The 71,282-nt window shown below is 36.0% G+C and overlaps 7 protein-coding genes across 13 annotated transcripts; 2 read left to right on the top strand and 5 right to left on the bottom strand.

Annotated features, from left to right (window-relative positions):
* Positions 1-1,284: 1,284 nt before the first annotated feature.
* On the bottom strand, positions 1,285-4,719 carry LOC122309183 (photosynthetic NDH subunit of lumenal location 5, chloroplastic-like). The gene is made up of 7 exons (XM_043122564.1): positions 4,515-4,719; positions 4,137-4,361; positions 3,611-3,761; positions 3,361-3,449; positions 2,497-2,551; positions 2,241-2,326; positions 1,285-1,626 (listed from the first exon to the last, which is right to left on the bottom strand). The coding sequence occupies exons 1-7, from the start codon at positions 4,536-4,538 to the stop codon at positions 1,474-1,476; spliced, it is 783 nt and encodes a 260-aa protein (XP_042978498.1). The 5' UTR covers positions 4,539-4,719; the 3' UTR covers positions 1,285-1,473.
* A 12,683-nt stretch (positions 4,720-17,402) lies between these two features.
* Positions 17,403-21,213, top strand: LOC122308734 (4-sulfomuconolactone hydrolase). Of its 3 annotated transcripts, none has more exons than XM_043121941.1 (10): positions 17,403-17,670; positions 17,823-17,894; positions 18,139-18,218; positions 18,726-18,825; positions 18,900-18,953; positions 19,615-19,692; positions 19,951-20,048; positions 20,144-20,201; positions 20,705-20,797; positions 20,926-21,066. In XM_043121941.1, exons 1-9 carry the CDS (start codon positions 17,461-17,463, stop codon positions 20,777-20,779), a joined length of 825 nt encoding a protein of 274 aa, XP_042977875.1. In that variant the 5' UTR covers positions 17,403-17,460; the 3' UTR covers positions 20,780-20,797; positions 20,926-21,066. The 3 variants fall into 3 exon arrangements, with proteins under 3 accessions (XP_042977875.1, XP_042977874.1, XP_042977873.1); XM_043121939.1 differs by having other exon boundaries at positions 17,406-17,670; positions 20,676-20,797; positions 20,926-21,213; XM_043121940.1 differs by lacking the exons at positions 19,951-20,048; positions 20,144-20,201 and having other exon boundaries at positions 17,404-17,670; positions 20,676-20,797; positions 20,926-21,213.
* Positions 21,214-21,934: 721 nt separating this feature from the next.
* On the bottom strand, positions 21,935-31,776 carry LOC122309469 (protein ESSENTIAL FOR POTEXVIRUS ACCUMULATION 1-like). Of its 2 annotated transcripts, none has more exons than XM_043122964.1 (11): positions 31,372-31,776; positions 30,345-30,407; positions 30,043-30,116; positions 26,818-27,669; positions 26,593-26,686; positions 26,347-26,511; positions 25,481-26,242; positions 23,205-25,367; positions 23,046-23,118; positions 22,539-22,684; positions 21,935-22,460 (listed from the first exon to the last, which is right to left on the bottom strand). In XM_043122964.1, exons 1-11 carry the CDS (start codon positions 31,445-31,447, stop codon positions 22,123-22,125), a joined length of 4,806 nt encoding a protein of 1,601 aa, XP_042978898.1. In that variant the 5' UTR covers positions 31,448-31,776; the 3' UTR covers positions 21,935-22,122. The 2 variants fall into 2 exon arrangements, with proteins under 2 accessions (XP_042978898.1, XP_042978899.1); XM_043122965.1 differs by having other exon boundaries at positions 23,217-25,367.
* A 1,453-nt stretch (positions 31,777-33,229) lies between these two features.
* Positions 33,230-34,903, bottom strand: LOC122310087. The gene has a single exon (XM_043123973.1). The coding sequence runs from the start codon at positions 34,901-34,903 to the stop codon at positions 33,230-33,232; it is 1,674 nt and encodes a 557-aa protein (XP_042979907.1).
* A 359-nt stretch (positions 34,904-35,262) lies between these two features.
* On the bottom strand, positions 35,263-39,955 carry LOC122309956 (5-methylthioadenosine/S-adenosylhomocysteine deaminase-like). 4 transcript variants are annotated; one of them, XR_006242574.1, is made up of 11 exons: positions 39,599-39,954; positions 39,330-39,502; positions 39,084-39,242; positions 38,661-38,810; positions 38,083-38,226; positions 37,143-37,299; positions 36,613-36,785; positions 36,490-36,524; positions 36,332-36,387; positions 35,867-35,969; positions 35,263-35,659 (listed from the first exon to the last, which is right to left on the bottom strand). XR_006242574.1 is itself a non-coding variant. In XM_043123777.1 (10 exons), the coding sequence occupies exons 1-10, from the start codon at positions 39,804-39,806 to the stop codon at positions 35,570-35,572; spliced, it is 1,413 nt and encodes a 470-aa protein (XP_042979711.1). In that variant the 5' UTR covers positions 39,807-39,951; the 3' UTR covers positions 35,263-35,569. The 4 variants fall into 4 exon arrangements, 2 of the variants coding, with proteins under 2 accessions (XP_042979711.1, XP_042979712.1); XM_043123777.1 differs by lacking the exon at positions 36,490-36,524 and having other exon boundaries at positions 39,599-39,951; XR_006242575.1 differs by lacking the exon at positions 35,263-35,659 and having other exon boundaries at positions 35,891-35,969; positions 36,490-36,535; positions 39,599-39,953.
* Positions 39,956-41,666: 1,711 nt separating this feature from the next.
* Positions 41,667-42,841, top strand: LOC122310085 (protein FAR1-RELATED SEQUENCE 5-like). The gene is made up of 4 exons (XM_043123972.1): positions 41,667-41,717; positions 41,808-41,952; positions 42,034-42,282; positions 42,369-42,841. The coding sequence occupies exons 1-4, from the start codon at positions 41,667-41,669 to the stop codon at positions 42,839-42,841; spliced, it is 918 nt and encodes a 305-aa protein (XP_042979906.1).
* A 23,145-nt stretch (positions 42,842-65,986) lies between these two features.
* On the bottom strand, positions 65,987-67,371 carry LOC122309457 (auxin-responsive protein SAUR32-like). The gene has a single exon (XM_043122953.1). The coding sequence runs from the start codon at positions 66,719-66,721 to the stop codon at positions 66,245-66,247; it is 477 nt and encodes a 158-aa protein (XP_042978887.1). The 5' UTR covers positions 66,722-67,371; the 3' UTR covers positions 65,987-66,244.
* Between the last annotated feature and the right edge of the window lie 3,911 nt (positions 67,372-71,282).

Genomic DNA, 71,282 nt, shown 5'->3' with positions numbered 1-71,282 from the left:
ATACTTATCCCACTCACAGCCCTCCCTTTAAATATCTATTCTTCTAAAGAAAAAGATACAGATTAAACTAGGTGCGACTACCGCTAATAAGAAATATCGGAGAACCCGTGTAATTCTAGCCTTCTAGGTTCAAAAGTTAATGACAAGAATTCAATCTAGATGTCTTAATATTGTTCGTGGAAGTTATACAGCTCAAGTGTACTCTTTGTAACATAAATCCTAAAATATTTATGATTTTTTTTTACTAATTATGCAGAAATGCATATGTGGAGCAGCATAGCCCACCAAAAACCATGTTGGAGAAAGAATTTAGTGGGCACTTGTATAGCCAACCAAGAGCTTGAAAAAAACATGTAACTCGAGTGGAGAAAATGAATGGACCCTACATTTTAAGTGGAACATGGCGTGGAAAACGTGCGAGCTTGTCCTCTTCTCCCCCCCCCCCCCCCAAGTTCTTCTTTTAACTTTATTAAATGTACTTTAAAGCTGCGTTTAGATTTTAAGGCGGTATCAACCCAATCATCTGCGTTGATTCATAAATAATAATATTTTATATATTTTATTGAGATGTATCTGAGATAGATTTAATTTTTTTATGAAAAGTTAAAAAAATAATAAATTCTATAAATAATTAGTTTGAGATGGATTAAGATCATTTACCAACCAAACATCTAAAACAAATGTTCACAAGTGAAAAACAATCGACTATCTTTTATCTAACTGAATCTTTGTTATTTGCTTAAAGCTGGTTCCGTGCTATCCATTGAAGGACACGTTCATATGGGCCGGCATTCAGCCAAACAAGGGCTTGCTGGCTCCGGCCCATTGAAAGGTTCATTCGGTTTTGGATAGATTGGCGAGCCCAACAAAAGCTGCGTTTCTGAGTTCACTGGAGTAGGCTGTTTTGGTTCATGCTTCTTAGGCACTCGTACACTACCACATGCAAAATGGAAAAATAAGCATAATTCAACTAAAGCATAATGGAATGGTGAATAAATCTCGTCAAGCTTCACATTAGCCCGTTGCCATCTGATTCGAATTGCACGTAATGTATGAAAATTCTACCGTATTCAACTCTAGACCTTGTGTAAAGAATTCTCAATTCTGGTTAAAAACTCTTGGTAAGTGAGATGAAAATTTTGAGTTTAAGATGAAATATTAAAATATTATATTTTAATATTATTATTGTTTTGAGATTTGAAAAAGTTAAGAAAAAGTTGAATTATTTATTATATTTTGTATGGAGATTTGAGAAAGTTATAACGATGATATGAGAATTTTGAGTTTGAGATGAAAATTTTTTGTTACCAAACCGAACCTTTGGTAGGACTTCTTTATGGGATAGAAACAATAAATAAAAAAAAATCCCTTAGTGCAGAACTTATCCAAAGAAGAGTCCTCTAAATTGGGTAGCATAGTCCCAAAAGTTCCTAAAAGAAGCAAAGGAAAAGATAAAAGCTCGGAACATCCACGTTAGACGGTTGGAAGCTCACCATAGTCAGCGATGACCACCTTCTTTCTAGGATGGTCTCCTCGGTCCGTCTCTTGGGATTCAATTAGCCTAACAACATCCATGCCTTCCAAAACTTGCCCAAAGACAACATGCATTTGATCCAGCCATGATGTCTGCCAATGATCAGATATGGACATTGGATATTATAACTCACGTCACGAAGCCATAACATGACATGATCTTCTGAATGCTATCACTAAGTAAATGCAACATTCCGTCAAACAAACTAGCTAACAGATATAGAAATGGTATTGTTTAATTGGACACTCAACCAAAGTTCAAATCAGCAGTCAAGTATGTATTCAACAGCCAAAAGCTTATGAAGATACCTGTATTGGTAGTAGACAATGCAGAAAGGAAGAATAACCGAGATGGAGTACTTCAGAAACAAAATAAGAAAAAAAAATCCTAATCCTTCCTGATAGGGCTTGCACAGGACAATTTAGCTGACTGCCTCTTGCAAATTATCTATTTCTGGGTTCACAAGTGGCATTTCTAGACAACTACTCTGCCATTTGATACAAACTAACAAATGGTGCCCATTTTTATTCAGAGATTACATTACCAGCAAACAGACAGAGAAAAATATATTTCCAAAGAGTATTCTCGAATCCCTAAAGTCGAACTCCACAACAAAAGAACATAAGAACAAATAACAGTAAAGCATTTAAAATTTCTCCACCAATTAGAAATAACATCATAAAAGGCTTCTACTACATTTAGTTACCTTGACAGTGCATATGAAGAATTGACTCCCATTCATGTTGGGGTCTGCATTTGCCATGCTAATAACTCCCAGTCCAACGTGAGACACTGCAAATTATCATTACATTGTGCAATGGCAGTCATAATCTATACAAAAATAAAAAATAAAAAATAAATTTGAAGAGTTGACCACAAGCAACCAAAGATATAAGGTGGGCTTCAATTAACAGAGTCCCAACCTTTTGCAACAATGTTATGAGGAGTACAAATTAACTTACACTTGAAGTTCTCATCTTTAAATGTATGACCATATATACTTTTACCTCCAGTACCCTACACAAATTTTGAGTTGAGGAGAATTAGCTGGTGGATGTAGTAATAAGTTCAGGCTTGAACTCCCACAAAAACATAACCAAAGGTTACAAAATAAAACGTTAACTTTTCCTTTTCCACAAATAGAACACAAGATGGACACCTGGCATTTGTTCCAAAAACAATGACCAATAATGTGATAAAGAGATTCAGCGTTAGAAAGAGAATAAAGGCCAATAAGAAATCCATGCAACTTGCCCTAAGAAGTTGGAACAACACTTTGCTCAGTCAAGCATATGAACCTCACGCTGATGCTAGAGTCCAGCGAGAATCTCATTTGAATATACAAAAGTAGCAAATGAACTATGCTTTCTTTTGTAGATTCGTATCAGTTTTTTTTTTAATTATTATTATTATTATTATTACCGAAAACTCACCAACAAAGGGTAAATCATTTTACCAGAACCCAGTATAAATTATATATTGAGGTTTAAATCAAACTGATGTAAGGGAAACAAAACTATATTTCTCAATGAAAAACATTGAGCCATGAACAACAAGCTGAATTGACTTTCTTTCTTCTTCTATAAAACTTGGCTTCTTACCAGTCTATATAAAGCACAAAAAAATGATTTATTACAGTGGCCAACAACCTTAAATGTTGCAAATTGGTTGATATTTTTTATGTTAAATCTTACTGAACTTTTATGTCGATTCAAAGCCTGATTGAAAAGATTAGAAACAAAAAACCAACGATACTGATGATGCAATCATTATTGCATGGGACAAAAAATAATCCATGGATGTAGAAGTGTGAGAAAAGCACTCACATTTCCTTTATCAAAGTCCCCTCCTTGAATCATGAAATCCTTGATTATACGATGAAATGTGGAACCTTTGTACCCAAAGCCCTTCTCTCCTAATTATCAAGATACAATATTGATATTTCAGAATGAATTTGCATACTGAAAAGAGAGAATTGAGGTTGAATGAAATGCATCCAAAACGGTCACCTCAATAAGATAACTGAAAGAAGGCAAAAAAACTCAACTTGTACGACCAAGAAACTAATAAAACAACTTGTGCAAAGGGCACGGAAGTTCTCTGCCGTTTGGGGCACATCATCACCATACAACCCGATCACAATCCTTCCAGCAAGCTTCCCTACTGGATTCCCAACGCTAATATCAAAATACTCCCTGTTGGTAACTTTTGATTGTAAAGTCGCTTCCTGAAATCGAATGAAGAGAAGACGAAAGATCGCTAAGTCACAACACACAATTCTACAAGATTTAGCACTTAATGCCTCAAACTTCTCACTAACCCACCAATCCACATTTAAGCGTCGTAATTTTGACAAAGCACTTCGAAACCCAACAAATGTACGAGTTCATTCATTCTGATTTATACTAATCTTAGAAAAGTCGATATGTAGACTAGATTACGGTTTGCTAGCATGACATCAGCAAACAAAATAGAAGCACCAAAACAAAACAAAAAAAAATATTTATTTCTGTTTCTTTCCTCCCAATTTCCTTTGATTTTCTGCCATATCCGCACCAACCAAGAGAGTTAACAGAAAATGCATTAGAAAGAAAACCCTAACCTCAACACTGGCCCTGACCGAGCTAAGGACGGGCCTCCTCCGACAAGGGTTCGACGACGAATATTTGAGATGGGTTATACGCAAAGGCCGAGAGGCGAAGCCCAATGCAGATTGTGAAATGTCCGACGGCGACGCAAAACTCCGAATCTTAACCAAACTACACGTGGGATTCGGAACCTCGATCTTGTAACCCTTTCGTGGACCGCGTAGCGACGCCACACTCGGCTGCAAGTACAAGAAAATAGCGTCAGAGAGAAAGAATCGAACGAGAAATAGGTAGTTTTTCTTTTAAAGGAATTTCAAACTAAATTCCTATTGGTTTTCGAGAAAGTGTAGGAAAAGGAAAATGAGAAGTAAGAGCAAGAGAGGTGTCTTTACAGGGGTTGTAAAAGAGACCGCCATTGACGGAGGTGGAGCTGGAGCTTGAGCTGGAGTTGGAGTTGGAGTTGGAGTTGGGATAGTGAAGGTGGTGAGTGCGCGAGTGATAAGGCGAACGGGGAGCTGGTCAAGCTGGTTCTTTTGTCAATGCAAAGGGACGATGCTTTCAAGTTGAGTTTTAGGGATGTAAGAGCATCCACGTTGGTTCCCCATCCTCGTCCCTATAATTTAACTCAAATACTCATTTTCTTAAATTATTTCCTAAAATTTATTTATCTTCTAAAAACTTCCTACATCCCATTCCTCATTCCTATCTCTAAAAATTTTTTTATTACTTTTTTTTTTCTCTTCCATTTACAATCTTAACTACTAACTCTTTTGTCTTATTATCTTTTTTTTTTTTTTTCTAAATATCAAATTCTACTAAATATTTTTTTAGAGATCTATCATGGATGATTTTCAAGATTCCCAAACAGTAGAGGAAGGAAGTGGGTCGAAGTGGGTCGTATTCCCAAACAGACGAGTTCAGCCCGTCTCAGACTCAAGGTCCTCCCCAACCGTCCTCTCCATCGAGTGCTTCAAAGGCAGCTCCAAAGCTGACGAGTGGACCGGCGATTTCCTCCAGACAGGCGACATAGTCGAGGACCTCCGCATCGGCAACTCCTCCTCCCGCCGAATGGGAACCTCCGGTACGCTCCTCCTCTTCACAGCCCCGTTCAAGAACGGCAAGAGCGGCGTCTAGAGGGTTCTTCACGACGCCTACAAGAAGAAGGGGACGTCGATTCTCGTCCGGATTCGGAGGCGAGCGGACGAGTTCGCCAAGTTGCAGGCTTGTATCGTACCCAACGACTCGGCCGGTAAGAAACAGTACATCCTCAGGTCGATCGCCAATCCGAATTACACCGTCGGCTTCTTGGATCGGACGGAGTCCGAGTGCCTCGAGCTCCAAGGTGAGCCACGTTTGACTTTTCAATTTCCCCTGTTTGCTGTTTTCACTTTTCACACCCATTCATTGTCTCGAGTCCGAGGAAGGAACCAACCGTCGAGACTTCGCACAACGCAGGACATGATGCGGAAATGGAATTTGGGGATGTATAGTAGGTCCCCAAAGATGGGGATTTCCTGTACATCCCGAAAATTAAAAGCCCATTTTAGGAAACCGGATGGAGGGCTGGTTTTAGGGAAAACCCTAAAAATTTCAACAAATAATAGGGAAACGGGAGGGATGGGGAACCGAATGGGGATGCTCTAAAAGAAATGGGTGAAGCGGTAAATCGGATGAGATCGCATCAAATTGGTGAGATCGGTTTGGTTTGGTTTGATGTGATATTAATTTTATTTTTTTTAAATTGGTTAAAATTGATCTAGTTTTTATTTTTCTTTTTTTTTTTAAAAATAGAACCAGACCAAACCGAACTTGTTCATATATATTTTTTAATTTTTTATTGTATATATTTTATATATAATATATGATTATATATAAAATAGTTTTGTATTATATAATAAATTACTAATTAATATAATGTTAAATTTTAAAATATTATGTCATTTTGTTTATTATATTAATAGTTATATTAATACTATATCACTATATATTATAATATATTATAACTATATATTATATAATATAGTACATTAAATTCGAAAAACCGGATCGAACCGGACTAAAAATCGATAAAACCGGAATACCGGTTTATAAGGATAATTGGTACGTAATCGGTTTTGAAAAATATAAAACCGGTGTATAACGGTGTAGTACTAAATTTTATCCAAAACCGGACTGAACCGGATTGGTTACACCCCTACTGAGTTTGACCAAAGGCCTTTTCTAGGGAAATGACAAGCAACTCCCCTAGGCTTTTCACAAATGATGATTGCATCCTCTGGCGACTCGCAACAATGCATCATCCCTTTGGGAATACAAAAGTGCTGGATGAAGTCAATTCATGCAAGCACTGTGCAAACGGTGCTGACGTGAAAAAAAATAAAGCGACACCATTTTTTTTATACGTTTCCTACCTTTTCCTCATTCTCTCTGATTCTGAAGACCCCTTTGTGTGAAGCCCCTTCCTTCCCTATCTGTGTTCAATTTTTGAAGACCATCGAAGCCCTAAAGCCCTGAAGCTCCTTCCCTCTCTGTGTTTTGATTTCGAAGCCCCGGAGCCCCTTCCTTCCTCAATCTCTGTGTTTCCCATTCCTTCCCTCTCTGTGTTTCGATTTTGGAAGAACCTTGAAGACCTGAAACCCCTTCCTTCCTCCATCTCTGTGTATCTTCCTTTCTTTCTGTGCAGTGCAAAAACCTTGAAGTATTTTTCTCCCTCGAATCCCCTTCTTTCCTTCCTCTCTGTGTTTCGAAGACCCTCTCTGTGTTTCTCTCCCTTGATCCCTTTCCATTTTCCTTCATCCCTAAACTCTAACCCTAACAACCCTCAACTCGAAATTGTAACCCTAACTTAACCCCTTTTCTTTCATCCTGAAACCCTAATCCTAAAATATGGCCATCAAGGAAGAAGGAAGACAGTCGCCCTTGTCCAGTCCAGAAGGAAGGTAAGTACATAGTATTCTAATTTTTTTTTTATGCATTATTTTCTGAGTCTGTTATTTGGTTTTGTTTTACTTTTCGACTCTTTTGATTTGGAGTTTTTTTTCCTGGTGATCATGCTTGGACACTAGAATGTGTTGTTGAAAAACTTCCATAAAGAATCAGTTTGATCCTTCATTGCGAAGGAAGTTGCGTATCATGTGCCAAAATATAAAGTTAAGGAAGTTTTGTTTACTGTAATCAACTCTATTGAAGATGCTTAGGTGATCCTTGCAAGCTTGGTTTTCCTTTATGTTTTAGAGTTCATCATATTACGTTTAAAATTAGGTAAATTAGGTCGCATATTCCTTGTTGAAGACACCTAAATATGGTGTGTAAAATAATGTTCTTATTTATAGAGAGCCATATAAGTGTATTTAATTTGTTTGCTTATTTTAAATTAAAAGGGAGAAAAAAATACAGTTTTTGCCAACCATTATGAAAAATTTATATAAATTAGGCCAAACGCTACACGTTAAACTAAATAGAAACTTCCAACCATTGTGTACATTCCAAATAAATAATCTCAAATGCATGGATGTTCTCACAGGCCGTGTGGTTGTATTAATGAGGTGGTATAGAATTAATTTGAGTTTTCCACTAGTTCATTTGTAATGTCCAAGAAAGTATAATTTATTTTTAAAACAACTCTAGGATGAAAGATTCATTTTGAATGTCCATTTCAGCATTGATCTTGGTACTGTCACTCCTATTTAAAAAGTAAGGTAGGGTAAGAAAGAATTTGAATGTTAATACACAACAAGACATTGGTTTTCACCCACTTGGACTTTGGTGTAGTCTGTATCGGTGATAACGAAATTGATGAGTCCAATAAAAACTCATTTTTTATTGTTGGATTGATTCAGTACTGCATATTTGGTGGGATACAAAGCATAGGTATTATTCAAGATGGCTAACAAGTTCCCAAATTAGAATGATAGGTGAGAGGTTCCTACCACAGTGTGACAGTAGGTCCCAATAGGATGGATCCTTGCCTCATCTTAGTATACTGATCTGCTTTAGAAATAAATTCCACTTTAGAAAGACATCCATATACTAACATCACTCAGTATATTGATCTGCTTTAGAAATAAATTCCAATTTGTAGATTGTTTTTAAAATAACTAGTGATTTAAGATAGTAACATATTACTTACTCATATTTAACGTAGTTAATACTTATTAGTGATATTCCTATGCAGCTATTATTCTGAAAAAAAAATACAGTGTTCATCTATTTCTAGAAAAAAACTGCTACTTTGTTTAGTCAATTGTGTAGATGATTTAAAAATTGTTAAATGAAAATTCATGTCTGCTACTTTGCTAAAATTTTCTTTCATTTTTGTTGTATTGCTTGATTGATCATTTATTTCTACTTGACTTCTTCAACATGATGAATTACCGGGATAAATACATAGATCTATGGTTTATGTGTGTCTTTTGATATGTGTGCCTTTCCATTGTGATTCTGGTTCATGTTAGAATGTCGTCGTCATCATCACTATCTTCTTCATCCTGGTACAAAAGTACGTTGGCTCCTCACTTGTGCTTCTATGAGGTTGAAACTATATTGAGATACTAAAAAACTAAGGAAAATCTAGGACGACCCTTCTTAGGGTGTCTTAAGTACAACACAAAGATAATTACAGGACTTGTAAAACTACAAAAAGGTTTATATTGCCATAATATTACATACATCTAACTTTTTTTTTTTATATATATCTGTGCAAATATCACTGCTTATCATATTATAAATATTTCAAGTGGACAGATAATAATGAATATGTAAAGCTACAAGAAAGAAAAAATGAACTGTTAAGAAAGGAGAAAGAGCTCGAGAAGAGACTCAACGATGTCGAGATTAGGGAGATTGAGCTCCATAAAATACTAGATGACATCGAGAAGAGAGAGATGGTGCTATCCAGTAGAAATGAGGATGTTCAAAAAATGGAGTTGGTGCTTCTTGAGAGAGAATATGTCTTAAGGCGTTCATGCACGTTACCCCAGGTGTATTGGGGTTTTGTATTTGTTATTTGTTGTTATTTATTGACTTGGTAGTGGTTTATGTTACATATTAGTTAAATTTGTAGTTTAAGTATTATAAGTTATTTAGTTATGCCATTTGTATAATTAAGTGTCGTAATCATTTATAGAACTGATTTGTAGTTTAGTCTAAATGGGTAGTGGTTTATGTTAGTTGAATTTGCAGTATAAGTATTATAAGTTATTTAGTTATTAAATTTGTATAATTAAGTGTTGTAAATATTTAGATAACTGATTTGTAGTTTAGTATGAATGGATAGTGGTTTATGTTACATCTTAGACAAATTTGTGTATCTAAAATATTTGTAGAACCAATTTCCAGAGAAATGATAAAACTATGACAAGGATTTCCAACCCAGTTTTGCACATTGATATTTAATGGTGATAAAAGGAAAATGTTGCTTTGAGAGGACCCATGATCTTCGACCTAGTTTGCATTTTTCTTGCTTCTATACAGCTTTTACATTCAGATGCTCGTACATAAGGATTTACTTTTCTCTTACTTATCAAAAGAAAGCAAAAAGTCAAAACTTTTTAGTATCTCTTCTCAAAAATGGCTGTATTGGAGCAATTTCTTTGGCACGTAAATATAGTAGGTTGTACTCCTGGCAATGCATAATCATCCTACTCAAACCACTTCCTCAAGACTTTTGCATAATTGTATCACTAGGAATATAAATTAATTATAAAATCTATCTTCTTCCTAAAATAATTGGAAATACTATACTTTCCAAGCTTTTTTCTTATAAAATAATTACAAAATATATCACTTGCCAGATTTCCTCCCACAAAAATAATTACAAAATCTATAACCACTAATATTTCTTCCCACAAAAACAACTTGCAAAAACTATATCCACCAAGCTTTATTCTTACAAAAATAGTTACAAAACCTGTCACTCGTTAGTATTTCTTTCCACAAAAATAATTACAAAAACTATAACCCCTAGTATTTCTTCCCACAAAAATAATTACAAAATTTATCACTTGCCAATATTTCTTCCCACAAAAATAATTATAAAAACTATAACCACCAAGCTTTCTTCTTACAAAAATAGCTACAAAACCTATCACTTGCCAATATTTCTTTCAACAAAAATAATTATAAAAACTATAACCACCAATATTTCTTCCCACAAAAATAATTACAAAAACTATAACCACCAAACTTTCTTCTTACAAAAATAGTTACAAAACCTGTCATTTGCCAATATTTCTTCCACAAATTATGTCAAAACCGGGTGTAGTCCGGATTCTTCTTCCAAGCTTCATCCAAAAATAACCAGCACAAGTTCTATAAACAATACTCTTGCATCTCGCTAAATTAATAAGATTTAATGAGAAGTCATATCTAATAGACTTTGTAACCACATACTATGCATATATTTTTCAAAAAATATATTTGCATAAAGTATAACCACCATATTATTGCATTAGTTATGATTCATCCAATCCAGGTTGCATAGGTTGTGATCCATCCAACCCAAGTTGCATATGTAAATACGGCAATATGAAATATTATTGTGATATCAATATGACTAATAAAATATCAAAAGTTTAGAAATATTACACTTTCTTGACTCTCAACCATATTTTGGATTCCACTAAAATCAAAAGCTGAGCTAACTGGAACAATCTAGTGATACAAAGATAACAAAAATATGGTAAATATAAGTCTAACATATTTAAAAATTACTTTTCCAAATAAGTCAGAAATTCAAAAGAAAGATATGTATACATGCATGTTTCCAATATTGGAAAGATCTATCTCTGATGGCCCAAATAAATTCCTACAAGTGTCCTGAGCTGGCGTATATCCTCAATCTCGCTAATAATTCTAACACAAGTACAAGCTCTATGTAATCACAATATTTGCATAAATAAATCAATCCAAATAAACATTTATATGATAAATATTTTTGTTATTAAAAATATCGAACCTCTTTACGTTTTCTCCTTACAGTTATTTTCTACGATTCGTTTTAACTTTCCGCATGTCTTGCTCCATCCTGGATGCTCTCCTTAGAGATGGGGGTTTGCTTTTTCCTTACACAACTCGTGGACTGATTACTTGCTGCGAACTACCAACGTTGGTTGTGTCCTTTGTTGTACAACTAACATTGGAACCTGTTTTGGTCATCGAAAGGGATTCTTGGTTGTCATCATATAACTCACTCATTGCATATAACTTTTTAGTTACATCTTCAGTATGCTCTTTTGAACTTGTTGTATGAGTTATAATCTAATAACAGATATTCATTAGAGTTGAATATATGTTAGTATCTTCTAGCTGATACCCTGTGTCATAGGTACTGTGGATTAAAGTGTATCTCCATTTAATGTCATTCCTCCATTGATCTAAATTGTACTTATCTGACAAAAATTTTATCCCATTATATTTGAATATGGCCAAGATATGCTTACACAGTATCCCTCTCATTTGAAATAACTCATATGAACACTTAATATCGCAGTTTTCCTCATTAAAGGCCACATAATATGTAACATGTTTAGTGAACTCCTCAACCCGAACTTCATTTTCTACCAGATAGGTCTTTTTCACACCATCCTGTCTAAGTAGAGATGGATCCATATCGAGCACACCCATAACTTGCTGCTGAACTTCCCAGAATTTTGCATTCGTATACAACTATTGGAATCTCTTCTTGATTGGAGATCTAAATATACATGAAATTGTAACGCTAAATGAGTGGAAGTCCGAGCTGATTTCATTCTCGATTTTCTTTCTTAAGGCATTGTCAAAGCTGGTCAACAAATTCCTTCAAGTTTGTCTTCGCATGAACATATCCGTCAAAAAATGTATTCATGCTCTTGCTTCGCTGCATTGTACTCATATGAACACTTAATATCGCAGTTTTCCTCATTAAAGTCCACATAATATGTAACATGTTTAGTGAACTCCTCAACACGAACTTCATTTTCTACCAGATAGGTCTTCTTCACACCATCCTGTTTAAGTAAAGATGGATCCATATTGAGCACACCCATAACTTGCTGCTGAACTTCCCAAAATTTTGCATTTGTATACAACTATTAGAATCTCTTCTTGATTGGAGATCTAAATATACATGAAATTGTAACGCTAAATGAGTGGAAGTCCGAGCTGATTTCATTCTCGATTTTCTTTCTTAAGGCATTGTCAAAGCTAGTCAACAAATTCCTTCAAGTTTGTCTTCGCATAAACATATTCGTCAAAAAATGTATTCATGCTCTTACTTCGCTGCATTGTACTCATGCTAGCCCAAAAATACTCCTTTAGGAATACCAGTACCCAATGCGTGTGCTCAGCTTACAAACTTTGCAACCAGACATTTTCCTGCAAGGTGTATGTGCTAATTAACTCTTCCCAAGATTTCTCAAACTCTTCAATAGTTTGAGTGTCATATACACATTTCATTAGTTGAGTTTTCATGCCACTTTTGTAGGCATAATGGTATCCAAGCTTCTCAGAGACTTTTTTAAATATATGCTACAGGCAAAATCTATGTCGGCTTTTTTAAAATACAATAGCGATTGCATTTTTCATTACTCTGTCTTGGTCAGTAATAATAGCTGGCGAGGTTATATCATCTATACACTTGAACCAAGTCTGAAATAACCATAGAAAAGTGTCTGTGTCCTCATTGGAAATTAATCCTGCTCCCAAGAGAATCGACTGGCCATGATGGTTTACACCAACAAATTGTGTAAAGGACATCCCATACGTATTTGTCAGGTACATGGTGTCAAATGTTACCACATCACCAAAATCTTGATAAGCTGCCCTACTACGTGAATCTGCCCAAAAGACATTTTTTAATCTCACATCATCATCTAAATCCATCCAGTAAAAGAATATTGGATTCTTGTACTGCATCCTAGAAAAATAGTGTCGAAGTGCTCCAACACCACTTGATCCAAGTTTTAGATGTCTTGCTTTATTTATGTAATTGTGACAATCCTTTTCCAAAAATTGGAAGTTCTCAAACCCTCCCACGCCAACAATAAGAGAGTCAAAACTCTTATTCATTTGGATGTCAGTCAGATTGTTAGTATCTAGTACTCTTTTTATAGCCTCACTAACTTCACGATTATAGCAGAAAAAATGAGATTTCTATGGACTCGGTCCATGATTATGGGTGTTATAAACTGTGGTCAACCGCATCTTTCTCTCAACTTTTAAGGCATTAATCCTTGCCTTTTATTTAGTCTTTCCTATTGGGTGTGGTTTGGTGACATTTATCGTTTTATTCTAAGCCTTTCCCCTACGGGCACAACTAAGGGCGACATATCTGACCCACTCATTGTCATCCCTCTCATTCTTTTGTGTCATGGATCCAAACCCACATTTATTAGCATATAGTTTATAATAGCTCATTAATTCCTCAAAATAATCAAACTACATCGCCCTTTTTGGATCCTCAATCATATCACCACCATCCATTTGGTCTAACTGAGGTGACTCAGCAGTGCCATCGTTGGTTTCCCGTGAATCTAGCCTATCCTCTTCACATTGTTCATGAACTCTTGACAAGGAACATGGTGCTTCAGTTTCCCTACATCCGGGTGTATCCTCTTTAACAAATCTTTCAGTCATTTCGGAGCTTGTAGCCATGAGAGGAGTCGGAGGTTCCATCCCGTGATAAAAAGGGTAACCAGCATTATGCTAAAAATGAAAGCAATTAAACTTTCAACAAAAGGGAAAAAAATAAAAATAAAAAATGAAGTTTCATAATCATCTGAATGTTGCTTTGATATTGATATACATCTGGATATGGCATAAAAGCCGGTGACCAAGCAGGCCCTAATCCATAATAACCGTGTATGTAATTTGAAAAGTCTGGAGCAGTTGTTGGAATGTCCTAACATAAAAATAATAATGATACTTAGCAAGTACAATATTGATGTAAAAACAAATAAAAATTATATCACATATTGCGGTTGAGGGATTTACGCTGGATGGTATTGAGAGAGAGGGTTTTTTTTCCCTTTTCTCATGCTAACAAACTGCATCAAAAGAAGTTGTACAACCATTTTTATGCCATCAAAATAGTTCGGACATGTTTGAAAAATAACAGCTTTTTTAAACTATATGCAACAAGTCAAATATTAAATTTACTTTTGAACTAATTATTTCATCTAAATAATTCAAACATGGTTGAGAAACAATTGAGCCTATGACCACTCTACAAACTAAATAGCTTCGGATGAAAATTGCTCCTAATTTTTGGTGCACTCTACACTATCTACAAGAGCTTTAATTTCATAAAAATAACAAATGAAAATCCTGATCACTGATAAGTAACTTGGAAACTCCTAAAATCAGTTTTAATTTTCTTTTATCCTTTCCTTCATTCAAAGATAAGAGATTTCACATTCAAACTCATGGTTAGTCATGGTTAATGAGTAAATTCATGTCTTCCGAAAGATAATGGCTAGGGATATAAAACTGTAATTAGAACTAAGCCATTCAATGGAAATGCACATTTGTAAATCCCCTGGAAATTTAAATTCAATAAAAAAAGATATACTAAAATGTGAGAAAAGTAACCTTCATAATCCCTCGATCAAAAAGAGACAAAAAAAAAAGGGGAAGCAGTGCCTGAAGCAAAGTGGGGGAGGCTTTATATTTTTGTACTTCAGTAAATGCATATAAAAAAGAGTCCGCTCGAATGGAAAGGTTAACTAATTATTAATAAAGTTTTTTTTTTTTTTTATAAGTAACTAATTATTAATAAAGTTTACTGGGGTTGACAAGAAAAACAGAGGAATTTTAGTCACTCACCAAGAATCTTAGAACCTTACCAAGAAATGTTGTTTATTTACCATTGCCTAAATTGGTTGTTATGTTTGGTTTGCAACATACCTTGGAACAATAGTGGTATATGATACATGTCAGTTCAGACGAATGCGATAGCTCTCACTGCCTTCATTACAGGGTCATTTGTGCAAAGTAGCAACTCAGGGTACAACCCCCACAATATGAATAGGGGCATTTCTAAGTGATAGAGAAGTTGATTTATAATGACAAGATATGGGTTGACTTCAAGAGAGGAACCCCGTAAGCCCACACGACATTAGCAGGTGATATGCAGCGGTAATAAGCACATGTTCTTTAAAGTGTACCATCCAAATAAAGAGAAGAATGCCTTCCAAATTTTATTTTATTTTTTATGTCGGAACCTCTCAAAGGGCCCTTTAGACCCACCATTTTCAAGAATGCCTTCCAAATTTAGAAGAGATTCCTTGATCTACTAATGCAGCGTATATTATAGGCCATATTAGTATCAGTCATAAACAATTCATTATAGCCAAGGAGCAAAAAAGCAAAGAAATTGGAGAAATAAAAAAATTCATCCATTTCATGTAATTCAGAAGTTTAGAATCTAGATTCTTCGAAAACTGAGAAATGAACCCGGATCAACAGATATACCCAAGTCTCAGTAACATATCTCAGATCATACAGGGATCAAATACTCAATTCCAAAGCACACATACCCCAGCCTCTCCTTGAATGGGTTCAAACAGAAATCATTTGTCTACACGCATGCATTAGCACTTTCACATAGTTTTCATTTGAAACCATTCATAGGTATGTGTCTACACGCATGCATTAGCACTTTCACAATCACAGACCACCTCAACCAAATGGAAACTCGAGAAGTTTGTCCATCAACGATCATCTCAACCAAATAAAAATCATCTAAAAACTATTCAATACTGGTAGTTCCAAGAAATCAGGAATTCCAACAATCTAATCATAATCTGATAGCAAAATTGTCATCATTGGTCTACAAAGTTCTAAAAAATTCTTGGGACTTTAGAATCTAAAACTATGCAGATTGGTATTCAAAGAAATGTGACTCAGCTCCTCCTCCTCCCACGATTCCTTGCCTTCATAATTACTTCCATGTCTCATTTTTTTACAAGCCTGTTTCATATCAGAGGTGTAGATATAACAAGTTTACATCACACACTTCTATCTTGTAACAAATAAATCAATGAGCAACTTCCAGGTTGTTAACAGAGCTTCAAACAAAGCTTAAGGCACAAAGAAGAGGAGAGAGGCAACCGGTACGTGACAAACGCTAAATGAGAGAACCTAGGAGCCACTGTCGAAGTGCAATCTCAGTAAAAATGAGATTACGATGCAAAGATCCAACAATTTTTTTTTTAAAAAAATGGAGTTTTCAGTCAAAATAATAGGTGTGCGTACAAGACTAAGCTTAAATCTTATACAGATTCATATCTTTTCTCCATTAATTAAATAAAAAATAAACACACGCTAAGACCCACATGAAGAAGAAGTAGGAAGCTCTTATCAAGTTGCTTACAGACGACAATGCCAAAGACTAACGCACCGCTTTTTCCCACTTTGTTTCAAAGCACGTCTTGAACCAGCTGCATGAAAAAGACGACCATCAACACAAAAAACAAAAGCCAAAGTTCTGTGCAAATCCAAGAAGGCTGCTTAGAAACGGAGAGTGTTTCGCTGAAGCTTGAAGAACACGCCAACCAAACCACAATTTCATCTTTCTCGCATTTCTTATTTCTGTTTTTTTTTTTTTTTTTTTAATATAACGACTGATGTGGCATAACCGATTGCATGCCGTTTGCAACCCCGACCAGCCCTAGAAGAAGTGTTAGGAATATCCTCACTCCTCATATATATTTGTTATTTTTAATTTTTTTGTAAAAAAGTTTGTCATATTTTACACTAATTAAATATTATTCTTACTATTAAGTTATTTTTCTTTAATAACTATATCAAGTTAGGTGTTTTTTTAAAAATATATTTTATGGGTTTTTAATTTTAGAAAATATACTTGAAACTAGTCAATATATCCCATTTAGATGCTCAGTTGAGTTCAAATGAGTTGAATTCTTTATAGATAATAATAAATTGAGATAGTGGAGTGGATTTTATAAGGTCTATCTAAAATGAGTTTATATGTTTTTAGATGTTCAGATGAGTTTAGATATATTTATAAAAAAATAAAAAAAATTATGAATTTCACATATAAATAAGTATTGGGTTAAAAATGGTTGTGGGTCTAACTTGTGAAGAAGTTTTGAACTTATATGAGTTTAATAATTTGAAAATTAAGTATTTTGATGTTAGACTCAGTTTAAAATTAGACTGAATTGATCTGATCTGAATTGAGTTTAAGATCCAAACGCACCCTTAATCTGTTAGGACTACATTGTCGACCTAACAACCATAGCGTCGGCGTTATATGTCTAAAACGAAAAATCTTAGTTATTTTCGCGACCCTTGGGCTATTTTTCGCTAATCCACTACCTTGAAGACCGTGTAGCCACAATGGCAGTGCGGTTAAAGCATTTACTTGCAGTTCCGGTCCCTCATTATCAACTTAATTATTCTCAACGACCCGCCTCTTTTGCAAAGAAATCCCATTCCCAGTCCAGATTATCTGCAAGCAAAATGGCAACCAGTGGAATTGATCGAACAGCTCCTTCTCCCACTAAAATTATAGATTCACATTTGCATGTATGGGCATCTCCTCAAGAGGTAAAACCCACTACCTCTATTTGTGAAGGAACTCACCCCAAGTTCTCATAATCAATGTTTTCAATTTGTGATTACTTTTAGAATGTTTTTTTTCCTCTCTCGGAGGCCGAAATGGGTGAAAGTTGCATGTTTTTTTGTTCTATTTTCTGAAGGCTGCGGATAAATATCCTTACTTTCCTGGCCAAGAGCCCACTTTGCCCGGAAACGTTGATTTCTTACTTGAGGTATGCCTTTTATGCAACTTATGTCTGTTTATCTCTCCCTGTATTTCATGCTTTATTGGTGATATTTTGATGAGGTTCTCAGGGTTTGTTGGAAACATATTGGAGTTTTGCTTTTGTGCATGAACTGTTTCTGTCTGTCCAATTTGGATCAAATATTTGCTTTTGAAGGATGTACTTATTTCCTTTTGAGTATGAAAAGAAATCCCATATTTTTCTAAACGCGTATGTTTCTTTCTATCCACAGTGTATGGAAGAGGGGGGCGTAGATGGTGCACTGATTGTACAGCCCATTAATCATAAGTTTGATCATTCTCTGGTGACAAGGTCTGTTGACAACAAACTTAAAATCCCACATGTGCATGGTAAAAACAGCCCACATGATTTTTTTTTTCTTGGCATATGTGAAACAGCCAGTGCAACTTACACTCATGTAGAAGTGAGTAGAACCCTGCATCTGGAATGGTATATTGCAGTTACCTCGTGGAAGTCATAGCTTAAAATTTATACTTTAGCTTTTGAGGACCTTTTCATTTTCCATTAAACACAGATTTTCAAAGACAGGCATGATCAGAGGTCCGAACTCGTTCATTGGTTGGTGGCATGTTTTATAACTCCCACACTTTCATGCTCCATAAAAAATGTGGGCTTATGTTTGTGCCAGCCAAACAGTGAATTGGCAGGACCTGCAGTTGCATGTTTCCTTTTTTCTTGGTGTCTTATATGGATTTCAAATGTTTTCCTTATTTGATTTCTTCCATGTTATGTTCATTCCCACGCAACAGCATAGCAGCATAAGCTATTGACTTATGCCTATTTGATATCCTTGAACAGTGTCCTGAAGAAGTACCCAACCAAATTTGTTGGTTGCTGTCTTGCAAATCCAGCAGAAGATGGAAGTGGGGTTAAGCTGCTTGAACATCTCGTTTTAAAGGTTTCCAGACAATCCCATGTACCCACTGTTTTGTCTCTGAGGAATTATGTTGACACAAGCTACTTTCATGCCAGGATGGCTATGGAGCTGTTCGCTTTAACCCATATTTGTGGCCATCTGGTCAACAGGTAGTAATCAGCCAGTAGGCGTTGTCTCAACTGTTTGTCCTGATTTTTTTTTTCCTTTACTCCCGTTGATTTCATAAGTCAACCTTTTGAAAACTTGATACATATGCTTAAGGTTTATGCACTAGTTAGTTGATTGTCTTGGATGAAGCAAGGGAATTTTCTTCTCTTTTCACATACATTAAACTCTTAAATGCTGACCATCCCCCATGGACCCAGAGATATCCCCTGAAAGCATCTGATTCCTGAAAGAGAGATAAGAATATGACTAACTATTCATATCTCAAACTGGAAGTTTCCTTCCAGAATTCCCACCCAATGGTCTGCGAATCCCTATAACTATATTGCATGTGCATGTGGTGCTGAAGAGGGCAAATACATTTGAAGTTATTTTTCCATATGATAAATAATATATATATGACACTTAAGACCATTAAAATATAATGTTGTATGTTTCCTTGCAATACCCCTCACACGGCGTGTCCTAATTCTCTTACAGCTGTGCTAGATTGTTAACGCATATCAAGGAAGCTAAAGCTGCTTTTTGTCCCTCCGTACTCATCATCGCTTTTTATCCATACATATTCTCTTACATGTGCTAAATTCTGATGTTCATGTTTGAAATATTCCTTGCATTATTATTATTATTATTTTTTTTTTGCAGATGACAAATGAAGTCGGGAAGGCAATTTTTTCCAGGGCAGGAGAACTTGGAGTGCCAGTTGGTTTCATGTGTATGAAGGTATTCTGATTCTTATCTACTCAACTCAAACCGCATTAGCGGAAAAAAAAAAGAACCAGCTTATTTGTAAAATGTATTATAACTAGCTGTCATCTTTCACAAGCTTGTTCTTCCAAGTGACAGAAGGATTCTACTCACTTATCCATGTGCTCAATTCATTTGTATGCACCTACTTTGTGGCTGAGACAATATCTGGGTACATAAATATTAGATGCCCGTGGTAAAGATTGTAATGTATTAATCAGATGGATATTCCAGGGTCTCAGTCTGCATGTTTCGGAGATTGAGAAACTCTGTACAGAATTTCCATCAACAGTTGTTTTGCTTGATCATTTGGCATTCTGCAGGCCACCATTGTGAGTTCTTTCAGAACTTCACTCTAGGTTGAGAAAAGGTTTTCAATCCTGATAGAAGACGATATAAATTTTCTTCCTTTGCTGTCAATTTTCAGAAATGATGATGAAAGCCTGGCCTTCTCTGAGCTTTTAAAGCTATCTAGATTCCCACAGGTAACGTGTCCTGTGTACCTTTAAATGACACAGCACGTATGGAATTCCTGCTTTCCTCCCAACTACATTTGCCATCTTGACATTGCAAAGGCTGATCATACTTTGAACTAAGATATCATGTTCTTGGAGTGTATTTTGTTTTCACTTTCTTTTGCTAGAAACTGACACCTTATAATTGCATGAATATGTGTCGAGCTTTACTTGAGGAACCTTAAGTTCTTTACTACACAGAGAGGGTTCCCGAGGTAATTGTATTTCTAAGATGTATGTCACTGATTAGTTTCTGATAACGCAAGCTTTTATTACCAGTTTCAAATGCTGCCCCTGTACTACATCTGTCAAATGCCTGAGCATGGGTCCTTGTAACTCATAGGCATTCTTGTTTTTGTCCTGTTCTCTTTTGTTAGGGAGTTTTAGCAGTCAGTGTGTTGATGTATAACGCACTTGATGCATGATATGAATATTAATTTGCAGGTCTATGTAAAATTCAGTGCGCTTTTCAGGGTGTCAAGAATGCCATTTCCATATCAGGATTTATCCCACCCATTGTCCCAAATCGTATCCAGCTTCGGTGCTAACCGTGTCATGTGGGGCAGGTAGCTCCATCTTTTCTTTATACTGTTCATTTAATTTAAAGATAATGTTTCATATTCTTCAAGGCAAGAAAAAATGTAAGAAGCAAATGGGCACTCTTTTTCTCTTCCTGAATACATTTTTATTGCAGTGACTTCCCCTTTGTTGTTCCCCAATGCGGATATAAAGGAGCAAAAGATGCGGTGACCCATATTGCCAATCAAGTTCCCTTATTATCTTCTGAATTAGAGTGGATAATGGGTAAAACAGTCATGCAACTCTTCCAAGGCCAATGGCTTCAGTCTTAAAACAATGTTTTGGTTTGGATCATTGAACACTAGTTATTTAGTCTGGAGAAGATAGAAATCTTCAGCGTTGTTTGTCACGTAATTCTAACCTAAAACTACCTATTTTACTGTATAATTTTCACGAGTCTCCATTGCATGCCTTCTGGATGATGCTTGCTTGTAAAGTTGAAAACCATGCAGATTTAGCTGAGCTCGATGCTCCTCACCGGGTAGGTATGATGTGCCGATGGAAATAAATGAGCAATATAAAGTGAAGTAGCCTGGTACTGACAAGTTTCATTGAAAGAAAACATGGGAAGAAAAGAAAAATAAGGAAGAAGTGCAAAACCCTCCCAGAAGAAGTCCCCAAAAACAGTGATTTATAAATTCACTCTTAATTAGAAAGCACTTGGTAAAATTTATTGATGGCCTTATAACTAGGATGCTTGGGACACAGACAAGATGAGATGTAAATTTTGTAAATAATAGTTAGATGGTTTGTGAATGATAGTGAGATAATTTAAATTAAGTATTTTTGAAATTTTAGGAAAAGAGAAAAAAAGTTGAATAAAAAGTATTATAAAATAAAATATTATTATAATATAACTATCTAATATCATTTTTGTTTTTAAATTTAAAAAATTTGAATTGTTTTTTGTTTAAAAGTTGTAATGATTAATAGAAAAAAATTATAATAATTAGTTTGAAAATATTTGTGTTCTGAGTTATATTTAAAAATGAGACAAGATGGGATAAAAATAATTTCCAAACATCCCTTTATTGAACAACCATAAATGTTGTAGAGCCTTAGAAATATTACCCCCAAATCTTAGGCTTAGAGGAGGTGAACCAGCATTTCAGATGTATAGAATATGATGGAAGATTTCCTTTATAAACCTTGTTAGTCTGTACAGAACTAAAACCCGTCACTACACCAGTGACCGCACACCCTGTAAGAATGAAAGAATTTTCTTTGGCAGAAGCTTTTATACCAAGGGCTTTGAACCTATACAACTTCTAAAAAATGCACAACAGAAAGAAAATACAAATCTTAAAAGGGGCTAATCCTCTATGCGTTGAATTTCACCCATCATGATGCGATTGCTGGTGACTTTAAAACCAAGGAGTGCAGGATCAATTTGCCTCCCTTTCTTTCCCTTCTTTTTTCCACTTCGTCCCCCTTGTGTCCCATCTGTTGTCTCTGAAAATCCTGCCGTTGACTGAGCCTCTGCCGGAAGTGTCTTTTTGGCATTACTCTTTAACATATCTATAAATGACGCCTCTGAAACATCAGCATCCCCGTAAGAAGAAGTACGCCGAAAACGCATGTCTTTCTTGCCAGATGCCATGATGTCCGAACCTTGGTTTACTAAATTCACACCTGGGTCTCGTCTACCTCCTGAAGATTTAGAGAAAATATAATCAACAACTTTATGCAGGAGAAGAAAGGAGTAAGAAGAATTTGAAAAATATGTACCATCGGCAGCACCACTTGTAGAAATTTTCCCTCTCATTACTGGATCTGAGACCAGCTCAGACAATCCTTCCTGTGATGATGAGTTGTGGGAGACAGGAGGACGTCTCAGCAAGATGTTCTCTGGCCCTTTGGATGGAACAGGCACCCTGGCAGGAAGTCAATCAAAGAAACGAAAATCAGATAAATATGTCACTCTTGCATGATTCTATCATAATAAGAAAGAAAAGTACAAAAATGAATAAGAAAAACAGCAATCACGAGTGGCATATCATAATAAGTATAATAACAGTTGTTCTCCCACACCCTCTCCAAGGTCTCCGTGCAATTTACTCCATTCCATCTCTATACTCATAAACCAATAATTTTGACAAGTACCAAAAGCCAGCTAGTAATTTTTTTTCGGAAGCTATCCAGTTCCTTTAGTACAGCTCTCATGAAATAGAGCTACCAGGGTTTTCTCTTCAACAGAGAGTCAACTTATAAAGCATCAAAACTAAGGAAACTTACCGCTCATTAGATATTTCCTCCACAAATGAATTACCAGATCCAATCTTATCATTGTAGAAGCCTGTTTTCCCACCTGGGTACAAAATTAGAAAAAAAACCTTATCACTGTTGTTACAAGTATAACACAATGGCTTGAAAAGAAACAATTGAGACTGAAACCTTTTGCAGTACCAATTGATGATTGCCTGCAAAGGGTATTAAATGAAATCTCCCCACGATCTAGAGCAGACAAACCAGCTTGCTCAACCATGCCTTCTTGAATCTCGAAAATCGGACCCTTTCCCAAACCCTCACTTATGGACCCATACTTCCTCCCGTCAGCCTCTGAGAACTCGTGGCTCGTAGATGACCTGCCAAACATGTTAGAGTTTTTGTAAATTGCCTGATCAATCTCATTGATGCCTGCCAAGTGTGACTCTCCCTCAATCAATGCTCCAGAATCAGATCTAAATGGCATGGTTTCTCTGCTGGCCCGCTCATCCTGCAGGGGTTCAAATGAATGAGAACCATAAGAGCCCACTTGAAATGATTTGGTCAGACCTGCTTCTTGGTCTAGACGAACACTGAATGGGTGATCCAAGTAGCCTGACCCAGAATAAAGGCCAGATGGTGCCCTTGTTTCCTTGCCTGCATCTAATGGCTCTGTAGATTGATGACCTGATTTCTGATGAAGTAGTTCCATCAACAATTGTTTTGACTTCTCATCATTGAACCCATCCGACATCCATAAGGATGCATCTTTAGAAGTTCTTTTAGCTTCTGACTCCCTTTTCTGTCGCTCAGCATTAATATGCAGTTGTTGAATCCGAGATTCCATCCAGTCATTCTCTAGCTGCTCATTGTTCTCAGGCCAGCGGCCCTCAATTGCATCCAATTGCGGGGCATGAAATTGATTGGGAACCAAAAGATGGTGGGGATTATGAGGGTGGATACTAGATGAAAATGGACCCACTTGAGCATTAGATTGCATACGTGTACTTGGTTCTTGCATATCTAAACCATGAGCACGGGCCATAGCTAGAACATCCAGATTCATCCCTGGAGCACCAGCAGGCAAAGACATTGACCGCTCAAATTGCATTGAGGCAGGGTCAAAACGCTCTTGCCGAAGGCGCTCCTGTAACGAAACATTCCGCTCAAGATGATTCAGATGCTCCTCGTGGGATGGCCGCTGATAAACATCCAATGGGCCAAACCCTGAAGAATGAGCACGGTGAGAAGCAGCATGACTGCTGAGAAACTGATCAGATTCATCTGCTGGCCATATGGAACCAATATGCCTCTCCCCCTCAATACCTGTCTGCTGCCTCAATCCCAGTAACTGCCGAGCCTGCAGCTGGTCTTGTTGAAGAAGCTGTTGCTCCAGTGACGGCATCTGTCCATGCTGTGTGTGTGATATAAGTTCAAGTAAATCTCTCTGACGATCTTGTTGTGGCATGTGATTGAATTTTGCTCGAATAAGTTGATCTAAAGATGGATCAATATGCCTTAAAGGATGATGAGATTGTTGTTGCAGTTCGTGTAGAAGGTGTTGTTCTAATAAAACCTGATCAAGAACATTGTTGGCTCTGATAGGATCTACATGTGACTGCCCAAGCCCTTGATCGTGCAATTGACTACGTAAAAACTGTTCAAGAAGCACCTGCTGGACTTGAGATTGCCGTTGCTCCTGCAAAAGCTTTTGCTGTTGATGAAACTGCTGCTGTTGCTGCAATTGATGATGTTGTTGGAGCTGAATCTGCCGCTGCTGTTGCAACTGAAGAGTCAAAAGATGATCCAAATCCGGTGCAGAAAGGTTGGCCACATGTTGGTGGTGTATAAGATTCTGACTAGGCACATGTTCTAAAACCGATTCATTTAAATGTGCATGAGACAACAAATTTCTCTGTTGGAGTTGCTGCTGATGAAATTGTTGTGCCATAAGCTGCTCTGCTAAATCAAAATGGTTGGATTCCTGCTCCATCAGTGACAAATGACGAGCAGCCATGGCATCTTGATACAAGTTGGGGTCAGGAAGTGTATTTTTTCTATAAACATCAGACCACGTCTCTGTAGGAAGAGCTGGATCAGCCATGGCACCAAACGGACCATCCCTTCCCATGCTCGACCGAATGGATGGCTTCGTATTTTTTGTATGATCTTCAAGTTCAGACCAGAGTAAGCCAAAGGGATGCAACTTATTATCATTTTGATTTGGTACTCCAGGTTCTGTCAATTCATTCAGAAGAGGACGGGTGAAAGAATTTTCAGAATGATGATTGCTCCCACTAGATTTTGCAATAGAATATCCAGTGTTTCCTGGTCTTCCTGGAAACACAATTTCTGGGAAAAAAAAGGAGGAAAATGAGAATTCTTTTTGTGAAAGTTGAATCAATTTGTTACAATAATTAAAAATAAGAAAAAATCGCCAGAAACACTAATAATAGAAAACAGACCTTCTTCTTGTGTATTAAACTTAGGAAAGCGTTGACCCTCAGAATGAGGCAGTTGCAATGAGACCTGAGGCTCAGATACTCTTGACTGAACAGGCTGAGCAGAAATGCTATTGAATTCAGGCAGCATCTGGCAAAGGTCATTTACTGCAGATGAATTGCTTTTCAAAATAGAAGCAGGAGCAGTTAAACTAGCCTCTGACTCTTCGCATAGCTCTAACTGAGTGTTTGTTTCTGTGCTATTGGCATATCCGTTGTTGACCTTCAGATAAGGCATGAGTTTACCTAATTCTTGGAAAGGTGTTCCCTCAGGAGCGTCTGCAAAGCGGACCAGCAAGTCTGTCCCAAAAAATCCTTGTTCAAGCCATAAAACAATGTCAGCCCCAACAAATGGTCCCTGGGTCACCCCTTGAGGATCAATGTAGTACAAACTTAACTCCTCATGCGGGGTTACCCTTTCTAAGTCATTCTTGTCAGTGCTGCCACTTTGATTCTGCTCAGGAGAAGGCAAAACAAAGAGAGAACTTGAATCGCCAGGAAGCTTGGATCTGATGTCAAGTGAAGTGGGGAACTTAATGGCATCAAACTGAGCATGCACAGTAAAGTCAGAGTCTGCAGTCTGCCATCTTTCACCAACATTGATCAGAGAAGGACCATGCTGAGCACCATCAATCTCCAAGACACCATGGACACCATTACTTTCTGAAAACTTAGGGGCCAACCCATGAATTGCTCCAGTAATTTTATCTTCTGCTGCATATCTTTCTGTAAATGACGTACATTCAGAATCTTTCAGATGTAGAATTAACCAAAATTAAATAAATAGGGTTCAAATATATGCCCCAAGGGTCAGTTAAACAGTTACTCACCATCTACCATTTTCCTCTCTGAGACATATTTCAATAAGGTACCACCATCATCAGCTTGATATACGTCCTCAATTGCAGCTTCATGCGAATTATCAACAACCTCTTCAGTGAGAATTGAGGGCAAGAAGCCCTGATTTTGTTCAGTTGAGTCTAATTCTTCAGCATCTAGACAAGGAATCCCTTTGCAAGATTTAGACCAAGCATAAATTTATAACAGAAGTTTAAAAGCAACTAAGCTGAAAATACCTGTTAAATTTTCTGTCGATCTTCCCTTCCTATTTGAACTGTACATCATCCCACTACTTGTGATCTTTCCCCTCCATATATCACCACGGATGGCCTGTTAACATTACATGGACCAATTACAGAGCACAACAGATTTTAGCAAGTTACAAGGAAAATGGATCTTTGTTATACACAAAAATCAGATGAGAATAAAAAGTGAACTAATTACAGGATTCAATTAACTACCTCCTCTTCAGCATCGGGGGCGACAAAAGCCAATGGTTCAATAAGACCTACTTCAGTAATAGGGGGTAACTTCTCCATCTCAGCTGGCATGGTAGTAAAAGATGGACCAAGCTTTTGCCTCCGATATATGTCAAGAAGCTTTCCCCTTGGGTACAAAAAAGAAATAATTGAGTCACTTGGTCTCCCAGGGACACTTTCACATTTGTCAAAATGAGCTGCGCCAACAGGACCTGCTGATGAACCTCTCCCAACAGCATTTGACCTTCCTCTTCCAAGATTAAATCCCAAGTTTGAACCCTCTACTCGTCCTCTCTCAGGTCCAAATCCAGGTGCTGCACGGTAGGCATTTGAACCACCAGAATGAACCTCCAATCTATGGCGTGGCCTCCACTTATCACGAGAATCAGAGTCACGCTCAGAAGCTGAACGGTTGCTGCTAACAAAAGATTGATTGTCACTATGAGCATCTTCCTTTTCTACATCTGTCCTCTTCTCAGTTCGAGAATCCTTATCTTTGTCTTCAGGGCCCCATCTAGATGACCATTTATCACGCCGTGTTTCATGCCCAGAAGTACGACCCTCATGCCACCGATCAGAGGTAGGCAATGCTCTACTTTCACCTGTTTCTCTGACTGGGGTGTTGTCAACACGGCGTTCGGCCTTCCTGCGATCTCTTCTAGCACCGAGTAAGCCAGTTTCTCTTTCCTCCTCACGCCAGCGACGGCTGCTTTCATTGTCAGTGACAGTCCTCCTCCAATCTTTCCTGTCCTCAGATCCTTCCAAGCGCCAGCCCTCTTTATGGTTGGGGTCAGTAGGGTTTCCAAAAGACGCAGAAGTTGGAGCACGCATTTCCTGTTACACATAGATATCACTAAATATAGTTACCCATTGTGATAAATGGAAATTACAACAAAACCTTTGGGAATATCCATGCAAACCTGGCCATATTGTCAAGTTCAAAATAATCAACATTAAAAAGAAATGATAATACAAATTTAATACCATTAGTCCATAATATTCATACATCACAAAACATTCCAACATTAAATTGCCGAAGATGCTTTAAAAATCATGAAATAGGACTAACAGCCCAAGAGATTACACACTATCTAACCTCAATTTATTTTGTTACACAAAAAGTATTATCATAAACTCCACTTCTTAGAAATGGGCATCATATTGGAAGTTTGTGGACATTGTATTGGAAGGCACGTGCCTCTAGCATGGAGTATCAATAGCCCTCCCCCTATGGAAAAATAAGGGATGAAACTGAAAGATATGGTACCAACTTAAAGATGGGCTAAGTGCGTGGCTAGAATACCAAAATAGGGGATTTGCATTTTGACACAAATGCAAGATCAAGCAGAACGCCTTTTCTGAATGTAAGCATTTAAGAAATAACTGACAAGAATGAATCAACTTTGTGACCTTCATTGGATCTCACTTTATATGGAGAGAAGATTAGCTCATGCCAAATGAGCGTCAATATAAATATAATACCCCAATGGAAGACCCAAATCACTTGGCTTATACTCCAAAATGACTAGTCAATTATACAATTGGAGCCCCATTGGAACATTATAAAGAGTAAGAACTTCTCCTCTCAAGTAATGTGTGATCCCATACACCACCTGCCTTATCATCTTATCTTATGGGATATCACAATCTCCCCCCACTTACATTCTCAACGTCCTCATCGGGCCCACCCGTCGTAAGTGGCACCAATCAAGTCCTACATTTCTAGTTGGGATGGGCTCTGATACTATTTGTAACGCCCCAATGAAGACCCAAAACACATGGACTATACTCCAAAAGGACTAGTCAATAATACAATCAGAGCTCTATTAGAACATTATAAAGGATAAGAATTTCTACTTACCAAGTAATGTCGGATTCCATACATTACCTGGCTTATCCTCTTATCATATGGGGTATCACAATAAACTAATTTTATTACAAGTAAATGAGCCTCAATATAAACTAATTGGGGCCTACTACATGGATTATTTTCTGCCACTCTTAACTCCATTTAGGATTACATCCTAAATTCTCTATTGAACAACCACTTGTTTTCTTATAATTTCAACTTAAATAATTTTTTGCCTCCCTTTCTCCCACTTTTTATTTTTCCACATTGATAAATCACTCTTTCACACTGGTGCATTTGAAAGCCTCTGATGCACGATTCTCTCCCTTTGATCTCAAATGGTGCCACGCTCACTTTCTCATGAATTTAAATGAAAGCAATAAATCTAGTTGGCGTCACCATTTAACGTGAACTTCTTTTATTAGTGGATCAGACAAAACAAGCACCTCTATTTCTGCTAGTTTTCCATTATTCTCTTATTTTTTAAATTGAAAATTTTTACAGGGTACCGTCCCCTTTAAAAACAATTAAAGACTGATGGACAAAAAGGGAGCTACCGTCAAGAATGGGCTCCATGATCACATCCAGACCAACTCAATCATCAAAATTAGCTCTAAGCTGACAGCTACCTTAATGTCTATGTTTCAATTATTATTATATTTTTATATACATAAAGGTTGCAACTATTAAAAATGCCCAAAATCAAATATAATCTAACTCTCAGGAGTAATTATCAAAACAGAATTCCCCAAAAAAAGTAATTAAAAATTTGATGAGAAGCCCAGAAGGGTGGTGGATCTTCTGGATTGTTTGAGAGGTTTTCAAATAATCCCAAAATTGCGGCCATATCAAAAATGATTCCTCTATCTCATGTGGTGTATTTGGCTTGAAAGGAATGGCCAGAGTTATGAAGACTAGGAATGCTAGTCGGAAGAGCTTAGATGTTTCTCTTTCCATTGTTATTTCTTTGGATCTTTGCAATAGTTTTTTTTTTTTTTTTGGGAGGTGGGGTGGTTAATTTTCATGATTTTCTTGTCTACTTTTCTAGCTCCTAAATTGTAATTAGGTGTTCTCTCTTGTATACTCCCTAGAAGACACTGAAAGGATTACCAACAACTTAGTTATGACACCAACTTACAAGCAACTTCTAAGAACCTTTTTTTATGGCAAAATAGAAGTCGCATTTAGATAGTGACAAGTTTGTAGCCAAGATACCAACTGGGCTCCAAATACTAAAAAACACCTTTTATACAGTAGATATATATCAGAACCTCCAATATGGAGGCAAAATAAGATAACGTTTGCGCATCTATGTCACTTTGTTGCCAAAAGAAAAGCAAAAAGAAACAGAATTATACCATCTTAGGCTCAGTTGGTCTGGCATAAAGCCACTGGGGTGACAGAGGTATGCTACTTTCTGATGCCACCTGATCTGCAATAATGAGAATTAACAACTCTTTACATCAGAGAAGAAACAGGAGGCAACATGACAGCATGTAACACACATAGGACTCAATAGTTCAAATTTTTTTTTTTTTTTTTTTTGATAAATAAGAAACTTCATTGAAGAGAATGAAACTAGGCAAAGCCCCATGTACACACGAAGTATATCAATAGTTCATCCTTTTGGCAAAAAATAAATCCAACTCAACAACAATACCTTTCAACTCATCAGGCAACCCCATAAGTGCCTTGTCCTCTTCATTCCCTTCAGAAGCTTCTCCTGGCATAGCATGAACACGATGAAAACACTTATTATGTTAAGCTTCCATTTGCAAAGTGCAACGGTAAACAAACAATTGCCCATCACAAAAGCAATCAAATCCACCCCAGGGCACCCATAAATAAAGAGAAAGAAATAGCTTATAATTGTTGTCCTGAAACGTGTATAAGAGCTCAGAGCTCAATTGAAAACAGATAGAATGCTCCAAGCACTTAACCAAAACGCTCAGAAGTCTAAAATATGAAAGATTTCAGCCAAATAAATAACTAACTTCCCAATAGCCATCCTCATGGGCCAACAAATTCTTAAGAGTGCTTAATCTAGTTTTCTGATGTGGCTCTATTTCATTGGTTATATTGAGTTGTAATCAATTTTTTCTTCTTATAAATACATCAATGTAAATCAGTTCAGATTAATTCAATACAAAAAGTTCAAGATTCCTTCATTCTGCTTTCTCTGTTTTTATTGCTTCCTTCTCTCTCTACTATCAAGAATCCATGGCAAGATTCAGATTTTGTCACAAATCTCGGGAAATATATCAATGTCATTCCTGCCCACTCATGAACTAAACCGTAAAAAACCAGAACAACCCTGCCGTTATATAAACTTCTAAAATTCTGTATTGGAACGGGAAAAAAAAATGAAACCAATATAAATAAATAAAAATGATCTGAAATATGACCAATACAAGGGAATGAAAATCAGAAACGTATTTGCAGATAATGTTGAAAACCCTAATTGACGGGGTTGATTGCTCAAAAAAGAAAATGAAGTAGTACACCACAAACTATGATGCTCCAGATCAACAACCCCTAACCTCGTATCGATTCAAAATCTTGCGAACCATCGGCTACAAGGTTTTGCATTTTCGGAATCAGCCAAACCAATCAAAAGCCGATGAAAATCTCGAACAAATTCAAATGAAAAGGAAAAACGAAGTAGAGTGGAAGAGCGGGGAAAATACCTTTGAAGGTCCAGGAATGATCGGAAGGCTTAGATGAGACGAGATCGTCCGGAAGATCGAGCTTGCCTTCCCCCATTAATGAGTCGCGAGATTGAGCGAGCGAGAGCGAGAGAGAGAGAGAGAGAAGGAAGATCCAATCGAGCTAGACAAACAAACACACACCGACGCAAACTGGATTGGAGGTCCGAAGATACAAAGCCAAGGTAGTAAAGAGGGAGATAGAGAGGGAGAGGAGCTCAGGTAATTGTGGAATTTAGGAGGTTCGGATAATCTAGGGTTTCGGAAGCAGCTTTTGGTAGCACTCGCAGGAGGCAGAGAGGGAAAGAGAGATGAAGAAAAGGGTGAGAGGGAGGGTTTGGGTGGTAGTCACAACACCCAAATCAAGTAGAATCATTTCCACAGGTTGCTTATTCAACAATTTTCATTTCTTTCTTCTTTTTATTTTTTCGTTTTTTTCTTATAACCTTCTTGCAATTTTAAATGGGATAAGAAGCAGTAATTCCTTATTTTTATTTGAGATCCAATTGTATACATTGATTACAAAATAAGCTGCTAATATGTTCTGCCAACCATTAATTTGTTATAACCCCAATTTTTATATTAATATTTTCATTTTAAGTTAACAATATAATGATACCTTTTTAGTGCATAATGGATTTTTTTTTTCCTTGTATATGATATCATATCTTAATTAATTTTTACATCAACAATTATATAATATGTATACAAAGCAATGGAACTTTTAATTAATTATATGTCGCTCAACTAGGCCTAAAAGCACGATAATGTCCATGCAGTCCTCTCTCAATTTTCAATTCAAAGTTTATATTTTTAAGTCATAAACTCATTGTAGTTATTTGAGATTGTAGTAGAAAATATAATTTTATAAATTTTATTATTAAAAAATTATTTATTATTAATACTTTCAAACATATTATTATATTTGTTTAAAAATAAATTAAAAAATATTTTTAAAGTAAAAATGACGATGATATATTTTTTAAAAGATTATAACCATATTTTTAAAATTTTTAAAATTATAATTATCTAAAATTATATAAATATTTTCACTTATTAAAAATCTTTTTAAAATTCAAACTATATATAGAATCATGCTTTTCTTTTTAACTTATTCAGATTAAAAAATAATTTAATATATAACATCCAAATAACCTTTTTTTTTTTTTTTTATATAAGAACTTTTAATTGGCCGTTTTCAAAAGATGAATATCCATGCTATTTTATTTTCAATTCAAAAGATATAGCTAAAAATATATGCATGAGGTTCTCCGCATGCTTCATCATCGAATTATAAGGCATTTGGTTTAAGCGTTTTACATGCTTCGTTCGTGTAACCGTTGTTTTTTGTTTTAACAATATTCCACGATGGGCCCTTTTTCACATGCTTTGGAATTGGGACTTGACTTGAGGCATTTCCTCCACAAATGAACAAACAGAAACGAAGGAACAGCTCCTAAAACAATTTTGGGCGTACTGCATCGGTTAAACATCATTGTCCCCTCCATCAATGTTTCTGCAACATCATTCATTCTCCCTAAAAATAACTCCTAACACTCCACTTACCATTTCGAAGCTGCCCTTGGTCCCCCATACGATCGCGGCTAACGCTATTTACCTTGCGTCCTGAGAAATTATAGAGTAAACACCGGCGTATTGCAACAAGAAACAAACATTAAATTATGCTTATGAATTACAAGTTACAATTAACTCCAACGAGACTTGCCAAAAAGAAACACATCTCTGTATATTGAAAATCTCAACAAGGATCACACACAGAGACATCAACCATCCACAAAGTCCAAAACAGGACTACTAAAATGCTCGCCCAACCCTCGATCTATCTCTTCCCACGGTCCCTTGTATCTTTCAAATTTTCTACATCATCTACATCCCCAGCAGCTAGCCTCTTCTTCTTTTTCCTCAACTTCTCGCAAATGAAAGCCCTCTCCATCTGCCCGACCCGCTTCGACAGCGAGTTTAGTAATCTTGTCTGCATCTCATTCCTCACGAAGAGCTCTGCCATCAACCCCATCATTCTCTCGTTGTCTTCCATTATCCTTTCCAGCAGCTCACTGCTCCTGTTGCTCTCCTCTCTCCCTCCAGGCCCACCACATTCTTCTTTCACGCTCCGGTATTTATTATCAATCTTCAATTGCTCCTCTTGCTTCGACGAGTTTTCCTCAACTACTTCATCTAAACTCTCAGGATCGGCGGAAGAACCAGAAGCAGTTTGACTCGTCCCTACGCTCTCTTCCATACATTCATTCGCAGAAGGAGCTACTTCATGATCCTCGACCAGTTCTTCACCCTTTACCTCCATTTCGTTACCGGCTGCATCGGCTCCGCCGACCTTCTCCAAATTCTCACAAACCCGCTCCAAAGCTTGCAATTTTAGAGTCTGATCAGGCTCTCCATTAGGCGTTGACTCAGAAACGTGCGTTGTCTCAGACTCAACCGAATTAGGTGCTAAATCATCATCCATCTCTCCATCCTTGACCTCCATTTCGGTGCCTGATGCATCAACGCCACCCAAATCCACGTTCTCCGACTCCTCCGTATTCTTGCAAGCCTGCTCCAGAGCTTGCAATTTTAGAGTTTCATCGGGCTCTACATCAAGCGTTGGCCGAGCAACGCGTGTTATCTCAGACTCAACCGAATTAGGTCCCATATCAAAATCCATCTCTCCATCGTTGACCTCCAGTTCCATACCTGCTGCATCAACTCCACCCAAATCCACCTTCTCTGACTCCTCACAAGCCTTCTCCGGAGCTTCCACTTTGTGAGTCCCATACGGCTCTATGGTAGCCATCCTCGAATCAGGCATAGACTCAGCGTCGTGGATTTTCTCAGAATCAACCGAATTAGGTACCGAATCTCCAACCTCAGTCTCCACCTCTTCCAACGTTTCACGATCCGCTGATAAATTGCAGGAATTATCAACCATATTACCGGCGGAAGATTCAGTTTCGGAAGCTTGCCCTCGCAAATCATCACCATCCATTCTCAAAGGTTCTTGGTTTGGATGGACAGCTTCGGCCTGGAGAGTTTCATCCACAGGACCTACATTTCGTTCGCCGGATGCAACCGCGTCCACTAACTCCTGCAACGCGATCGCCCTCTTGATCACTGCCTTCCTGCAGTCCCTAACCCCAGAATCCACACCTTTCACCGAGTCTAACTTGAAGAGCAAGCTCATCAGCGTCTCGTTCACCCTCAGCCTCTCCTTGGGATCACTACGAATTGACTCCATCGTGGCCTTCTCCGACATCTTCCCATCTATCTCGTCGACCTCCCTCCTTATCGCCGCGATCTTCCTCATGCTCTTCCTCACAAGGAACCCCCGGAACACTTTCTGAATCTTCAGCGCCGAGTCGGACTTGTTCCGCTCCGACCCGACGAAGTGGACTGGGATCGACACCACCTTCCGAGAGGGAGTCGCTTGCGGCTGCACAGGGACTCCTCTCGCTCTCGATGGGAAATTCCAATGGTTTGTGAAGAAAGGAGCATCCATCACCGATTATCAAAATAATAGAACCGAATTGAATCTCTCCTGGTTAGAACTAAAAAGTGGAGTAACTTTGGCTTTTGAGATTTTAGAAATTGCTTTCTGTGAATCTGAACTGGAAACGGGGATATTTATGAAGAGGATTGAAAGTTCGAGAAGGGAATTGGAAGCAAGAGACGTGCTTCTAGGAGGGAAATGAAAGTTCGAGAAGTTTCTGGTCAGATGTTACTTTATTTCAAGATGGGGGGGCTATATATGTACCGGATATGTCCGCGTCGCGTGCTGTCGATTGTTCTCGGTTTCCCGCGTGCGACGGACATGGAACGATGGACTTGAAATTTAATTTTCCTATTATTTTTGTTACGTTACTCTAACGGGCCAAAAGCCCAAATAAAATTCAATAAGTTGCAAAGTCGGCCCAGTTTTGATAGCATTCCGATTTCCCACCAATACCGGTTACATACGGAAACATGAAACACAGTTACACAAGCTTCGCTCAAAGTTTGAAGATATCAAAGGGAGGAGACCAAAAAAACAGATGAGAAAATTGCTGAGAAAGAGCGTGATCGTCTTAAAACTGCTAGAGCTGCTGAGACGATGATAGTTATCAAACCTGCTTACAATGCCAAATGCTTTGCAGCAAGTACAGCGACCACAAGCCCGTTTGAATAATCATAGGATGTTCATTATGCTGGGAATTATAATTCCTGCCCTCTTCAATAGATCGCTAGCAGCTCCCCCTGCCTCCAAAATAACATCTTCCTGCGGAGTTAAAATTTGGGGACTCTTGATAAGGAAAGTACATGTTGTTGATAAACAGTTATATAGTATCTGGTTGAAAATATATATGGCATTTTGATTATCTGATTTGAATTCCCAAAAAAATGCATCAGCTTTTTAAATTTCTACTGTGAATCTTCCTAACCGTTGACAGTTGACTGATACCAATGAAAATTGACTACAAACTACCTCATTTACACGCAAAATCTTCTTATCCTTCATGATCCACTGGCCATTGCACATTACAGAGACCACGTTTTCAGTTCGCATGCAATACACAAGGCTGGAAATGCTGCATGATGGTCAAGTAAACATTCAATAACTGATCTTGGATCAGATTACTGCAACTTCTATATTCTATCTTTGTCGGTTTCATGCATTTGTCTCATTAAATCCAGCCGGTAAATAACTTTAAAAAGTTAAGTATGGCTGATGGTCAATGATTTTTTCCATGCAATTTGAGCTTCAAGTCATTATTTATAATTCCAACTGCAATTTAGTCTCAAAACACACTACAAATAGAAATTCCAGAAAGAAGATTCATTTTCGAGATGGATGAGCAACCATTCAAGTAATGGAATAAAGTCATCAGAATAAAGTCATCATCTACGAACAAGAATACTGCATATCTTTCATCTAGGATAGAGTGCATACCAGTCATGGACAGGAACCATAGGCCAAAGGGAAGGATTGACGACAACCAAGTCAGCCTACCATATGAGAGACACAAACATCAATCAGCCTCAATTATTGAGAGAATCAATAAAATAATCCGGCAATTGTGATCTGATGGATGATATAACAAAGTCTACCTGCATGGTGATCCAGTATAAGGAACTCTTTCTACCTATAACCAAACTAAGAGCAAGGGGGAAAACTTAAAAGGAGAATGAAGCAAAAAGAGAGGAGTGACTAATTTGAGCAAATAGTCCAACCTTTTTCCCAGCCTCAAGTGACCCTATTTCATTATCCCAGAGTACTGATTTTGCACCATTTATTGTCGCCATTCTGAGAACTGTTTCGGCAGGGAGAGCGGTGGGATCGGTGGTTCCGATTCTATGAACTTCCCGTCCTTTGTTAATAAGAGAAGCCAGGTACATCTCATCAACTGCAAGAGTGAATCCATTGAGTGATTTCGAGGCATCAGTCTTAAAATGAGAATCTTTCAGTTACTTATAGTAAATAGATACACCTTTTACTTCGTTAATTGTAGGTTATGCAGCAGACCCTAGAGAATCAGACATTGCCTTTACCTCTCATTTGGTCTCCTTAAATTAGAACATCGGGGATAGCCATACCTAGTATCTATTTTGCTTGCAGTGCATGTGTGATGAAACGTGTCTGGGATACTAAAGAAGTAAAAGAAAAAAAGCAAATTCAGATAAAAGCCAACATTTTATTGGGTATTATCAAACATGACGAAACTGTGAGAATGAAAGGATGGAAATTCAGAATGTGGACAAACCAATGCTCATTCTGTTATTTGATGGTGCGCCATCTGTTCCCAAGGAGACACAAATGCCAGCATCAAGCATCTCCCTAATAGGTGCAAATCCAAGCATGCGCATTGCAGAGGCAGGACAATGAGATACTTTGACTCCAGTGCTAGAAAGAAAACCAATCTGAATAAAGACACACAGATCAAACCAAACCAGCAACATAAAATGAAAACAAGCATGAGACAGCAATACGGACACCACTGGCAGTCATTGATGCATACATAAGAGAAGTAATTACTGTACAGAACCCCACTCACCAACGCTACCGGAACACAATATTTTCTCCCACCACTTCATCTGCTCGGACTTAATACACTTTTCACTTAAATGCCATACCGGCATCGATATGTGAAGCTTCAGATAATATTACCATTATTAGTATGAGTTCTAAGGATCAATCATCTACGAGCAGGGAAACACAGCATAGCACATCAGTTTTAAGGCTAAACATAGCTACCTGATAAATATATTGATGGTTAAAGATCCGTCTTTCTTGAAAGCTTATCTGCTTCTTGTAATCCAAAATTAAGTATACGATGTGCAGTTTCATGGCATCCGTGGTTAACATAGAATTGGAAAGATCACAAAAGATAATTTCGAACAACCTGGGTGGGCAACATAGATGTACAAAAGAAGAAAAAAGCAAAATATATGTGCGGCAATGCCTGTACTTTCAATTAACAGAACCCAAGCCAGAAGATTCCCAAAACAAATTAAACTTGGTCAATAATGAAAAATCAACTCCACTGGCACTACTACCAATCCTCGTTGCTATTCTACTCACCATCTTATATAGAGTATAAGACATCATCCTTACTTTTGTTATCCATAAATAAGATGGTAAAGAAAGGATATTTATGTAATTTCCTTAAAGTTCAGAAAGTAATAAGAGGAAACACAAATTACCTCAGTACTGTTGACCCAAACCGTATGAGCTGAAAGCAAATTGTTTTGGAGAAACCCAATCTTCTCCAAGTATGTAACCGTCCCATGATCAACCTTTCGAGTATCCATCACGAGTTGATTCTCATGGGGTATCTCTGCAACATGCTAAACACCAGAAAAGGTCAGCCTGATCAAGTTGACTTCTTGAGTAAATTTAGTGTTTAAATCAAAGAACAGTTGAAGTTCTTGATATGATAAAGCCAATTGAAATTTATTTATTTATTTTTTAAATTTCATAAGGAGTCAACTGAAAGTTATTTAAATCCATTTTACAATTTAGTAAAATCTACTAGAAGGATCGAATAGAAATGCAGTTTTTGTATTATTTGCACCATGCGAATGTTAGCCCCGTAACGTGGCAGAAAATTCAAATCATGTCATGCATAACAGGGATGCCTAGGTAACATATTTCTACTTTGACAAGACGGCTGCCGCATGCATCATCCAAATTTATCAGGATAGATTATTGAAGCTCATATAGATGTCCTCATATCTTGAAAAAGAAGCTGCATAAACACACGCGCCACAACGTTCAGTACCATATGGATTCCAGTTTTCAGTTCTCTCGTGGCGTCTCTTGTTTCAAGTAGCAAGCGATCAGTTGAATTCATGATTTGTCTAATTCCAAACCACACTCTGATTCGTCCATCTGCTGTATTATGATGCTTCTTGTAGAGCTCCTTTTGAGACTGCCCTTAAAATAAGTAAACCAAATTGAGGACCAAAACAACCAACAGAATGTATAATAGCATATTTGATAATAGTAAGAAAACAAAAATGAATCATAGGCAAACTTTGTTTAGGATATAAACTCGCATTGATTTAACATATGGGTCGTCAATTCAACCTAAAGATGAAAACTTCTACATATGAGATTCTATCGTGCGTGAAATCCACATAGAAATCAAAATTTTAAAAAATGAGTAGAAAAATACAAAGATGAAAACTATATGGTACTCGACCTGAATACAATCATCAGTGGTTCTGGTCGTCCACAACGCCGGCAAACCCTCACCGGAATCCATGGTTGATTGGACCAAACACGCACGCAAGCCCAATAACTCCACCGCCCTCGCCATTCCAGATACGTGCTGCCCCCCTGCTTCAGCAAAGCAAGTTACCTGATTCGAGAAACCGCCAAACATCAACAACCACGGTGTTAGAAACACCTAAAACAAGAAACAAAGAATGTTGTGGCGGGAACTTACACCGGAGTGAATGAGTTCGATGCCGCACAGTAGAGTGGAAATATAAGAATCTTCCTCGGTCATGTTGGACTCGTACGGCCAAATGCGGCCGTGCAACCATGTCATCAAGTCAACGTCATCCGCTATCCCTCTTCCTAGTTGCTGAGAGGTGTGAACATGCGTGTTGATGAATCCTAGTTACATAGAATCACCCAAATACACAAACACAATATAATCAGCTAGCCTACATGGGTTCAAGAAAGAGAAATCAATTAGATAAAGGAGAGTACCTGGGAGTAAGATTTGGGCGTGGAGGTCGATGATTTGGGGAGCGAGAGAAGAGAAATCGCGAAGAATATCGGAAGATTGACCGATGGCTTTGATTGTATCGTGTTGGATGAAGATCCCACCGTTGCGAAAGACTCGGCTTTGAGGATCCATGGTGACAATTACGGCATTGTGAAGTATGATGGACGAGTTGGTGTTCGTTTCCGCCATCGCTCTAGCTATCTGTATCTCTAGCTGCGGCTCGGTTTCGGCGTGGGGTTTGTAGAATTTCAATCAGTCAACGGAAAATCTTTGTCCTATATATCCAAAAACAGAAAACAGGTGGCATTAAATAAAGGGAATAACAAGTGTCGCCCATTTCGTCTCTGTAACGATCATCACACTATCAAATAAAGAAAAAATACTGTATAAATCATATGGACCGAAAGAGTTAAGCTACGGAGAAGCTACTGTAGCAGTGAAGACACTGCACTCACTACGTGGCTTCTCCTAGTTAATTTTTTTTTTTTTTTTTTCCATTTTGACCACCCAATTTGAAATACGGTTTCTGCGTACATCCCCATTCGAAATGAACTCGTGAAGTACCTCTCGTTCGACAATAACCCCCTGCGTACTGGTCCATTTACCCAGGCCTCCCGGCGACAGCATCTCTGTCGACAGCCACTTTCTCTTGCGTCAGCCCGCCGTCTACCCATTGCCGCCGCTCCCCACGAGGTCGTTGAACGGAGCGAGGGAGGGCTGAATCCCTGAAACTCCCTTCTATCTATTTAGAACCCGAATCTACCATTCCTCTTCCCAGCGCCACCTGGCGACGGCAAGTCTCTAATCAGCGCCACCTTGCAAGTCCCCTGAACCAGCGCATCCACTCCCCTTGAAACGACTGTGAACCGACGAAACCATAACTCATTCCAAATTGCTCTATTTCGGGTAAATGCACTGAGAAGTTAAGGAGGTAAATATTTTCAGTTTCCTACGTGTTGTAATATTATATTATTCATGTGTACATCAAGATTTGATTTTTATGTTTTTCGAGATTGGTATGGTAGCTTAGGGCACGGAGAAAAACCTCAGCTTTCTGTTAGTTTTGAATGGGTTGGAAAAATGAGATAAAAATTTCAGCTTTTACTTGTATTCTGTTAGGTTTGAATGGTTGTGGATTGTGAGATAAAAATCTTAGCTTTTTCGATGGGTACTGTAAGTTTGGAATATGGAGGAATGAAATGCTTGTTAGGTTTATGTAAATGACTTGTACGTACATATATTTAGCTATGAGATTAATATCTCAAATTTATCTTCCCTTGATGTGGTTTAACCTATTGCATAAGAACGTGTAATGTGTTTGAAGATTACTGAGTTTAGTTAAGATTACAGAAACCACATAACATGCGTGAGCAAGTTTTCCATTTTTTTTACAGAGTAGGTAATTGGAGACACACTGGAAACATGCGTGAGCAAGTTTTCAAATTTATTTACAGAATGTCTATAGCCAAAATGATAGAATGATAGAATTACGTTTTTAGAGTTTGAAGAAAGTTTTCTAATTTTATTTTTTATTAACTTTAATGAGTAACATACTCCAAAAAAATAAACTAACAATTTGTTCTATTGACTACACTCTCTTAAATGGTTGATAAATCATAAGAACAAATTGTTATTATGATTTAGTGAATATAATTGGAGATGAATTATTAGTGAATATAATTGCTTCATGAAATATGATGTTTATGGCAATCATATTTCATGATATTCTTCTTCCATTGACTACACTCTGTTAAGAGATGTTATTTAACATTTTCGACCTTCACCATATTGGGTAGGTGACTTGAATATGATTTTCTTCATAACCTAAGCTCCTTTGTAGCTCTGTAGTCATTCTCACAATGTTCTTTTATTATTTCTTATTCTTATTCCCATTCCCACTCTTCAAAGATGAGAGAAAAAACCAGTATACTATTTTCATAACTTAGTAATTTCTTCTCATTACTGCCGTTCAATCATAACCTATGATCTAATTTGCAGAATCTAACTAACAGCATAATTGCTGCTTGCTGCTGACTTTTGATGTAAATCATGGCCAACCCATTTGATGAAGACTTTAACCCATTTGATCATTCATTTGAGGTATATTTATTTGAAAATTTAAAAGGGTCTATTTTGCTTAGTTTATTGAGAAACTAACATGGGTTGCCTAACAATGTCCTATTTGAGCAGATGCCACCTTATATGCCATACACTCCACCGACTAATCCAGAAGACCTGACACAAGAAGCGCCCCCTGAGTCAACTGCTGCTGAATTTGAAAAAAATGTTGGGTGTTCATCACGAATTAGTGATGACAGTGTTCATGACGCCGATGGTATTTATAGTTTCCTTTTAAATGATTATCGTACCTGAGCTTTCTTTTTATGCTAATCCATTCATATTTGAATAAATGTAGAAATGGTATTCGACATAAATGAAGATTTAGAGGGTACCACTGATGTCCAAGAAGATGAGGTACGAGTTGATGCACCCAGATCTAGTATGGAATTTGCAAGTGTGAAAGAGCTGACAGTCTACTATAAGCATTATGCGAAACAACAGGGTTTTGGTGTATGGATACAGAGGACTAGGAGAGATGATGATAGGACGCCAGTTTATGTGACAGTTGGTTGTGCCCATGGCGGAAAGTACCAACCTAAGAATAGTAATATGTCGAAGCCACGGCCAACAACTAGGACGGATTGTATGCGACATTGAGTAAGACTAACAAGTGGGTTTTCACCATTGTAGAAAATATACACAACCACGTAACTGTAAGCCCCAAGAAGACTAGGCTATTGCGATCTCACAAGGTTCTAGATGAATACAGCCAAAGGGTCCTCGACTTGAATGATCAAGCCGGTATACGACTGAATAAGAACTTTTTTTCTCTTGTCGTTGATGCAGGAGGTTTTGAGAATTTTCAGTTTCAGGAGAAAGATTGTCAGAATTATATTGATAAGGCAAGACATTTACAGTTGGGTAAAGGAGGTGGAGATGCACTTAATCAGTATTTCAAAAGAATGAGAGACAAGAATGATGGGTTCGTTTCTGTCATGGACGTGGATGATGAGGGGAGGTTACGAAATGTCTTTTGGGCTGATGCTCGTAGTCGAGCGGCCTATGAGTATTTTGGCGATGTAGTAACCTTCGATACTACGTACCTAACAAATAGGTACAGAATACCTTTTGCTCCATTCGTTGGTGTTAACCATCATGGGTAGTCCATATTACTAGGGGCCAGATTGCTTTCGAGTGAGGACACAACCACTTTTGTGTGGTTATTCCAAATGTGTTTGGATTGCATGAATGGTCGGGCCCCCTATTCCATCATAACCGACCAAGATCGGGCAATGAAGAGTGTTATTGCCATTGTATTCCCCAACACTCGTCATAGATTTTGTTTATGGCATATCTTGCGCAAACTTCTAGAGAAGTTGGAGTCTCATGCCATGTTCAATGTGGGGTTGAAGACTGACATTCAGACAACATTATATGATTCACAGACCATCACCGAATTTGAGGAGAGTTGGGGTGAACTACTTGAGACGTATGATCTACTCGGCAATAAATGGTTCCAAGCCCTATACGAGGAAAGGTCTTTTTAGATTCCAGCTTACTTGAAAGGTGAATTTTGGGCTGGTATGAGCACGACCCAAAGGTCAGAAAGCATGAATGCATTTTTCGATGGGTATGTGCATTCCGGAACGACATTGAAGAAATTTGTTGATCAGTTTGATAATGCACTTAGAAAGAAGGTTGAGTTCGAGACACTTGCTGATTTCAAATCTATCAACCAGACTATTCCCTGTGTATCTCACTTCAACATAGAGAAGCAATTCCAATCCGTATATACAAATGCAAAATTCAAAGAGCTCTAAAGGGAGTTGCTAGGCTTAATGGCTTGTAATTGTTCGTTGGTAAGCACAGAAGGGTCAATTTTAAAATACGATGTGTTGGATGAAATTTCTACTGACGAGCTCATTAAAACAGTCAATTACTCAGTATACTTTAATGAAAAGGAGGTGGATGTGCGATGCACATGTGGACTATTTGAAACGAGGGGGATTCTACGTAGGCATGCACTTAGAGTTTGTCAGTTGAAGAATATTAAAGAGCTGCCAAATGTATATGTGTTGGATCGCTGGAGAAAGGACATAAAGAGGAGATACACCTTACTCAGGAGTAGTTACGATATTTATGGTGACAGAGAGGATAGTCAGAATTATGAGCTTGTTGTTAAGAGATGTTTGAAATTAGCAACCAAAATAGCCTCAAATAATGAAAAAGTCCATGCATTCCTACGTGTTGTTGATGACTTTGAGAAAAAATGTGAAGACTCAACACTAGACTCCACACTCAAACAGACGAAGGAGAAAGCAGATGTGGTATTGGATAAGGGGAAAAAGATATTAAGCCCAAATGTGGTACGAGGAAAAGGGAGACCCCCAAGTAAGAGGAAGGTTCCACCTGTGGAAAAGATGGCCACAAAAAAAATTAAACGGGTAATTTATTGCTTTGTTTTAACCTGCAATACAATACTTTTTCATCATGAGTTTAAAATATGCCTTTCTATTGTTTGGGAACTTGACATAGCTTAATTTGAATCATGAACTGAACTTGACTTGACATGAACTTGATCTGAAACTTAACTTAGCATGAACTTGCTCTGAAACTTGAATTAACATGAAAAATACATACTCCACAGTTGTTGTGGCTCCATGTATTCTACGTGTAAATACATACTCCACAGTTGTTGTGGCCCCATGTATTCTACACAAACTTGACTTAACATTAAAAATACATACTCCACAGTTGTTGTGGCCCCATGTATTCTATGTGTAAATACATACTCCACAGTTGTTGTGGCCCCATGTATTCTATACATCACTATGCAGTTAAATACATACTCCACAGTTGTTGTGGCCCCATGTATTCTACATAAACTGAATATACTCAAGATGAAACGTGACTGGAATATGAAAGGACTGAAGCCCTGACGTAACATAACGTGACTTGAACATAATTTGAAATACATAACCAACTTGAGATAGTAACATTTCGTAACATGGCATAACATATAACAAACAACATATTTAGCATAACATATTTGTAATGTATAGTAATACATGACAGAATATATTGTGTAACAGATAAAAATTGATGACAGAATAAATTCTGTATAATAGACAATTACATAATAACTTGGCATGGCATGACATATATGATAACATACATACATACACTGTAATTCTTTTACTTAGCACACAAACACAGTAGACTGCTAGTAAGTTAAAAGCTAACTTACCTCGATCTCCGCGTTTCTTATAAAACTTGAAGTGCGATCACGAGGAACTGTAATTAGTGATTCTAAAAGTTAGAACTAAATCATTAATAATTTGAAATACGGAAAATACTAACTTAAAGAGTAAAATTTTTATTTTACTCTCTACATGTGGGAAAATGACCGTTTTACCCATAACTTAAGGATTTTGCATACTAACTTCAAAAGTTTCCAACCAATCAATTACTTTAAATGTTAATAACTATAGATAGAGGTTTATACCATCACGATGCACATCAGACGGTGCATCACCATACAACACGGAGTACACTCCACGTATACTCCCTTCCTTCTACGCCACACATCACTACATCACACGTCACACGTCACGTCGCTGCACTACACAGAATACGCTCCACGCGTACTCTCTTCACATATCATGCCATATCACAACTACGGCATCTATCTCATGTCCACACTTCATAGTACAATCCACAATACTACAATTCAAGCCCAACACTTCACAACTACATTTCGCTTCACAACTACGCAGCGAACTCCACAATTATTAATTACGCATTCTTCGATCCAATCAATCAACTATTTTAAACGTAAATAATTAGAGATAGAGGGTTATACCATCGACGGGCTAACCCGTGCGTCACTTGCTGCTCGTCACGGTTAAGCGTCGGAGGAACGTACGTGGCGGTAACACCGCGTACGGTGGCTGTCCACCACATAAAGTGGTAGTTTGGGCTTGAGAAAAGCTAGGCGTGGCCTTGGAAGGCTCATGGTGGCCTCGTGGTGGTCGAAGGTGGCGGAGCACGGCGGCATCATGCCGTGAATAGTAAATCCGAAAGCTAGGAGTTCGCTTGAGGTGGATGAAAGCCATAGAACTTCATGGGAAGCTAGGGAAAGGTAGATGAACATGTGGTGGAGCTGTGGTGGCGAGGTGGTGGCCATACGGTGGCTCAAGGCGGCGGATCGGCCGTTTGAAGCCATTTTCGGCCTTGGAGAGTGAGGGAGAGTGAGAGCTCTACATAGCTCCGTTGGCCATGAAATTTCTTGGGGAAGTTCTTGGTGATGAGAGGAACAAAGTGGTGGTGGTGAAACACCATGGGTGGCCGTGTACGGTGGTGCACGGCGGTGCAACCGAACGTGTGTGTGTGAAGACCCATCGGAGAAAAAGTGAGAGTTAGGAGAAAAGAAGGACATGGGGAGGAAGCTCTTGACATGGTGGTTCCATTGGTGGTGCTTGGTGGCCGTTTCGACCGTGTATGGTGGTCCAAAGAGGAGGAAAAAGGGTTAAGACCCATTTCTTTGGAAGAGAAAAGAGAGATATCGGGTGGCCGGTTTAACTCACCACCGGTGAGGTTGTGGTCGCCGGTGATGGAGGGTCATGCCGGTGTGGGAGGTGAGGCACGGCGGCCGGAGGTGGCGCCGGCTGGAAACTTCAACCGAACGGGCATGGAGGAGCACATGCACGTCGGCCATGAAGAGAAAAGAGAGGAGAGAGAAAAGAGAAAGAAGAAGAAGAAAAGAAAAAAAAAAAGGAAAAAGGAAAAAGTGAAGGGAAAAGAATAGGAGCCTGGGTATTTAATCTCAGTCCTACACTTCGGGATCCTCAAAAGGATCTAACGATGAGTTTTAAACACTGATTTGAAAACGCGTAAGTATTTTATTTAAAATAAACACTTTAATAAAACACTAAGAGAAATTAAGATAGAATATTATTTTATAAACTAAAGTTTATAAAATAATATTTCTTCATCATTATCTAAATTGATAATATATCATTAATCACTCAAAGAGGATAAAACCATTTAATTTAAATAAGAGTTTTTAACGTAAGGTTAAACCTCTTAATATTTTAAAACAACTAAAATATTTAATATAAGATATTATCCACAATTATAATATTTTCAGAGCTCATTAAAATATTATAATTGTGCTACATTAAAACATACTTATCTAATAATACTGAAAATATATTCTATAGATATTTTCATAATATTTAAAATATTCGTAAGCATTAAAATATCTATCTTATTTTGAAATCCGCAAGATAGTTTTCAAAACACGCCATCGAGATACAGTACGTAGAATAAGTTTCAATACGTAGATCGAGGCTCATAAAGAAGAAGAAGAAAGGAGCGGATATTACAATAAGCTAATTTATAGAGTTGTCACGGGGTTTCCAATAGAAATTCCTTAAATTAAATTTTCTAGCGGGTTGTTACAGCATGTTTGTGTTGGAAATATGTATTTCAATGGAGGTGGGAAAATGTAAGTAGACAACTACAAATGTATTGATGTATATGACTTGGAAGTCACATTTAGGCCCCCTGCACTTTTACTTTTGTATGGTGATCAGAATTGAATGTCATCTATTTTGTCACAGGCTGTGGGGAATTTGTATAGGCAAACTAATGCTTGCACTCGAGTGCTCATTAGAATGTCCTCTAGTTTTTATGGATATTAATTATATTGTTTTAATTTATCAAATATTTGTGGCCTGTGCACCCTGAAGCCTTTCGGGTAAAACTAGTTTGACAATACTATGTTAATGCATTGTGATTTCAGGTAAGAAAAAAAGCCCAGACACTCTGAAACCAGCATAGAGAGAAGCACAGAAATGTCAATAACCTACATATTTCCAACCAGAATTTTCAATCTACTACAAGAAATGACAATGTGGCTAGTACATAATCTCTCAACTACAACAAGTACATCCATTGTTAATAATTACACAGTGGGCATCAACAAGAAATTACAATAAGTATATCCCCAACGTCTACTTGAGAAGTATTTCCCTTTTCAGATGTCTCATTGATTCAGTACCAACATGGGTTAACAACCATAAAGTTAATGAAAATTTACATGGTTTTCAGTACCAACATGGGGTTAACAAGCTGTCACAAAAAAAAAAAAAACCCAGACAGCTCCAAAATTAACTTTTTGCCCTACATGGTATTTATCCAAACCAAGCAAAGACAACTACAAATGTCAAAACCCAGTACATCATCAGTAACTTTTGTTTCTATTTTTTCAGATTCTTCACAGCATCTCGGAGTTTTTCTTCCCTTTTCCTAACATCATAGTCGCGCTGTAATACGTCCTCCTAGCTACAAGAAGCCTTATTCTCTCTGACACGAAAATTCTCCTCTAGTAGAGTTAGTATATCCAACCAAACGAAAAATTCACACCGAGCATCTCCCTGCACACAGTGGCAAACTCCTAATTAACATGATTTCAATACACCCAACTTGTCAAAAAATGATATGTAAATAATATTTTTTGGGTATTACCGTATTATAATTTGGGCATGCAAAAAACCTCATTCTGAGATTTTTTTTGGTGTGAGATGTTTTTAGTAGTGTTTTTAAACCACACCAACAAGTTGGTGACTCCATCACAAAATCATTAACTTCAGATGATGATTAGGATGGTGCCATGCGTGATTCTGAAAAATGAAATACAAATTCAAAGACATAAAAAAAAAAAAAAAAAAAAAAAAAAAAAAAAAAAAAAAAAAAAAAAAAAAACCTATTAACATGGTGGAGTTAATAACCACCCAACTTAGTGACCAAAATCTGCCTTTCCATAGGGCAAAACAAAGCCAATAAACTGTAACAATTCCACAAGAAACCATAGGGAAATGGATTACGTGGTAATAGGTTTCTATAGTTTTAAGGTTCAAACTTCTCTAGACCATGGTCATTAGTAGCTCAAGGTAAGAGTATATAAAAAAAAATGTAATTGGAGATGTAAATAGACTTTTTCTTTTAGCACTCACATGAAAATATACAAAAATCCAAGGCCAACAGCCGGGACCAAAATCTACCCTTCCATATGACTCAACAAGGCCAATAAACTGTACAAATTTCACGAGTCCATATCTTTCTCACTTTGCCTTTTTTTAAAGCCCCATTGTGGTATATAAGCAGGATGTGTATATAATAAGCATATATTAGACCAAAATCTGCCCTTTCATATGACATAAGTAAGCCAATAAACTGTACAAGTTCCACAAGTCCATATCTTTCTCACTTTGCCTTTTTTAAAAGCCCCATTGTGCTATATAAGCAGGATGTGTATATAATAAGCATATATAAGACCAAAATTTGCCCTTCCATATGACATAAGTAAGCCAATAAACTGTACAAATTCCACAAGTCCATATCTTTCTCACTTTGCCTTTTTTAAAAGTCCCATTGTGGTATATAAGCAGGATGTGTATATAATAAGCATATATGGGACCAAAATCTGCCATTCCATATGACTCACCAAAGCCAATAAACTGTACAAATTCCACAAGTCCATATCTTTCTCACTTTGCCTTTTTTAAAAGCCCCATTGTGGTATATAAGCAGGATGTGTATATAATAAGCATATATTAGACCAAAATCTGCCCTTCCATATGACATAAGTAAGCCAATAAACTGTACAAATTTAACAAGTCCATATCTTTCTCACTTTGCCTTTTTTAAAAGCTCCATTGTGGTATAAGCAGGATGTGTATATAATAAGCATATATTATATGGAAATAATAAGCAGTCAATGGTATACAAATGCTCTTCGACCAAACAAGATGCCCCAACGATGTGTATACATTTCATATGAAGAGTATTACAAATGAGCTTGACGTCTACATAAGGTGTATCATACGAACTCAAAGACAAAATCATTTGAACAACTCCTAAATTAGTCTAAAATTCATAAAACCAAGGAGTAAAAATCAGCACACAAAGAAGTAAAAAAAAGTAGGAATTACATAACAAGATTCAATAATTTTTACCTAGCTCCCTTTGTACCATTTTTTAAGATTACCAGTTAGCACTGTAAAGCAAATAAATTAGGAAAAATTAACCTGGAGCAGCGTTGGACCGGATCAAGTGGGGTTTCCTCCCTACATACACAAATATATACTGTTATTACAATGGATTTTAACTCATCATGCAAATCAACAAGGAAGCTATCTATACAAAATAAATAATAAATATATTTACTTACCCATTTCAACTACAATGTTTTCTCAACCCAAATCGAAATAGAGAGTGTGTGATGGAGAAAAACCGAAGTTAACGACGGAGGGAAAACATTGAAGACAACTGCCACGAGGAACAAAGCTTCAATCGGAGTGACCGAAGGCTAGGGTTTCTACAAGACAGAGAGAGAAAGAGAGACATATTAGAAGACGACTATGACGGGGCGAGAAGAGGAAGACGACCATGGGGCGAGGAGAGAGAGAGTGTGAGAGAGAGAGAGTGTGTGAGAGAGAGAGATGAAATTGTGAGGGCTGAGGGTCCTCGGCACCCTCAGTCCTTTCTACGCTCGGAAGGGGGGGGGAAATGAGGGGGGGTTAATTTCGAATTAGGGATTCGAAATGAGGGAGACGGTTCTTTGGCATTAGTGAACCCGGTCCGGTCTACGCGTCATGTGTGCATTGTGTGCACCGAACAGTGGCTGCTAAGTAGATTTATTCGGACTGAAAATAGAATAAATCATATTTATCTCGTTGAAGTTATGATCAAGGCTAGAAAAGACCCCTCCAAATGTGTGGTAGTTATTCCTGATTAATCATGTCATGTGAGAGATGGATCCTGCAAAATGTATATGGGATCGCACAAAACCATTTTATTATTTCATATATGTATTTAATATTTTTATTTGGAAAGTGTGCATGTCCTCTTGAAAGAAAATTATTAGGTATGAATGGCGAGATACTCGTGTCATCCTATTACAATGTAATGTCACGTAATTAAAATTATTTCTATAAATAAAATTTTTAATTAATATGACATTTTATAATAGAATTAGAGTATCAATGATGCATTTATATTATAAAATTATTTAATAACTATTTAATATTTAAATGGTGAGTTTCACATATCAATGTTTAGTTTCTGTACGTGCTTATTGAAATTCTTCCAATCTATTTCTTGCTGGGGAGCCTCGAATTTATTTTAAAAAATAAATGAATTTCTTCTATCCCATATATAGTCTTCTCATTGTTACTGCAACCCATGCCATTTAATCTCTGTAGAATTCAATCTATCATTCAGCCTCTCCCACAATTTCAGAAAATCAACTTCCCATGTAGACCATTTAATTATCAGAAATATAAAGTAGTGTCTCGAATGAGTTTTTTTTTTTTTTTTTTTTTTTTTTTTTTAACTTAGTGATTAAAGAAGTGTTATTTAGTAAAATTGTAAATTTTTTTATTTTAAAAAAAATATTTAAGAATATAAAAAAATTAATTAAAAAAATCAACAAAAAAAAAACTTTTTAACTTATTTATCAGGTTTTCTGATTACATCCTTATGTAGAGTTAGCACCACCCTTTAATTATTGAGTTTTGTTATTCATAAGTTTCATACACCACACATCACATAATTTTTTATTTTTAAATATTTTTTTTTTAATTTTATTCTTCTTAAAATAATTAAATTTTTTTACTCATTATTTATAGGGCTGGGCAACCGGGCCGGATTTTTTCCCGGCCCAGAAAACACCCGGGCCGGTACCCAGTTTCTAAAACCCGGGTAAACACGGGTTTTTAAAAAACCCAAACCCAGTGCCAAAACGATGCCGTTTTGGCACTGGGTTATATGCATCCCGATTCCCCCCCACCCTCAATCTGACTCTCTCTCTCTCTCTCTCTCTCTCTCTCTCTCTCTCTCTCTCTCTCTCTCTCTCTCTCTCTCTCTCTCTCTCTCTCTCTCTCTCTCAACCAATTTTCCTGAAACCCTAGCCTCATCTCGTCGTCACCGTCATCCACTCATCTCGTCGTCGCCGTCATCCTGTCTTCGGTTTCATCTGGTCATCCTCAGAAACACTACAAATCAGGTTAGTTTTTGATAAACTCTTCTTCCATTTCGGTTTTTTAGTTTATGGTGTGGTTTGTTTAGTGGATGTGATTTGTTTGGTGTGGTTTCTGATTTTGGGTGTGATTTGTTTTGGGTTTCTGATTTGAGTGTGATTTGTTCTTTCACAGTCGATTTATCTATTAGAGACAGAGTTGATTCACGCGTGCTTTTTTGGTTTAGGGATTTTTCATAATCCAACAAATTAATTTATCCGAACCTATAATTTCATCAAAATCCCTTACTAGATCTTAGGAGATCATTATATTACTTCAAAAAATACCTAGTATATATATATATATATATATATATCTATATCTGAAAAGAGAAATTTATAAATAGATTCTGTCAGAATAATTAAATAGAATGATATTCTTATAATAATTAATTCCCAGGCCAAGTTAGAAAAAAGCTAGGATACTAATTAATTTGTGGGATAAATAATTGAACCGATGAACACTTCTAACCGGATTTTCCTATTAAGTATAATTGCAAAATCTTCTCCAATGTCGAGGTCCGCAAGGCCGAAACTATGCTGCCAAGGCCAAAATTAGTTCTAAACTAGACCTTCATGCCTCCATTTCCCAGTAAAAAGTTTAGACAAAGGTTCCGCCTATCATTACTTGAATTCAGTGTAAAATGTATTTGTTACAACATGAGATGACACTTGTCGCTGTAAGGATATCGTTTGTCACTTTCGTTTCTTTAAGTTTGGTTCTTTTTTTCTTTTTTCCATTTTTCCCTTTTAATGGGAAATGAAGCATGTCATAAATGGATGTTCAGGGTGCTATTAAAGTTGAGCTTGTTGGTGATTTCATTGTCTTGTTGCAATTGATTGGTTTTGGTTTTGAAAGTATATATGCTGAATGGTATCAAGTTGTCTAGCCACTTGGAGCTAGTGTTTCGACCAAAGTTTTCTTATCTGGCCACACAAAAACACATTCATTGGAGAAGAGTAATGTAATGAACAGGGAAAGACAACCAGAGAATCAGTATTTTTTAAAGAAAAAATCTTTTGGGTTTGGATTTTGCTTTCCTTATCTTCCCTTATTTGTATATATTTTGTGGGCATATATATTTTATAGTCCTCCCAAACAAGCAGAGCTACCCTTTTATCATGGCACACTTGAAAACAATTTCCAACATAATTCTGTATTGGACCATTCTGTTCGATCAAGCTGGAGATGATTTGCAACATTGTTTTTCTTGTCACTTGTGAACCTAAACCATGTGGTTTTTGGCTTTCCACATGCAGATTTTTGGAAAAAAAAAATCTCTTATCATTTACTTTTGAAAGTATTGATTTGAAAGTATTGATATTCACATGTCGATTTCAATAAAGAGCCATTAGATGAGTAGTGATTAGTTGACTGCACCATTTAACTGCAAATGAACCATATTTGCTCCGAAAGTTCAAATCTTGAACCTGAAGCCTTTCTTTATTTGCCAAATTTTCAGTTTGATTTTTTTGGATTTAGAATACTAACTCATTTTGGTTACAATTAACCAACTGATTTTTCCAACTAAATAATTAGTTGTTATGCCTTCAAACTCACCTCCTTTTGAGTTTCAAGAGTTTCTTTGTCATACTTGTGTTTTAATTTCCCCCTTTTTTTTTGGTAACTTTAACAGATGGAAGAAGATTCTGTGAGCTGTAATGTCGGTATAACCCAAGGGGTTGGCGACTCCTCTTCTATTCCATTGGATGTAGAGGAGCTTGGGACTCTTCCAACCCCTTATTCATCCACACATACACAAGAACCTACCCGTTCCATCCCACCTTTACCCAAGAAATCCAAAAAAAAACCTAGCAACCAATCTGTGGTATAGAAACACTATACTAGAGTGCAACCTATTGATCACGATAACCCAAAAGCTCAGTGCAATTATTGCGCTAAGCTATACAGTTGCCACTACAAAAATGGCACTTCATCTATGTTACACCACCTCCAGAATGCATGTGAAACTTCCCCTCTTAGAGTTAAAGGAGTTGGAAGAAGTCAATCCTCTAGTGTTAAGAGGGATGCGGAGGGAAGAGTGTATAGTCCACAAATCCTAGTAAAGTACGATGCAAAAAAACTTAGGGTGTCAACCGCTAAGTATTTTATTAGATGCGAATTGCCTTTTAAGCTTATGGAGCATGAAGGTTTTATTGAATATGTAACGGATTTAGAGCCTCGATTTACTTTGCCATCTCGAGCCACTTTAAAAAGGGATTGTATTAAACTGTATAAAGAAGAGAAGATATAGTTAAAAAAATTCTTAGATGGTCAAAGAATTTGTCTTACCACCGATACTTGGACGTCGGTGCAAAATCTGAACTACATGTGCATTACTGCACATTTTATTGATTGCAATTGGAGATTGCACAAAAAAATACTTAAGTTTTGCCAAATTCCTGACCATAGGGGTGAAACTATTGGGAGAGTGTTAAACTCGAGATTGCATGAATGGGGTATTCATAAAATTTTAACCATCACAGTTGATAATGAATCCTCAAATGATGTTGCTGTTGATTATATGAGGAGGAGAATAAAAGACCATGATCGTACTATACTGGGTGGTGAATTTCTTCACATACGATGTGCTGCCCATATATTGAATCTGATTGTTATGGATGGCTTGAAGGATGTAATTGATTTTGTGTCAAAGATTAGGGATGATGTCCGATATGTGAAATCCTCGCATTCAAGATTTGCCAAGTTCAAGGCTTGTGCAGTAAAGGAAAAAATTAGTGGGAGGATGATTTACTTGGATGTTCCTATTAGATGGAACTCTACATATTTGATGTTGAGTACCGCTGAAAAACACAAACAAGCCTTTGAACAATATGCGTTTGTGGATGACCAATTCTTGAACCCCACTAGCAATGATTAGAAAAATGCACAGATTTTTGTGGAGTTGCTGAAAGTTTTTTATGATATATTGAGCATTTCTAGTTCTTTGTATGTGACAGCTAATGTTTATTTTGAGCAACTTTGCACAATTGAGGATACATTAAATGATATGTGCTTGAGTGATGATATTATCACTAGTACTATAGGCATAAATATGAGAAACAAGTATGAGAAGTATTGGGGTAGCACAAATAGGTTTAATTTGATGATATATGTTGCTTTTGTGCTTGATCCACGATATAAAATGATGGCAATGAATTTCTGGTTGCAAAAATGCAGAGGGTGTGAGTTAGCGAATAAGATAGAGGACAGGGTTAAACTCCTTTTAGGCCACTTGATTGAGCAGTATAACACATTTCGTGTGGCTAGTGGGAGGAGTTCTAATGTGACTCAAGGAAGGCCAAGCAGCACTAATATAAATATTGGTAATGAGCCAACACCGGTTCCTACTAAATTTAAGATCATGTTTACCAACTTTCTTAAGGAACGGGGTGTTACGAATTTTAGATCGGAACTAGATAGATATTTTTCTGAGACGTGTATAGACGACTCGCTCGGTTTTTGTAACAGTCCGCAAGAAATTCAATTGTAAAATTTCTATTAACTTTAGGAATCTCGTGAAGACCCCATAAGTTTTCACGAATCCATTAATCGTATAGGTTTTTGTCTAACTACATAGTTAGTGTCATTATTTACTATAGTATCAGAAGTGTGTTTTTGATTATTGGAGATAGTTAGAAGTATCAAAATGTATTATGGTTTGTGCCATTAGACTCGGAGGGTTATTTAAGGTCTTATGGCGCAATAACATTTTTTCATATTTTCGGACAAAACGTCTGTTCAAAACTGTAGATATTATTGGATAAAAATATCTTAAGCTAATTTTGTGGATATTATTGGATAAAAATATTTTAAGCTAATTTCGTGGATATTATTGGGTAAAAATATCTTGAATTGATTTTTGTAGATATTATTAGGTAAGAGAGTCCTATACTCCACTCTCACTTCGGGTAAGAGAGTCCTACACTTACTCTCACTCCAGCCTCATCTCTTCCATATCTCATCCGTAAGTATCTCCAGCCATCACCCATGAACTTATCTTCATTTACACGTTCCTTTAAAAGAATATCAAACACTTTCTCTTGGACAGCTTTTAGGAGTTCTTTTGCACGCCCATTTCGAAGCTTTTGTAAATATTTTATCATAAAGTCTCATTCATATAAGTTGTTTCTTTTTTAGTCTAGTTTACATGGATATCTTATTTGTCTCATTTTAAGATCATTTGGTTAGTCAAATATTATGTAAACTATACAAAGGTCATTCTAGAAGATAAACTGGAGAATATGTTATAGTTTGAAGTTTTTGACCAAGCTAATGGATAGATATTGGTCCGAAATTTTTATGGAGTATTTTTAACATGTATATATGACTATTGGTTGAGGATTTTTGCATGATTAAAGGTTTTGATGAAAGATTTTCTTAGATTTAGAAACTTAGAAACTGGAAGAGGAAAAACAGTTTCTGTTTTGAGAAAGTTTAACTCTTTGGTGGTCTAAACCTATTCCAATGACTTTGATAATTTTATTGGAGGATCATAAGCATCTTATATACATGTTATATTATTATTTTGAAGATATTTGATGTTAGTTTCAAAGATATGAAATTTTATACAAAGAGATATTCAGATAAGCCAAAGTGTGGATGTTCTTGGCTAAATTTATGTTTTGGTTAATTTTTAACCATGTGATCTTGAATTAGAAGTTTATATATATTTTAGGATATCTTTTTAAACCATGTGATGGTTTGGTTTGAAGATCACATCTTTATAAGTCATAGATCAAAAGGTTAATCAAAACAAGTTAGAAACAAAAATCAATGGAAATAGCATATGGGAATTTCGGCCCTATGGAGTTTTAAATAGTTGTGATTAGTTTTAAATTTTTCTAAATTGATATTTGAGTTAAGGATAAAATTTACATGAGACATGTAAATTTTGGTGACTTTTGGAGTTAGTATGCAAAATCATTAAGTTATGGGTAAAACAGTCATTTTCCTACATGTAGAGAGTAAAATAGAAATTTTACTCTTTAAGTTAGTATTTTTCATATTTCAAGTTATTAGTGATTCAATGCTAACTTTTAGAATCACTAATTACAGTTCCTCGTGATCGCGCTTGAGGTTTTATAAGAAACGCGGAGATCGAGGTAAGTTAGCTTTTAACTTACTAGCACTTTACTGTGTATGTGTGCTAAGTAAAGGAACTACAGTGTATGTATGTGTGTTATAATTAGGGGTGAGTATCGGCCGGTCCGGACCGGCAAAACCGACCGGACCGGCACTGTTTGGACCGAACCGGACCGGACCGAATTGGGACCGGTCCGGTCCGGTCCAATTTTTAAGGGACCGAGAGGATTCGGTCCGGTCCCGGTCCGGGAGCTTTTCACCCCGGACCGGACCGAACCGGACCGAATAGAAATTAAAAAAAAATATATTTATATATATTATTTATATAATAGTTGTATATAATTAATTATATAATTATATATGGTATAAAAAAATATTAATAGTCTAATATAGACTATAGTTATAATATGTATTAAATCACTATAACTACATAGAGTATTAGTAATAAGAGTATTACTATTATTTAATATAGTATTACATATAGTATTACTATCATTACATATAGTTATTAGTTATAGTATTAGTACTAGTATAGTTATTAATACTAGTATAGTTATTAGTACTAATAGACTAATAGTATTAGTTATTAGTATTACATATAGTTACATATATAGTTATCACTATAACTATTATTACATATAGTTATTAGTTATAGTATAGTTATTATTACATATAGTTATTAGTTATAGTATTATTACTAATAGACTAATAGTATTAGCATATTACTAATATATATATATAATAGTATACTATATATATATTAAATATATTACAATATAATTACATAAGTATTAAAAAAAATGTCATTAGATAAAAAAAATAAAAATAAAAAAAAAAAAAAAAAAAAAGTCAACCTTGGACCGAATGGACCGACCGGACCGGACCGGACCGAATAGGACCGGACCGAACCGGTCCTGAGGGAGTTCGGTCCGGTCCAGGGTGAGAAAACCCTGGACCGAATAGGTTCGGTCCGGTCCACAAAACCTCCCCGGACCGAACCGAACCGGACCGAACTCCCCCCTAGTTATAATATATGTCATGCCATGCCAAGTCATCACGTAATTATTTGTTATACAGAATTTATTCTGTCATCAATTTTTATCTGTTACATAATATATTTTGTCATGTATTGCTGTACATTACAAGTACATCATGTTAAGTATGACATCTATTACATGTATGTCAAGTCATGTAATATTCACTGTTGCAAGTATGTCATATTAAATATGTTGTCTATTATATGTTATGTCATGTTACGAAATATTTCTATCTCAAGTTGGTCATGTATTTCAAGTTATGTTCAAGTCACGTTATGTTACGTCAGGGCTTCAGTCCTTTCGTATTCCAGTCACGTTTCATCTTGATTACTTATGTATGGGATCACAGTAATTGTGATGCACACATTACGTGAGACACAGCAATTGTGACACGTAGAATACATGGGGCCACAACAACTGTGGAGTATGTATTTAAGCAGTTAAAGAATAAGTTTTCGTAGAATACATGGGGCCATAACAACTGTGGAGTATGTATTTACATGTAGAATACATGGGGCCACAACAACTATAGAGTATGTATTTACATGTAGAATACATGGGGCCATAACAACTGTGGAGTATGTATTTTTCATGTTAAGTCAAGTTTGTGTAGAATACATGGGACCACAACAACTGTGGAGTATGTATTTACACGTAGAATACATGGGGCCACAACAACTGTGGAGTATGTATTTTTCATGTTAAGTCAAGTTTCAGAACAAGTTCATGATAAGTCAAGTTTCATATCACGTTTATGTTAAGTCAAGTTTCAGAACAAGTTCATGATAAGTTAAGTTTCATATCATGTTCATATTAATTCAAGTTTCAGAGCAAGTTCATGCTAAGTCAAGTTTCAGATCAAGTTCATGTCAAGTCAAGTTCAGTTCATGTTTCAATTTAAATTATGTCAATTATGCTATCTTGTACGCCAAGTTATACTTTAATTACTTATGAATTTGATTATGCATTTATGCTTTTATTGTCATCCATGCATCATTAGCTTGTGTGGAAGTTTTTTTGTTAACTTACTGAGATTTGTAATCAAATCTCACTTTGGTAGTCCCAACTACCATTCCCCCCGAATGGTAGATCGTATTACAGGACCTAAAGGAGAATCAGGAGCTGATCAACTAGACACAGTTGACTAAGCGACGGTGCGACATCAATGTTAATATAGTAATTAACGTAAATTACTACTTGTACGATTGAGTTGCATCTCTAGTACTTTTTGGATCATAACCATTTTGGACTAGTGTTGTGATCTTAGTTGTTCAATGGGTTTTTATGTATGAAGTATGTTTTAAGTATTTGGGATATTTTCAATTTGGTGCATAGTATTGCTAAAGAAAAAATTTATCCGCTGCGAATATTGCATATTGTTATATGCATGTTAGGAACATTGCATCTTATATGTCATGAACAGGGGCAGGTAACCTTGTGTTGCATGTCTCGACGCTTCAAATGTCCGTCCGATCCCAAACGGAATTTGGGAGCGTCACATTTTTGATATCTTAGATTGGTGGAGAATTAATGCGTTTAACTATCCTGTCCTTGCTGAGGTAGCACGCGATGTGTTAGCCACCCCCATTTCCACTGTTGCCTCGGAGTCTGCATTTAGTACTGGAGGACGCATATTGGATCCTTTTAGGAGTTCCTTGTCTCCAGAAACTGTTGAAGCTCTAATTTGCACTCAAAATTGGTTAACGACCAAACCAATTAACATTCGGGATTTGGAGGAATACATACAGTCGATGGACCTTGAAGGTAAGTTTGAAACATGAAATATTTTTTTTAATATCTATCTAATTCGATTTATTATCTATCTAACTCAATTTTTAATTTTTTTTAGACGATCATCTAGCTTCATCTTCAATCGAAGCTAATGTAAGTCTCCATTCTTATTCATGCTGAAAAGTTTACCCTTGGTTAATCTTCAATGGAGGTAAGAGATTTTGAACAAATTTTGCTCCTATTTTATTCATGTCTAGTGTCTACATACTGGTTAGATGCTCCAGTATAATTTATTTTAACTGCATTTACAAACAACCAGCTACTTATAAAAACACATGGAGGTCTCATTTTGTTGCTAATACGTGTATCTGTCACATGGAGGGATCCAGTCCAAATTTTGGACTCCAAAATTATGCTTCATGGCATATAGTTGGACTCTTGTTGAGCTTTTTGTTTGTATTATTTGATCTAGTATCAAATGAGTTTTAGTTCTTTGTGTCTATTATGATTCACCATGCCTATTTTGGGTGTGATTTGTGACATATAGGAAAAATGATACTTTTGATCCCTTGAGCTTTTAGAGATAATCATATAACAGAAGAAATGCAATTCTCTCTTACAATATGCACATGAGATTCTGCTCCCTCCCTCTCTTACAATATGCAGTTCGTCAAATTGAAGCCTGCAAATCAGTTTCATTTGGACTGGTTGGTTATGACACATCCTTACCATTAATATCACCTCTGTTTTTTTTTTTTGGTGAAACACATTAACATTCTATCGTAAATCATTGTCATCTCTTTAGGTTCTTTTGTTTTTTGTTTTCATATGCATCCAAGAACTTTAAACCACGTGGCAATATAATTATGTGCAATATAATTATGTGTATTAACAGTCTTGTTTGTTTTTTGCATGCACAGAATATAATTATGTGCTGTTGTTTATATATTTAACCATGTATTTACAGGTTTTTTGCTTTTGCAAATGTTGTTGCATGTGCCTTCTCTGTGCTGTCCTTGCTATACTTGCATCTACTACTTGTTCTTACATGATTTGGTATGGTTGTGTTTATGGATCAAGATCTGGAAGTGGGGTTTGCAATGCTGGAAGTGGGGTTTGCATTGCTTTTTTTGATCATCAGGCATTATTGATCATTAGGAATGTTGTATTAATTTGATTTATCTTCTCATTTTCACTTTGTGGATGTTTTTGCACGAATTGGGATGAATTTGTAATGTGGAATGTTGATCATCAGGAATTTTTTTTTTTTGAATTGGATCATTAGGAATTATTGATCATTAGGAATGTTGTACTAATATGTAATGAGGAATGTTGATCTGAAAAAGAAAAAGAAAAATAAACGTTATGTGCAAGATCTGAAAAAGAAAAAGAAACGTTATGTGCCATAATATGTTAAAAAAAAAAACCCCCGGGTAAAGGCTGGAACCCGGGTATATCCGTGCCGGACTCCGGACCGGATTTGGAATCCGAGTTTCGGACTGAATATATCTAAATACTCGGTTCGGTATCCGGTTTCTCACCCCTAATTTATTTATATACTATACATTTGATAAGATAAAAATTAAAAAAATAATAGCGGCGTGAGAGATCTATAAATAGAATTTTTCTTAATTATTAAAAAGATTATTGTTTACGGCCCAAACATCATTAGAGCAGGCCGGCAACACAGTTGACATGTGGTGATCATGATCTCTTTACGGAAAGCAGAAAACAACTTGCGTACGTGCGAGACGTACGTATAACGTGCGTGCACGGTGGCAACATATATCATCATGAATGCAATTTTTTAGAAAAAATTATGTTGAAGTACATGTGTGTATTAATTTGTGTATTAATATAATGTGATTGATTAAAAATTAAATTTTATTAAAAATAGTGTTGATTTAAATTTTAAATATGAATAAATCAGTATTGATACATAGATTAGTGCATAACTGTATTTGTATATAGTAAAATTCTATATATATATACTCATGATAATCAGGGATATATAGTGGAATTAAAATATAAATTTTGGAGAAATGATAATTTCCATGGCATGCATTAACTCACCTGATTACCACTGCCTTTGCATTGGGAGGGCTCATGCATATAATAATTAATTTCCATCAGTTTCTGATCTTCAACTTAATCATTTCCATCAATTTCATATTGACTTGATTCTTAGAATAGTATTCAGCCTGCACATACATTTTAACTTAAATTAAAATAATAAAAATATGCAGAAAGTAATTATCAAGTCCTCTCACGCATATTCCAATGCTGGGTGGAGAGAATATACACATGATATAAAATCCCACCTATACGCACTAAAGAAGTTAATTGATTTACGCAAACCATATTGATAAGGCACTCATCACAGATGGTCGTATCCAAGCTACGAGGGTAGCAGACAACACCAAAATTGCTGCAGAAATACACGGCACAAAGGCATATAAAGACTTTGCAGCAGTACACGGCACAAAGGCATACAGTAACAACATAAGACTATGCAACATTACACGGTACAACAGGCTAAGAAATTCTCATAACCATATCAACAAATATGCTTATATAGAAAATCGGTTGTTATGTATTGAGTACTATAAATATTATATATAGATTGACAGAAAAATAAAAAGAAAATTATTTAAATATTCATTCAACCGAAAGATTAATATTACTTATATTAACGTGACCATCGTGAGTTCGCCATTATTTTTTCTGAAAAGTAATGATTTCATTAAGGAGATAATTAATAGGTAATAATAATAAATATTATTGGATTCACCTCGACTATTCCTCTCCTATTTAATTTATGCACTATATATAAATTAATCCGAATAGTCAAAAATTCTAAATAGTTTTAATGCATATTATATACTTGGAAAGCTGAGCGAGCATAAATCATAGTCGACTGATTAGTAGATGAATATGTTACATATTTATAAAACGATCATCTTATAAATTATGTAAATTTATAAGTTGACATGTTTCGACGAGAAGCATCAAATCTACTTTATATATAAATACAACAAGCTTTATAAGCTTTATAATATAACTACACACAACATCAAAAGAAATTAATTAGTTTGTAATTTTACTTTTGTGGGTGTTTTAATTTTTAGATAAAGTCTCCCTTATAATTTTGCGGCACTTTCATATATAGAGCCTGCATAGAGGTGATGATGAATTAGAATTTCTTTTGCTAATATAAGGGGATGGAAATTGGAATCATTGTCTGCAAAATATTTCCTCTTCATCAATTTAGATTTAAATAAAAATATCATGAAAAGATGTATATATATATAATTAATAGATATTAATCTGATCTTATATATATATATATAGATGATACAAATTAACAGAAGTTGAAATTTGTAGAGAATGATTCCACCAAATAGATCAGCAGAAGGCCGACCAGAATTCAAATTTCCACATGAAGTCATTACCTTTGTGGGATATTAACGATTTCCACCAGGAAAATTTGGAACAAAAATAAATAAATAAATAAAGTCCGACAAGAATCTTGAGTGGGATTTGGACAAAAAAATAGACCATATATATAATAATAATGAAACTCTCTGATCACATCATTAAAAAAAAAAAAATGATTCCCAAAATATTAATCCACTCGATCGGCTGATCATCACGATTCATGATACTGTAGATGATTTTTAGAGCCTCTGCACATATAAATTTTTATAAGTCTAAAATCTAGACAGTGTAGATGATGATCATCATGAGATAAACATCCATGCATTAAGATTCATGCATAATATAGCTGCAAGTGCGAATTCGTACTTACGAAAAAGGGATCACAAACCAATTTGTATTGGTATTTAATTTGTGGGTAAATTTAGACAACCAATGGGCGCGTATATTATAATATGAATAGACGTAATTAATAAATAAAAAAAAGTAATCAAACACGTGCATGCGTACGTATAACCTAGTACTTAATAATGTCACTCTAATTTATTGAAATTCATGACTTACCAAACTCATTAATTAATGATCTCCTAAACGAAACAAATTAAATTAAATTATTAAAGGACGAAAAAATGTCATTTAATTAAGGTCTTTTAATTTACCACCGGTCTTTAAAAATCCCTAGCATATATATATATATATATATATATGAGAGATGATCAGACTAATTCAGAGATCGACAATTCATCAAATGCCAAAGCTCCATTGACCATATCATGTATCTATACAAGAATATCAATTCCTGACATATATTATTCAAGCTAGCTAATTGATGATGCGAAAGGCCTTCCATTGCTCCATTCATATTATATATATATATATATATAGATATATAGTTGCTAATTATTAATAAACCCAAAGACAAAAATAAAATAAAATTATCGACTAATTAGCACCAATGATCTGTTAATTTATAGCTCATTATATTTAAAATTAATAATTTAATTTGTAAGGTAATGCTCAGTTATATAATATTTATTATAAATCGGTTTATAATGATTATATATATATATATATATATATATAAATATTGACCCACCATATATATATAATTGATTATAAAAACCATTGGCTAATCAATTATAAACTAAAATGCCTTGATCTCTCACGACATCATGATCATGATCAGTTATATAACTATATATATATGACTCCCATTTAACTTCAATTATGATGGCCCATAATGATATATATATATATATATATATATGTATGTATGTATATTGGTCGAGCCAATATCCATCCCAGTGGAGTGTCGCATGCAGTACTAGACCTGGTATATATTGACTTTATCTGATTAATACATGAGACCAATATATATATATAATTATATATATATAACACCAACCGTCCAATATTATTGCATATCCCAAATTCCCAATTCAATGATCTTATATATAACTTTGGAGTTATTGTATTATTTAACTATAAATTGTCTGATATAATCAACCCAATAAAAAAAATAAGTTGAATTTTAATACCATATATATTAAGAAATTAAACTTATTTGGTAGGAATTTATAATAAGCTTAGAGTACTACTCCTTATTTTTTTTTTCTTGGAAATAAAGTATTGTTAATACACAAATTAGAATTGGAATTAAACATGTTATCCGGCCAGCATATATATTCTAGCAACCTGATCAAATGGCACACAAATTAAGATCGGAGCGACAACTCATCACTACATGACCAACTTGAATCTGAAACTCGTTAAATACAAAGTGAATAAATGAAGTAGTTAACCTAAATGAATTAAGTTTGCAAATTGAGTCATAGATAGACGTACCTATATATATATATATATATAATTAAGTACACATTAATTTGGGTTGACTTTGCAATGATAGAACTACCACATGAATTGAATGAAGTAGTTAACCTAGCTAGAAATAAATTAGATGCTTAGGCAAACTGACAAACCCAAGTAATCCAACATCATCAATCTTGGCCTTATTATATATATAGCATTCCGATCGATTCATCAACTAATATATTAATGGAGCAGCCAGCTAGGGATCAGTAAAATTAATTAACTAGCTAGCGAGGATCCTTGAAGTCGTGCCTAGCCAGCTAACGTTCTAAGCAAATCAAACTATATATATATATATATATATATATTCATGCTATATATATATATATATCAACTCCGTCTACTTAATAAACAAACCAAACTTGAACAAAAATTAATTAGGCGGCTTAGCTATATATCAAATATTGAGTCTAATTACTCATATAAATTCGATCGTATTATGTTCTGTAGTTTAAACTTTAACTCGTTTGAATTCATTCAAAAAGTAAATAAATACATGCGTTGTATATATAAAATATGTCGTAGATCATAATAATAAGCTCATGAAGTTCAATATTTCATGTTCAAATAAAAATTAAACAAGTAGAGTTTGATTAATACGCCAAAAAGATTTTTCTTTTATTTCGCTGAGCTTCCTTTATTATATAGTACATGTACTTAATTAGAACATCTTTTTGTTAAAAAACAAAAAAAAAACTTAAATAGAACTTAGTTCAAATAAAGTGTTAAATATTTATCATGATCTCCAAGATGATCTTATGTAGTACTTTGCATATAGATATTCTTCTATATATATATATATATATGATTAATTAGTTTATCCTGGTATAGTTGGTAATTTGACAGTAACGTAATCACAAGTAGTACTTTTGGTTTTCCGAGCGAAGTTAAATTACAACTTGCTTGTACGATCGAGTAGGTGAAAGTGATCGACGTCGGCCACTTGCCACCATGCCCAATTGCTGTCTGTTTGTTTCTTTCCCGAGCTCGCTCTTAAAAAATAAAAGAATTCCGAGCATCGATGGTAGGACAGTGTCTACAGAAATATGAATTTCAGACTCAGATCTCAATACAAGCAAACCAGCAAAAACTCATAGCAGTTCAATTTACAAAGATAGCTTGGATCATGTTCCTTTTTTTTCCATGCACTTATCATATTGATCAACTGCAATTGTACATGCTTAACTATAAAGATTAACCCTAGCAAAAAGGAGGAGGAGGAGGAGGAGGAAATGATAGAGATCAAGAAAACTCGATCCTAATTAAACACTTGCATCACAGCAATCCAAGACATAAGGAAAAGATCAGCAAAGGCAGAGATCATTTAAAACTGATTTATATAAACCATTCGAGAGGGGCTAAGAAGCTGATAAGATCCATAACGCTTAAAGCCACATCCTTTCTGAATATCACGGCCATCCTCCATTTCCAGCAACACCTTGTGAAAGATATCAACGTTGCATGGAAGAACAAGGGGGCCTTGGTTGTCGTAACCATATTCAGACTCGGCCTCTTCGAGCAGCATCTTGAACAGAGGATGGTTTGCGTACTCTGTTTTGATCACAAACTTCTGTTTCTGAGGTCCGACATAGACCGAGAAGCAACCCTCGGGAGCAACCCGGCTTTTCCTAGGATGTTTTTCCTCTTCCAGTGAGATGCCGAGGGAAGGACACGATCTGCTTTTCTGTGTCAAAGTACGTTCGGGTCCCGAAGACCCCTTGCGGCCTCGTCCGATGGATTTGCATCGTTCCCATGTCTTGTTGATCAGCCCCTTCTTCCCTTTTTCCCTAGTCGCATCCATTTTTGTCGATCGGTACGAGTATTTACCAGATCAACAATAGCTATAACTCTAGATAACAGCAAGTTATCAAATATATACGTAGTATGAAGAAAAGATACAAGTATATATGGGCTTGCTTTTGGAAATCACTCACAATATAGTACTCCAATCTCTGTATTCTAGGCACACATGAATGAACTTGTATCAAGGTATGGAAAAAGAAAAAAAAAAAGGAAGAGCTATGGCCGAGGGGATTTGAAAAAAAATGGCTTCTAAAGTATTGGGTATTTGGCTAGCTAGCTAACCCCTGTCATAAACCAAATGAAACCTTACCTTGCTCCTTGGCCTCATTGTGTTACTCATACCTCTCTGATTTTATTGGAAAAATCAATTAAAATCATGCACGAAAAGAGAAAACAAGGAAAAAAAAAACCACACGCACACAAACAAAAAAAAAAAAAACGGATACAAATATCAGAAAATATAAATAGCTCGTGAACCCGTAAGGAATCAGTTGGCTAAGGTGGCCATTTGAGTATGTTCAAGAACTCTGGAATAAGGAACAGGAAGACAATAGGGGAAATGAAACCAGATCAGAAGTCTGTAGCTACTGGATACTGCCCTCCATCTCTTGCTGTCTTAGTTGACGATACCCAATGGCTTTCATGGCTCAAATATATAAAGCCCAACTTGGATATATATATATATAAAAGAGTAATACTAAGTATAATTGTGAAGTACGTAAATATTATATAATTATTTTAAAAAATAATAGGGTCTATTATTAAATAAATTAATTTTTTTATATAATTTCATGCTTTATTTATTTTTTTAAATAGATTATACGGTGGTTGCATAATTTACCGTTTTTTGTTATATATACATATAAATATTCTTAAAGAAAACCCATTTGTCAACCCTAGAACCTCCTATCTTTCTCCATATATAGAAATTGTCCAATTTTTCTTTTCCGCCCTTACAGCGACACGAAGAGTCCAGTTCCTTTGAATAGTTATTCTCTTCTGCTTTATTTTGTTTTTATGTTTTTCTAAACAATTATTAATGCATTCGTTAAAGAAAGAGATCAAAGCGGTGAAATCCGTTCATTGGAGGGAAGTGGCAAACACATTTAAAGGAAAATACTTTAGTTATAAAAGATGAGATAAAAATAAATCTATAAATTGATCTGATTTGATATAATATATTAAATTTTAAAATTATTTTTATTATAAAATAAGTCTAATAAATTTTATAAAATTATATTAATTTATAAATTTATTTTTATATATATAATCACTTTATAACCAAAGATTATATACACAGTTCTGTTACTTCCTAAAGTCTACTAGACTTTTTTATACTTTAAAATTTCTTCATGGTAAAGGACAAAATGGAGGTCGATTAGACTAGTTTTTGAACTTTCTTTCTTTATTGGTGTCACGTCCTAGACCAAGTAACAGGCCAGAGGCCAATGGCGCTAACCAGCAGAGATTGGCTTTAATTTACCTTTAATAAATCCGTGAAACATGGCGTATTATTGCAGAGTATTCAAGATTATCCTTGCAGCCGATTAAATTGACAGCGTTAATAGGAGCTGGGAATATGGTGGATGCAGGTACGTAGCTAGGGGCTGAAAACTTGCAAAATATTAGTCGCCGAAGAAGTTGATGATTACTCTACTGATCCACGAGGTTTTCTTTCTCTTTACCCTTTCAATATTCAACGCTTTCCAAGGAATTTGTGAAGGCTTAGCAATTGAATTTGTAGAAGCAGCTAGGCATGGTGAAGTGGTCCAGGTACAATTAATATAGTACTACAAATTCATTGAATTTTAGTACTCGATGGATCAGTTCCATTAGCGAATTTGAAGATTACCTTTCCCAAAAGATCATACGTACCCTAAAGTTACAACACAATCTAAATTTATAATATTAATTAATTATATTGTTCACATGAATTTCTAGAACTGTATTGAATGGTGGATTAACGTTTATTAGTCAAGTACGTATCTACCCATTATCGTAAAGAAAACTTTCGAATAGATTTATGATTATCTTTTTGAATAACATCTAAATAATGAAGGCCTGAATTGACTACTATTACCCACTCGTAAGCTCAGGATCAGTGTCAAGAATATTACTTGATTCATGATGTTTTTGCTCTCTCTCTCTCTCTCTCTCTCTCTCTCTCTCTCTCTCTCTCTCTCTCTCTCTCTCTCTCTCTCTCTCTCTATATATATATATATAATGTGCTATAATTAAGATAGATCCACTTTTAATTACAACATATATTTAGGAACGTCGTTTTCAAAACGATTGGACTCCATCTTTGAAAAAAATGAAAAGACACTATATTATATACGACTAATTTTCATTAATTTGTGGGTATAACTTGTTGATCCTTATCATGAGTTAATTTCTATAGGAAGTATTATTAATGTTAATTATATATAAATCAACCACCACATCCAATTGTATACAATACCAGTTGCTGGTTTGCACCTCTAACTTAAGTCAGCGCGCCTCGGTATGCAATCATCTCGGTTGTCTTTTTTTTTTTCTCTCCCGGCCATGGAAATGTCAAGGACTTGGACCGTGTTTATTTCAACATAAAATCATGAGTAAAATATATAAGAAAATATTTACATAAAAATTACCTTCTAGCTAGAAATTAAGTATAAGTAGATGATGTATTAGTACGTACCATATATGGTAATTAATCTTCATCCGCATTTGTTTCAGACAACATTAATATATATAAATATATATATATATATATATATATATACATATATATATATATATATATAAAATTGTGATTCGTCTGATTCTTCGTACGTACAGTTTGCATAGCTTATAGCCTTTTCATGAAGCTATGAGAAATATTTTTTGCAGTCGGCAGATGCAGTCGGCGTGCAGTTGGTTGTAAAAAAAATATTAATACGGGACCTACATAAAAAAAAAAAATTATTTTTATAACTTTTTATAATTCATGTAGGTCCCCTTGAATATAAAAAAAAAATTATAATTTTTTTTTATTCATTCTGTACAGCCGACTACACGCCGACTGTATATGGCGACTGTATGTAGCAAAGTCCATCGTGTATTAATGCACTCTTTTATTTGCAGAGAATTAATTAGGACATGAATTATATCTATTGTCGAGTGATATATGATGATGATGATGATGCCATGCAAGTGTCAGTTATTATTTTAGACAAAATTTAGGAACTAGTATGCACTGATTTTTTATTTTTTAAAATCGATTACGTACCGGTTATCCTCCTAAATCAATATTTCGATTTTATCAATTTTTAGTCTGATTTGGTCTGATTTTTAGATTTTAATCTATTATAGTATATAATATTATAGTGGTAATATATTATAGTATATTATAATATATATTATAATTGTATCATAGACTATAGTGATATATTATTAATATAATTATTAATATGCACTATATAATATTAGTATAACTATTAATACAATAAATAAAATGATATAAGATTTTAAAATTTAATATTATATTACTTAGTAATTTATCATATAATTCAAAATTATTTTATATATAATTATATATTATATATAAAAATTATATACAATAGAAAAAAATTAAAATATATATAAACCAGTCCGATTTAATCTGATCTAGTTTTAGAAAAAGAAAAATTGGAATAACACTGATTTTGACTACTTTAAAAAAAAAAATCGATACCAAATTTAACTAAATTAGAGGCCGGACCGATGTCACTAATTTAGTCCAATCCGGTTCTGTGTACCAATTTATCGGTTTTTTTTTACAATACTCCTAATTATTTCATTCTTATTTCCTTTTCTCTCGCCTGATATTATATATAGAATAAATCCACTCAACAGCCACTGTTTGGTGAAGCCACTTTGCACACATGACGTGTAGACTGGACCGGGTTCACTAACACTGAACCGTCTCCCAACCAACAAGCCGTTTTGAATCCCTCCCTCTGCCATTTCGAATCCCTGATTTCACACCCCCCTTTCTCCCGAGCGTGGAACGACGAAGACGACGAAGAGGAAGGGCACTCACGGTTTCTTCCAACAAGCCGTGTCGAATCCCTCATTTCACCCCCCCTTTCTCCCGAGCGTGGAAAGACGAAGACGTAGACGACGAAGAGGAAGGCCACTCACAGTTTCATCTCTCGGATCATTCACAATCACGGTTTCATCTCTCTCTCTCACACGCTCTCTCTCTCTCTCCTCGCCCCACGGTCGGCTTCTTCTACTCTGTCCCTGTTTCTCTCTCTTTGTCTTGCCGTAACCCTAGCCTCCTGTCACTCTGATTGACCCATTACACACTTCGGTTTTGACCCATTACACACTCTCTATCTCTCTGTTGGTGCTTTTATTTGGATTTTGGTTGTGAGAAAACAGTAGTTGAAATGGGTAAGTGAAATTTTGTATTAGTTATTTTGTATAGATAGCTTCCTTCTTGATCTGCATGATGAGTTGAAAATCCTTGTAATAACTAACAGCCTTTTTTATATATTTGTATACGTAGGGAGGAAACCCCACTTGATCTGCTCAAACGCTGCTCCGGGTTAATT

The sequence above is a fragment of the Carya illinoinensis genome, chromosome 5 (genome assembly GCF_018687715.1).
Source record: "Carya illinoinensis cultivar Pawnee chromosome 5, C.illinoinensisPawnee_v1, whole genome shotgun sequence".
NCBI lineage: Eukaryota > Viridiplantae > Streptophyta > Magnoliopsida > Fagales > Juglandaceae > Carya > Carya illinoinensis.
This window is presented reverse-complemented; position numbering and strand designations above follow the sequence as displayed.

Bases quoted from the DNA above. Each gene is read 5' to 3' on its own strand.
- LOC122309183 (XM_043122564.1), bottom strand. From the start codon at position 4,538: ATGGCGGTCTCTTTTACAACCCCT. The intron at 4,362-4,514 runs GTAAAGACACCT...TTGTACTTGCAG, and splicing joins CGGTCTCTTTTACAACCCCT to CCGAGTGTGGCGTCGCTACG. The intron at 2,552-3,360 runs GTGAGTGCTTTT...AAATTTGTGTAG, and splicing joins GGGACTTTGATAAAGGAAAT to GGTACTGGAGGTAAAAGTAT.
- LOC122308734 (XM_043121939.1), top strand. From the start codon at position 17,461: ATGGCAGTGCGGTTAAAGCATTTACTTGCAGTTCCGGTCCCTCATTAT. The intron at 18,219-18,725 runs GTCTGTTGACAA...ATCCTTGAACAG, and splicing joins GATCATTCTCTGGTGACAAG to TGTCCTGAAGAAGTACCCAA. The intron at 18,826-18,899 runs GTTTCCAGACAA...CTTTCATGCCAG, and splicing joins TTGAACATCTCGTTTTAAAG to GATGGCTATGGAGCTGTTCG.
- LOC122309469 (XM_043122964.1), bottom strand. From the start codon at position 31,447: ATGGGGGAAGGCAAGCTCGATCTTCCGGACGATCTCGTCTCATCTAAG. The intron at 26,512-26,592 runs GTATTTTCAGCT...TTCCTTGTCTAG, and splicing joins ATCGACAGAAAATTTAACAG to ATGCTGAAGAATTAGACTCA. The intron at 25,368-25,480 runs GTCTGTTTTCTA...TTTTTTTCCCAG, and splicing joins GTTTAATACACAAGAAGAAG to AAATTGTGTTTCCAGGAAGA.
- LOC122310087 (XM_043123973.1), bottom strand. From the start codon at position 34,903: ATGGATGCTCCTTTCTTCACAAACCATTGGAATTTCCCATCGAGAGCG.
- LOC122309956 (XM_043123777.1), bottom strand. From the start codon at position 39,806: ATGGCGGAAACGAACACCAACTCGTCCATCATACTTCACAATGCCGTA. The intron at 37,300-38,082 runs GTAATTTGTGTT...GTCTTTATTCAG, and splicing joins TTTGGGTCAACAGTACTGAG to ATTGGTTTTCTTTCTAGCAC. The intron at 36,388-36,612 runs GTTGGACTATTT...CTCATATGGTAG, and splicing joins CACTTGAGGCTGGGAAAAAG to GCTGACTTGGTTGTCGTCAA.
- LOC122310085 (XM_043123972.1), top strand. From the start codon at position 41,667: ATGGCCAACCCATTTGATGAAGACTTTAACCCATTTGATCATTCATTT. The intron at 41,718-41,807 runs GTATATTTATTT...CTATTTGAGCAG, and splicing joins CATTTGATCATTCATTTGAG to ATGCCACCTTATATGCCATA. The intron at 42,283-42,368 runs GTAATATGTCGA...TCACCATTGTAG, and splicing joins AAAGTACCAACCTAAGAATA to AAAATATACACAACCACGTA.
- LOC122309457 (XM_043122953.1), bottom strand. From the start codon at position 66,721: ATGGATGCGACTAGGGAAAAAGGGAAGAAGGGGCTGATCAACAAGACA.